This window comes from Rhizophagus irregularis, chromosome 13 (assembly GCF_026210795.1).
Source record: "Rhizophagus irregularis chromosome 13, complete sequence".
NCBI lineage: Eukaryota > Fungi > Glomeromycota > Glomeromycetes > Glomerales > Glomeraceae > Rhizophagus > Rhizophagus irregularis.
In genome coordinates, this window is record NC_089441.1 from 4,214,681 (window position 1) to 4,278,771 (window position 64,091).

The window sequence follows — 64,091 nt, forward strand, 5'->3', positions numbered from 1 at the left end:
TGACTTCATTTTTCCAATTTTGGTTAGAATTCGTTACCTGTATTCTTTAAATTTTCTTAACGTATTTGAAAATTTTTCATGAGCTACTCCCCAATATATGCTTAAGTACCTACCACCAACTCATCGGTTGGCTGAAATTCTTGAGTCACGCTTTCTGATATATTGCCTGCAATTTGTTTGGAAGTCACTATTTTAAAAAATTGATCACATATAAATTGTTAGTATCATCATATAATGTATGTGATAATATTATAAACATACCTTTTTTTTTATTTTTTATTCGAATCTTCTTGATAACCTGCTAGTTAACAATGTTGCATAAATTTGATAATTATCAAATTAGAAACAAATAATTTGATTACTACCTCTTTATTCGAATTAATACATTTTCTCTTTAAAGTAGAATCATCAGATTCATTAATATTTTTATAAAATTCTTTAAATAAGTCGAAATTCCTATAATTGATATTTTTCAAACTATCATTAATTGATTCATGCATTTTATTTGTGCATAACCTTTGAACTCTGGGATTTAAATAAAATCGTTTTTGTTGTTGATCTTTTATTTGATCAATTTCCATTAACATGGTATCCTTCATCTTTTCTGCAAATTCTTTAGCAGCTCTCTCCTTTTCAGCTTTTTCTTTGGCAGCTTTTTCTTTCATCTGTTTTCTAATTCTCATTAATGCTTTATGAGCTACTTGAAGTTTTGCCAATATTTTTATTGGCATCGCATCAGAAAACTCAATATTATCGTTAAATTCTAATGAGAAATAATATGAATTTTGAGTAGTATCAAAATAAACTCTATACTTAGGAGGTTTATAATCATTCTGATTCGCAATATAAAACTTTTGTAAATTAGTTATTGGTCCTGGACTTGTCATCAAATGTCTATAGGGACTTGTCGATGAAGGAAAAGCCACATCGATAAAATCTTTAAGATTTTTCTTTAAATCTTCCCTTTTATTACGTAAGATTTCATCAGCAGAAAATTTATTTATAGATGATTCAGAAAATTTTTGGCGTTCAATAATTTCCACAGGTAAACGAACTTTTTCAGGAGCACCAAGAGATTTGAGAGTAAAAAAACGGTCTTCATCCTAAAAAATAATAATAAGATATATTGAAAATAATTTATTTTTCCCCTGTAGGATTTACTTACAATTTCCCTTCCTCCTAAACTCACACGTGGACGCCTTAAACTTTTGCAAGACTTGGAACTAACAGTCGTACGTTTAACGATTCTCATGTTATATATATATTATTAAGTGCGTAAAAAAAATTCAAGTATATATAAGCAATTATATTATTTGAAGGGATATTTTCTTTTCTAAAGAATAATACGGATATTTAAACGACTTTTCAATAATTGTAATAATTGTTAATACGAGAACAAAATACAGAATTTATTTAAGGGGACTTCACATCAACATATATGGTGAACGAACATCCCTGAGATTAGTCACGTGGTTTAAATTAACCAATAAGAGCATAAAACACGCCAAAAATCATAAGGTATATCATACAGTATTATTATATAATACGCGTCAGTACAACATTAACCGCAGCAGAGACATCTAGTTATTAAGTTAATCAGCCCAACAATGACATTATTTATTGAATAATTACAAAAAACTTAAAAAACTTTTAGTAATAAACTTTTATTTAATTGGATCATCTCTTGTTCCGATATAGAATGAGAAATTACTTAAACTTCTTACTGATATCAAATGTTGATTTAACTGTGATTTTTAATATAGGTACTTATATATTTAATACAATTTTAAAAGCCTAAAGCAATCATTATATTGGAATCGAATTTATTTAATTTATTTAATTTATTTAGACATATTGTACAGTATTGTTTAACATGGACAAATAACGTAATGATTTTGTAAAATTGACAAAAATGATTTTTTTTTGTCAGAATGATGGTTTTTACGGTACATTATTTGAAATTAACTTATAATTTGCTAGTCATAATGACTTAAGAAAATACTAAGATGGCTAATCAGCTATTTTCTATTTTTTTTTTTTTATACTGCATATTTTTATCATAGAATCTCTGAATTATAGAATTATTATTATGATTCAAGGATTATAAATAAATATATATATATATATACAGTATAGATATGTACTGTATGTATATACTGTATATATATAGGCAAATTATTATTAAATATCTATTAAAAAAAAAAAAGTTTTTTATATTTTACTTTTTAAATCTTGTAATAATATCATTTCATGTCCATATTGATCCACGAATAGGACTTTAGGAATTCTTATGAAAAGAAAAACGAGAAAAATTAATATTAATATAAATATAAATATATTTATTTAACAAGTAAATGATTATATATACCTGGACACAATAGGTTTAACTGTTTCTTCGTTGGTAACAACATCTTTCGCATGTTGTTCTTGTCCTGATTCATCAGAATATTTTCTAGAATTTGATTTAATATCTTTTAATTCTATTACTTCCTATTTAATCGAATAATAGGGGAATCGAATAATATTAAATCAGTAAATTTAAGAAATTTTTATTTGTATTACATAAAAAAAAAAAAATACTAACATATAAATATCGATTTGTAAACATTTTTTATGATTTTCGTAAGATTTTCGTAAGATCTTTGTTTGGGCGTAAAAAATTTATTATTAAATTTTTTATTTTTTTTTCTTAAAAAAAAAACCGGTTTTTTCTTTTAATATTTTTCGGTGATGAGAAAATTATTGTTTTATTATATCGAAAGACTGTTGAAAAGATGTTGAAGAGATGGTTGTTGTATTTATAATATTTTCGTATAAACAATGATGCAAGTATTACCAATATGCAGTATCATTCAAAATTTGGTATTTATGATGAAACAATGCGTTCTGCATAATATGATGTAATCATTTGAAATTTCTATATTTCTTTATAGAATATTTAGAATATTTAGAATATTTCGAATATATCACTAGAAAGGTGAGTTACTATAAAGAACTTTATTGTTTTATTTAACTACATTCAAATGTTGACATATTTAGTATTATTTACAGCAAAATTTTAATAAAAATTCACATAATACATATTTCTTTTTTCTTATTCGAAATAGAAATAGAATACATTTGCATATTTGTACATATAATAAATTTTTCTAGGCTACTGCTCTATGCTCATGATGTACGTTTTTATTTAGAAAGGATTTTTCCCCCCAATAAAGTAAAGAATCATAAACAAAACCAGCAACTAATCCACCAACGATAGGAGCAACTAAAGGAACCCAAAAATAGAACTTATAAGCAGTAAAAACTTCTACACCATAACCAATAAAGAAAGTGAATAATCTAGGTCCAAAATCACGAGCTCCATTTAAACTAAATCCGGTTTCAAATCCAAGTGAAATAGCAATGGCCGTTAAAGTTAGACCAATGGTTATAGGAGCAACTATCCTAGTAGTAGGAACATTCCGTTCATCAGTCACAGCAAGGATAACGAGTAATAAAAAGAAAGTTCCAAGAGCTTCGGAAAAGAATGCTCCACCAATTGACATGAATGGTTGTGGATAGGTAGCAAAAATACCGGCCGTTGCATTGGCTCCTATAACATCTCTTTTGTCCCCAGCAAAATTATAAATAGCAGGTACGTAATTAAGGTAAATAACTGCTGCTGCAACAAAAGCTCCAAGCACTTGAGCCGTGATATAAATAGGAACTTTAACCCAAGGAAATTTACGATAAATAGCCAAGGTGATGGTAACGGCAGGATTTAAATGTCCACCAGAATAATGTCCACTAACTGCAATACCCAAAGTGAGACCTAAACCAAAACCTAAAGCTATAGTGATCCAATTTCCAGTTGCTCCTTTGCTAAGTACGGTTTGAGCGATAGCTCCTACACCGAATGCAACCAAGATGAAGGTTCCCAAAAATTCTGCAAAAGGTTCCTTGAATCTAAATTTAATAAAATACCATCCTGAGTCTTGAATAACGATTACATCTTCAGTGGCTGGTGCTCCTCTTGTTCCTCCTGACTCTCCATTATTTTCGGTAGCTCCATAAGTTGATGATGGTCCGCTTTTATTAATCGCTCCACGTTCATCCGCCATCGTTTTTTATTAAAAAAAAAAATTATAGAAAAAAAAATCTCGGATGGGTTATTAAAAGCTAAATTTATATCAAAGGAAAAAAAAAACATAAAATATTCCCATCTGTGTAATGTACTTAAAATTGTTAGTTTAACCTTATCAAAAAGAAACCATGATACTTACAACTATTTTTGTTTGTCGTGCAGGGCGTAAAAATTTCTTTATTCAATAGAAATCTTTAAAAGGTGTTATTATAATTAATAAATCATGTGGTATGTGTCATATAAAGATCAGCGACATATATACGATCAGCGAAATTTCTTACAAATTCCGCGGATTAGCTCATCTAATAAAAAAAGCATTATTACATCATCATCCAATTAATTACTTCCTTATCAGGAGTTTTTAGATTATCTTTAATTTTAAATTATTGTTCGCTCCGCTATGATATGATATATCTTTGCAGGTGTTACTATTTGGAATTTCCTTTTTTCCTTTTATGAATATTTTATAAATAGTCAATTCCGTATACAAATTCTCCTATCCGTGACTCCTCGTGGAATGTACAAAATGTATTACAACTTTAATATTATGCTTGATTTAACGAATCTTTTTTTTTTTTGCATACATCAAACTCTTTCACGCGAGGAAAATCATTACATATTAAACGATATCTAATATATAAATTTATAAATTTGGAATCATTAAGATAAATATATATATATGTATATATACATATATATATATATATATATCACAAGCTAGTGATCAGGTAATAAATATTAATACAAGTTAAAAAAGAAGTTGATAGAAAATAAAAATAAAAATGAGGCTAAGTTAAAAACATGAAAAGTTGCTCCATTAACGAAACTTTTTTGAAAGTGATCATGGCGCAGCAAGTACACGTGATATTAATACATGCATGATCTATTGTTTATCAATTATCATACTTTTATCATACTTTACGATTTTTTATTTTTTTATTTTTATTTTTTGGTTTTAAACTTATAAAACTTATATACGTTCTTACGCGTAAATAAATCAGTTTTTTCAGAAGAAAAAAAGATCAATATGTTCAGCGACGCGACTTTATTATACCCCTCAGCTTCCTGTACCGCATCCGCAATTCCGCATCCAACTCTATGCTTTAATACATATAGAACTGCAATTCTTTCAAAGCATCACATCAGCTGTGATAAAAAAATCAATTCCAGTCATTCATCGTTTGATTCATCAACAAGTTCCAAGAACATCAAATAATTCAATTACGAAAATTTCAATATTCTCAACAAAAGAATTTTATCAGTCGAATCAGCTTCAATTATACGAATCAGTTTCAATAGAAAATGTCTAGAATAAAATCAATTTTGAACAATGCAATTTGAATACAGAGGGACTCAAATTTTCTTAGTTAATTGAATATGCGTGCTTCATCAACATTTAAGAACAATAATTCGTTAGTGCAAATGATAATGATGATGGTGTTCGAAATACAAAATTCCTCGATTATCGTGTCCTATTAAATCGTATCTAACTGTTCGTTATAAAAAATTATATAAATCTCCTCCATGATCACAATTCAAAACACAACGTGTTTCGATTTGGGTATCTCATGTGATCCATAATGATAAAATTTAAACAATTTTATGGGATAATTAATTTACCCTAGTACAATTACTTTACAAAAAAATAGCCTTGAAAGCTGCATTATTGATAGTAAGGACAGATCCCAAAGATGGAAGAGAAGGTGGCGACAGTAGTACAAAAAACGTAATTATTGTGGATAAGGTTTGATGTAGGAAAAAAAAATAGACTAAATGGTGATAGAAGAAAAAATTTAACCATTATAATGGATGATGACCTTATTATTAAAGTATGTTAAACATCAAGATCAAACGGAACAATATATCCTTCAGCTGATTTGCTCTTTGAAGAATTATCAAAATATTTGAAAAGTGAATATGACGCGTTGAAGAATGAAAAATGGATGGATATTGGCTACTTGCTTATGTGATGAACATCTAGGATAAGTTTCAAGTTGTTACTCCAAGTTTCACATAATTTTAAATCGCAGTGTAACTGGGCGGAGCAATTAGTATTTCTCTTTTGTAACTTGACTAGAATTACGCAAAGTTAGCCAACATTGCAATGATCGTACACTCTGTCAGGTCAAAATTTTGAGCGAAGCCCAGTTCCACTGAAATTTATGCGAAATTCTGGGACACAAAGAATCATCATTCAACTTGCGTTACGAATTTTTTCAGTTTCTACGCAGCAATTACTGGAAGTTGGTGGAGATTAAGGAGAACAATACACCATCTAATTGAGTATTTACGTAAGGAATACGGCTACATTTCTGTGGGATTTCAAGATGGCTTTTGAGAAGATCCGAGGAGCTTCGGTAATCAAAAGAGCAACTGTGTCCCAAAGGGTCTATTTTCTTAATACTTTGTTACATTACTTTGAGAAAATTAGTAATCGCATCCTTTTTCTTGTGAACGGTCCGTTCAACACATGTCAGACATGTCTAGCAATGACATGACAATTTATTGAAATAAAACAGCTAGTAGAAGAGTATTAATGTATTATACAATTACATTTTTTGTGAAATGAAATACTACGAAAGAAAATATACCAAATTTAAACACGATTCACGTTATCATAATACTATCAAAGACAAGAATCGTGTCTCTCACAGTAATTTTTCGGTTTTGAGAAAACCAATTAAAAATATGTATCCATGTAATACACATATTTTCGACTAATTAGAGAAATGTTACAGCTTGCATAGTTGATAGTAATGTTGCTCTTACATTTATTCCTGTACAGATGTTAACAGATCGCTCAAAGATGGACATTAGTATCCTTACTAGTGTACAACGGACTTTTTTAAAGAATAGGCAGTGTCAATGGGGGAAGACACTGTAAGGATCGGTTAAATTCTGCACATGTTATAGTAAGAATAGGTATTATATGTCAACTTATAAAATGGGGGTTCATTCGAAAATGAAGTAACGTACATTACCATTCGATAGTGAATTGTCATTTGTCAATCAGACCGAAAAACATATCCCCCCTCCCCCCCTCTTTCATTGTAACAATAGATAGTCATTCACTAAAGGGAATTTGATCGTTAAAAAAATCGCGGATTTTTGTGCCATATACAAAATAGTAGTTTTATTTTTTTTACACCCATTGTTACGCCCATTAGTTAGCTCATTTAGAAAAAGAGAGAGATAGAAATCAATAGGTTAGGAACTGATGAAAAAATAAATATGAGACCAAATAATATATTACATGTGATGCCAATGTTGCCAGTTTCATTGAACTATATAAAGCTACTATTTTGTGTTACTTCGTCAATGACGTGTAGAAAAATGGAATGTTGCTCACAATAATAATAAAATAATATACACTTTTCACCTATTTTATGGTGTCTTTAGCTATTATTAAAAAAAAAAATGAATCAAACTCTATTAAGTCCATCTCGTTTAAATGTTCATATAATTATTAATTTTAAGGTTTAATTAAAAAAAATTAAAAATTACGATTTTCTAACCTAATACACGATTTAATTCTTCTACAGGAGTATTAAGTATAGAAGGAGTTACTTCAGGAAAAAATTCATTATCATCATGTAATGAATTCTTTTCTGATAAAAATGAATCCCGACTATGAGATGATGTACTTTTAGTACTTTTAGTTGAAGAGGGGGGAGAATGAGGTGAATTACTATGTACATTTAAAGGTTCTTTAGGTGATTTTGGAGGTGAAGGAGGAGGAGTTGGCGTTGTTGTTTTTGGTATGTCATTTTGAATAGTTGAATGTAACAATGATGATGATGACGATGATGATGATGATGATTTATATGTAGGAAGGGTTAAATATTCCGTATTTGTACTTTTAGTTGATGTTGTGGTTATTGTAGGTGATACAATACTTGCTGGTGAGATACTGAGTGGAGAAATGTTTTGTGGAGAAGAATTTAATGGAGCAAAATTTTCTATTAACATACTAGGAATTCGATTATCTACAGAATCTGCCGGATCTACTGAAACTGCAGAAACTGCAGTTGATAATGTAATTGGAATAGAATCCATGGAACTATCCTGTGATTTTTGTGCATCATTTTCAGTATTATTCGATGTACTATCAGAGGTATTTGGGATGGGTTTATTATTAGTTTTATTACTGGTTATATTAGTATTTTTATTATTGTTGTCATTATTATTGTCGTTATTGTTATCATTACTATTATCGTTACTGTTGCTATTGTTGTTAGAAGTGATACTAGCGTGATTTAAAATACCAGCAATACCCGCTCTACGACGAATATTAACAGATTGAGACCATCTCCGCAAAGCCGACGTGGAAGAAGTAGTAGTTTGAACTGAACTACTTGAAGAATTACTCGAATTAGAAGAAGGTAAATTATTCTCTACGTCTGATTCCTTAATATGCTCTTTCACAGGTTCCTTTAAGGTCTCCTTTACGACAGCGGAAGAAGAATCATCAGTACGTTGTTTCATAAATTGTTTTGATATAGAGCGAAATCTAGAAGTATTTGTTTTTAATAAATTTGGTTCAGAGAAAGCAGATTTTAACTTTGTTGTTGCCGTTGATGACCAGCTCCTGTTATTCTCCGTGGTATTAGAAGTGATTGCTGTAGGAATTGTAGGAATAGTAACTTCTACTTTAGCATCTGACTTAGTTGATTCTAATCTTGCAGGAGAAGAGATAATCGCTTTAAGAACTTCTTCATCTGTTGTTAAAGTTGTTTGAATATCTGCTACAACACTCTCTACTTCCTCAGTTGATTTGAGAATTTCCTTTTCGGAATCAGTTGGCAATAGAGCTGTCGGTGGCGTCGGTGGCGTCGATGGCGGTGTTACCGCTAGTGTATCCGTTTGTTGTTTCGGCTGTTCGACTTCGCCTTCGTAGATTCCGCCCATACCAAAGCTATTGAAGAAAGAGGTATCATCCATATTAGGTAATACTAAAGAATCCATAATCATTTCATGAATTTTTGATTCGATAGCTTTAATAACAGGGGCAAATTTTAATTGAGTTTCAGATACGACAGGTTCAATTAAAAGATCCAATTTTGGCATTTCATAAAATCCCATCCAAAGTCTATTTGTAGGAGGAGATTTTATACGTAATAACATTTTTCCTTGTAATCCCCTTAATACAACAGCTAACACTAAAGGTACTTTGATAGTCTTCAATCCTGTAACGGAAATGATCGCTTCAGTTTCAATTTCTACACGAAAACCTCCAGTATAATTTAAATTTATATCCACGTCTAAATCGCCGTCTGGTAATAATTTCACCAATTCTGGATTTGTTATATAAGGTATACCATCGCCTACGTCCACAGATTTTATTTGTATATCAGATAAAAATCCAGGTTTTTTCACTTTTTTTATTTTTCTTACTAATTTACGAATAAAATAATTTTTAACTGCTTGTGTTTTATATACCGATAAAAATATTCTACCTAGTATCGCGTTTAACCACTGAGTTTGTATATGATCATCGTTTGAATAAAGAGTCTTCAATAAATGATTCATAGCGAATGAATCAAATAGGGATTTATCCTTATTAATTTGTTTATCAGTAGAATTATCATTTGATTCTAGCTTGGAAGATCTCTGTAATGCAAAAAACCAATCTTCCTTTTCCACTCCGGTATCACAAAACAAGTAATAATTATTATTACTACAGTTATTGTTTTCTAAATTCACAGCCATTTCCGCACAAATTGATGGTTTTTTAGTTAACCTTATTGAACTAACTTTAGTAAATATTTCATTATCAGGCAATTGTTCAGGAAATATTGTTACGTCGTGATTTGATACTATTATGATACCTTTACAATCTAATTGTCTTTCGCTTTCATACATAAATAATGTATTATATTTCAATACCGCAAAAAATGAATCTTTCGTTCGTTTGTGGTTTTTATTATTATTGCTTGATCCTTCCATAAATGATGTTATCCCTTGTTTCATCATACCGAATGTACTTCTGTTTGATGCTCCGTTATTAGGTAGATCGAATTCTCTTGTTACTCTCAACCATCCGAATTTATGATATGACGAATCATCTCGGCTAGTAGAATTAAAGTTAAGAAGATCTTTCGGCGATACATCATCAAACTTCATTGTTGCATTCTTTTTTATTTTCCATGTCCATGGTGGAAATATAATTATCATTACTATTCCTCCTAACAATGGAAGGAAAGTAAGGCCACCAAATATGTATATTAATAAAAAACTCGCTAGTGTCATGTCTTCTTAACTAGGGGAAGCGATTAATAAAACAAAATTTAACGTGGGAAAATAACGAAATCGGTATTGAAATAACTAACTGCAATTTATGATGCAGTTAGTATAAGGTCAAGAAATAATAATCTTTTTTTTTTTGGGCTTATGTCACTTAGTCGTTTGTATGTATATATAGCAAGAGATTATCAAAAAAAAAACCCCCCAACTAAACTTTTACAAAAATTGGATCAATCATTTATGTGAAAAACGTAAATTTTGTTTATCCCTTATGAATGTTATGAATGACAATTGTTGATACTTCACTTGTTGATCAATTATTATTTTTTTTTTAGCATGTGATATCTATGGTTAAAAGTGATTCAGAAATTGCGGGCGTTACCTATAGCGGGAATCAATTAAATTTTCCGATTCAATAAGGTTTCATTGTTTCATTTTAGTTTTTTTTTAGTTTAACCCTTTTTTTTTGTTTGAGGAACCTTATTTTTCTTTGTAAAACTTTTTAGCATCAAAAGGAATTTGAAAATGCACTCTTTTATACGTTCTTCGTTTTCATGTCTAGTGTTAATCCTTCTAAGGTATTTACCTTTTTTATCTTTCAGGTCGTTTAATTAAAGCTATAATGTTTTTTGTTTATAATCAAAATTATTAGTTTATTTGCTATACCGTCATTCTGTGTAGAAACATACAAGATCGAAGGAAAACTAGTTCCTAGCTCGACATTAAAAGGTAAACCATCACATCGAAAATAATTTATTCAAGTAATTTAAAACTTTTTTTTTGACCTAAAAAATTAACCATGAATTTTTTCGAAAAATAGATTTATCACAACTTGAACCAACAACGAAGATTATATTGGATGGAGGAAAATACTCTGCATTAATTCGTAAGAATGGAAAATTCGTAATGTACCTAATTTAATGGTTTATTATGTTAAAATCTTGAAAGAATGATGAATTTTAGTGATAACTTGATTATATTTCCAGAGATGATGTACCACAAGGATCTTACTTGTTGGAAATTTCTTCAAAAAAATTTATATATCCCAAGGTAATTTTTTCTAGATATTTTAAGGTCGAATATTATCTGTCATAGATCAACCAGTTGAAAAGAAATTTTTTAAACCGTGTTAGATAAGGGTTGATGTTGACTCAGAAGGAGTTAAACCTTTTGTAACAATAATAGGTAGTGAATGGAGTAATACTGGACCTTCTTTACAATATCCATTAGAATTATCTGCTAGATCTACGTCAGAATATTTTATGGTAAATATCTATTAGATAGTTTCAGTCTTTTTTATTTTTTTTATTTGTATATTTTATATCATTCTTTATTTATAGGTTAGAGATGGATTTAGTATTGCGAGTTTATTTGCAAATCCGTATATAATTATGATGGGTTTCAGTGTATTATTATTATTTATTATGCCAAAAATGATGGCTAATATGGGTGAGCCATTTATGAGGTTAAACTCTGGTTCCGTAAAAAAAAAAAAGAATTAATGCTTATACTTCTCTTTTGTTAAACTGACAGATCCAGATGCCTTAAGAGAACTTCAAGAAAATCAAACGCAAAATCCATTAGCCGAAATGCCTGATCTTTCTTCCACTATAGCAAATTTCATGTCAGGTGGTAATAATAATAATGCTAATGCCGAAAGGAGAAGAAACTAAATTTTTAAAAGGTTGAATGTTTATGTTCTTATTTTAATGATTCACAAAATGGTAAATGAAAGTCTACAGCCAAGTTTGAGAATATGTTAGGGTCAGGATGGTATAGTTATCATAATGTGTCATGGCCTTTGTTTTATTTTTGGTTCTTATAAATTTTTTTTGTAAAAAATTTTATTTGTCACTACACCCTGTATTTAATGTAAGTGTATAAAATAAAACGCATATTACTCATGTTTTTAAATAATAGAAGGATCATATATAAAAGTCAATCTTCAAAGTTATTGAATAGATTTTTTTATACAATTGAAAGACATGATATTGGACCATTATGTATTAATGCAAGATGTAATTTTATTGTAAAATAATATTAATTTAATTAAAATAAATGATTTATATAAAATTATTTTAAGTTATTTTAACATTTTACTTATACTAAAATAGTACATTTTAATAAATTTCATCTTAGATTATTTTGGCTTAAATCATAGCTAAAATTTATTCTGTAAATTTATTTTTATATATTGCAATTCACATCCCCCCAGTTTTAGAGAATATTACTTCTCCCTTAAATGAGCATTCCATAGAAACCTACTACATTACAAAAAAAAAGAAATAAAAAAGAAAAAAAATGTAAAAAAAAGGAGTTAATACATAAGTGCTAACTGCAAAGTCACCCATTTTATTTTAGCAAATCTAAGCACTAAAATCTAAGCAGTCCTTCCATCAGAATTCTAGTTTTCTTAGCATTAATCAAATTTAAAGTTACTTGTCAAAATTAATGAATTTTATCATATTGAAATTGTCAAATTAATTTTTTTACATTTAGTAATAATAGAATAATTTTGTTATTTCATCATGTTAAAATATTAAAATTATTTTTACCATTTTGGTAATGGTCTTTTTATTTTTGGCAAGTAATTTCAACTAAAACTTAAATTAGTTTGTCAATACTGTTAAAGTTTTTTTTATTTTTTTAAAAAATTTTCTTGTTAATTAATGACATCTTTTGCAAAACATCAAGATTATTATCTTAATTCTTATTCTATTAATGTTTTCTTTTTAATAACTAATTTCTGGCTTTATTTAAATAGGAAACTAGGAACCGGAAATATATATATAGGGGTCAGGTGGCGAAAAATTTTTTTATTATAAGCTGCTATACGCAGAGACTTTTTATATAAGTAATATATATAATTAATACCTAATATTGAAAATCCTGCAAAAATATGCAAATAAAATTTCAGACATTAAGTTATTAATTATTTTATCATAGCTTCTATATTATTTATAAAACCAAATACTAATGTGAAAAAATAGAATTTACCATTTTTTTAATAATATTTTTCTAAAATTTCACTTTTTAACCCTTAGAAATTTCTTACAATTTAGTTAATTAAATAAGTATATACAGTAAATATATTATATATATAAGATTAGCCAAATTTAAGTCAAAAATATGCAAACTAATTTTTTACATATAAAAATTTTAATAAAAAATACACAATCTTGATAACCTAACTATAGATGAAAAATTCTAAAATTGTACGCAAATCAAAACTTTACTCTGTCTAATTTCACTATGATAGCGATGCATTTGTATACCTACCCCTGTCCCCTGTATATATATTTCTGAGTCCTAAAAAACCAAATGTCATTTCCAAACACCAGTATATTTGTATAAAGAGAATTTTGTATATTTGTTAATTTACAATTTGTAATATATTATTAATTTACATCTATTCCTAGTATCTTGAATAATTTTAAATACTTTGCAACCAATATTGTAAAAGTTAAGTAAGCAGAATTGGTAATAAAGTTAAAAATATCTATTATCACAGCCTAAAAATCTTTTGCATTTTTTACATTATTTTAAATTCTAATTTACCAGAAATTATTATATAAGGATTCTTTTTAAAGAAGCTGTTCAGACTCCTTTATTTAATAGTCCTATAATTATCTCATTGAGGTCTATTAAAATAGTAACTATATCATATTTCTTTTGTATTTTAATTTTTATTGCAATTATATGACTCCAGTTTTTCAAGTGATTAAAAATTTTAAGTTAAAACTAGGTGAAGTTTAAAAGAAATATTATATATTATTAACTTATAAACTTGATCTTTAATTGTTAAATCATATTTAGTTATAATAGTTAAAATTTTTTTTCAAATATATACATAACCTTCTTGTTTACTTTAATTTTACATTTTAGTAAATATACTACACTTTTGTACATTCTATTTAATTTCACTATTAGAAGAAATAATAAACTAAATCTACTAGGACTTGAAGATTACTAAAATAACTTAGATTTTATATAATCAAAATTTTAAAATGTGATATTTCAGTAAATATTACATTTAAAAAAATAAATTATATATCAAATATTCATTTTGTTGAAATAAATTTAACAAACTAAAAACCATTAAAATCTAATTATTGGAATTTGAATTCTAAAATAGCAAATTTGAAACTAAAATCTACATTTAATTTTATATATTTAAAACAAAAATTAATTATAAAGTTTATACAAATTTAGATCTAAGTTTTTTTAGTAATTTTTGGAGTCCTAGTTTACTGCAGTTACTATCTATATCCTATTTAATAATTTTGGTATAACTAATTTGTTTATTCTTTTCTTTTGGAGTAAAAAGTGTAGCTTTTATATCTAATTTTTTTGTTATTATTAATTGTAACATGATCATTGATTAGTATTTGAATTCATCTGAGATTTTCATTTTCATTAATATAACTTTGGCATAATGATATTATTGGTTTATTATAATGACATCATTTTAATAACTAATTGCTTTAATATTTTTATATTTTTTTTAGTCCAAATTTTAAATAGGCTTTATACAAATTAGCAAAAACAAAGAATACTACAAAAATACATAAAACTGGAATTATATTGATACTAAATTATTTAAGCTTTTTATTAAAAGACTTTTGAATACTAAGAAGATCATTATTATATTCTTTTTTAGTAAATAATTGCTGTAATATTGTGAAATACCAGTTTTACTGATATTTCTATAATTTAGCAGTATTTTTTTTGTAAATTTGAAAAATATTATTTTTGATAAAAATATGATAGTAAACTTTTAAACTTCTAAGAGGTTTACAATAGAATCTTTAGTTAGCAAATTAGCTATATTTTCATATATTTTTTAAAAAAAAAACTGAAAATATTTTGGAAAGAAATAAATAATATAATTATTAAAGAAGGTTCATTTATTTTCTGTAATTAATATTTGATTATTTTAATATTTTGATATATTTATACTTAGAAAATTTCTAAGTTTACATGGAGTGTTTGTACACGGGTCATATAAATATAATTTTTAATAGACTAATTTTTTGTTTTTTAATTTGAAATTGAATGCTACCAACATTATACTCTTTGACTTTTTATTTTTATTATATTACAGATAAATATATGTATTTTCACCTGCTCTACAAGTTTACTTAAGGCATTAAAGAAGGTTTTGAATGCCGTTTTCAATCTACTAATATGACCCGTGTTTAAACACCCTGTGTACAAATAGAAATTGCCTTATACTTAATAATTTTAGTATAATTATATTACTTTTTATTCTTTTAATATTTTTGCAATTATTTTAGAATTTAATAATTAGATTTAAATAAACTTTTTTTGTTTTATAAAGTTTATTAATAAAAAAAAAGATTGGCTAAATTAAATTATTAAATAATAAAATAATTGCAAAAAACTAATTTTTTAATTTTTAAATTTAATTAAATTTATTTTTTTTTATTAATAAAATCAAACTATAAATTGTTTTATTAAAGTTTTATTATATATATTTTTTTTTTAAAAAAAAAACAATATTGGTTTTTATATTCAAATATATATAATATTATTTATTTATTAATAAAATTTTAATTATCATAATTTTTAATTTTTTTCTTTAATAAGTAATATAAAAATTAAACTATTATTTATTTATTAAAATAAGCATATACTTTTATTTAACATAATTTTAATAAAATAAATTTATAAGTTATTTTATATTTTAGGATTTAAATTTTAAATTTTATATAAAAGTTAAAAAAAACTATTTTAATTCATACTTTAGTTTTTAAGTAAAGTTATAAAACAAGCAAAAATATATATAATATATATTTTTTAAAAGCTCTATAATGTGTATATAAAGTTTATGCAATATTTATTTAAAAATCAGAAAATTTTAATGATATCATATAATAAAAATCAATCAACATATTTACTATAAAAAAATTACTAAAAAGAGGGATATATTACTATATACCTATTTATATATTTAATATTTTATTATTAAATAAGGATAAATTTAATTGTAACAGCCTGTTACGCGTCTTATTTGTAACAACTCCCAATTTTATCCAATTAAAATTTAAGATCAGGCGTAATGTAAACAAAAACAAAAGATCAGTCGTGTAACCAAGACAAAAGAATTTTTTAAAAAATTTCAAGAAACTGCTTATAACTTAAAATTTTGTCTATGAAACTGTCTTAAAAAAGTTTTCCAAATTAAATTTTGCATATAAAAATTTTATTTGTGAAACACATATTAAAAAAAGGATGTTACAAATAAGATATGTAACAGGCTGTTACAAATACATTTTTTCATTAAATAATATATATTTAATAGAGTTTTACTAACTTATCCTTTAAGTAGAATTCTGCCTATTATTAAAATAAGTCACTTTAGCTATAGTCTAATCATCTAAGATAAGGTTTATATATAAAACTCTTTAAAAATCCTACTATAAAAGAAAATTTTATATTACATTAATATGATTTTTTTTCTTTTTAGTTAATTAGTAATTAATAGAATTTAAGCAAATTCTAAAATAAAATTTTATATGAAAACAAAATTTCTATTGGTGAATATCTTAATAGTAGGTGAGATTTTTACTAAATTAAATAACCTAAATTAAATTCTCTTTTTAAAATTTATATTATTTTTTTTTTAAAAAAAAAAATTGTTTGTATTATTATTTATTTTGCTTTATATAGATTTCATTTATTTGAATATTATAAAGTATAATAATCAAATTTTCTTACATTTTTGATAATGTTTTTTTATTTTTAATTGTAACCATAATATACATTTTTTTTTAATTATATAAAATTTACTAATAGATTAAATTATTTAGATAATTAGATTAAATTACCTTAAATTAAAATTAGTTTATATTTTTTAATATTATTTATTTAAATATAAAATTTTTACTTCAAATCACTAGAGGTGATCATCACTGTTGGCCAGAATTATCAATTTTTACTGGTACTATATATTTTTAATGCTGATCAATTAGTAATTATCACTCTAGTAATAGTTAGAAAAATTTTAGATATAAATTAAGGAGTTTACAGATATTACATAATTATTAAAGAAAGGAAATCAGAAGGAAGTAATCAGAATTTTACATTATACTTAATAAAATTATATTGATTTATAAATATTATATTTATATAAAATAATAATTATAAATTAATCATTAATTTTATAATCATCTAGATGACAGGTTGATTTTTTTTTGGAGAAGTAGTCTTTTTTATAATACTTAATTCTTATATATACTATATTTTTCTTATTTTTATAAGTTTAGTATATGTAAGTAAGCGTAGTTATATTAAGACAAAATCGCATCTATATAAATTAATAAAAAAAAAAAAAAAATTAATTAATCTATTGTATATATATAATTTGTTATATATAAAAAAAAGTATGATCTATGATGTAACTAAACTACATTATATAACAGATAACATAGGTAATATAATATAAAATATTATATAAATTAATTTAAATATAGTTATACACAAAAACAATTATTATATAGAAGATTTATAATTATTTTCTATAATGTATAAGTTTTATATTATCCTTAAAAATTTAAATATTAAATTAAACTATATATATAATAGTAAATTGAACTGTATTCTAATTAATTTATTATTAATTTTTTTTTGTATTTCAAGTATATCAAATATAGCTGATCAAAACTTTTATTAAATTTATATAAAATCATATTTAACTACAAAATTTAAAAGACTTTTTACTCTTTTTGTATAATAAAAATGTTTTGGCATATTGGTATCAAATAACACCATTTAAACTAAAAAAAATAAAACAAAAATAAAAAAAAATAAATAAGAAATAAAAGAAAATAATCAGTAATGAAACCATTTAACTATAACTACATTTCTGAAACTAAAACAATTCAAATATTTTTTTGAACTTAATTAAAATACTTCTAATTATTTTCTTAGCATTAATTAAATATTAGCTAAAACCACATCACTATTTTTATTTTTGTAAATTATTTATATTGATTAATTTGTTTATATATTACTTTCTTAAAATAGCAATAATAAACATAAAAGTTTATATTTCTAATGTGATAATAAATTATTTCTTTTTTAAATAAATATAAAAATTATTATATTTGCATTTATAAATCATATAAAATAAATTTTTATTTAATAGTAAAATTTAACTTTTTAACTAAAGCAGTTACAGTAAAATAAATATAAAATTTTAATAGTTTAATTAACAATAACTAAAAATTATATTTCAAACTTTATAAAAATTTTTTTTTTTTTATTTATAGTATATCTGGTTGAAACTTTATGTTAACATCGTAACAGTACAAGATACAAATAAGGAAAGTCCTCCACTCCCGCTGTGCAATGAGAATGTTCAGGCACACTTGAAAAACTTCATAAAAATTGAATTAGTAGTTAACTAGTTATTAAGAAATTAAATTAATAATTTATTGTTAATTTTTAATTATTAATTTTTCAATAATTACTAATTTGATTTTTATGAAATTTGAAATATAATCTTTAAAGTTGCAGGCTAAACTGGTTTTTGAATTTAGCAAAACGTCTAAACCTCAGTTTCGTCAATTTTTTTATAAGAGTTTATTATAGTTTTGTCATTTCATATAATTTTTATAGTCAAGTTTCCCCAAATTTTTATTAATATTTTAATATAGTTTTGTCAAGTTTCACATTTACTATAAGGTTTCGCCTGCAACCTTAATAATCTTATTTTTACCTAATTATTTAATTTTATATTTATTTTTATTATAATCACTCTAGTTGAAAAGTTAAAAATTTATCATTAAGAAAAAAATCTTGTATTATATAATTTGTAAATATCAAACATCAATAAAATAATTTTTTATATTTATTTAAGAAATTATAATGTAAAGAATTTTTTTTAAAAAAAAAACTTAAATAAATTTTTATTTAATATAATTAAAAATAAAGTAATCCTAAACTTTTTATGTAAAAGTATATAATTTACTATAATCTACTGAAATTCTATATTAAACTACACAGTTTATCTTCACTATAATAAATCCTATGGGCTGGAGATTAAAATTTATTATAATGAGAAATTCACTATACTGAAGATCATTTTATTATATATAAAAAATCTGTATTTAAATTTTTCTTTATTATAGCAAATTATTCATTATATAAAAATTTGCTATAAGGAGGGTAAACTGTATTTATTTAATTCTATTAATTATAATTACTTTTAATTAGCAAATTTAAATATTTAATTATTAAACTTTAGATAAAAATTAAATATTTGAAGTTAAATATATATGGTTATTTAAATTTTTTAGTAATTTATTTTTTAATTATTTAGATTAAAAATATTACAATATTTTATATTATTATAATAATTTATAAAATAAATTAGCATTTATTATATATTTTATTAGGAAACTTATATATTTACATTTTATTTTTATTTTTGGAATAATTATGCTAGATTATATCTTTGTAAGCTATTTTGTTTAACAAAAACTAAAAAGTAAAATTATATTTAAAGATCAAAATAAGCAATACTGGTAATGCTAGTAAAGACTAATAATTCCAATATGTCTGAACTGGGGTTTGCACAAATATTTATATAAAATTTTCCTTTTATAGATAATGTAAGATACAAACTGGCATTATTGTAATTCCGGCTCTGAAAAAATACGTACAACTAATAGTTGGCTGCATCGTCTTTATAATTTATATACAGTACATAACTTTTGGGTCCAAGCCAAAGCCCGGCCTAGATCATATAATCCCAAATATCATTAAAAAAAAACTTTGTTTTTAACAATCTTTCTATTTAAAAAGAATATTGTTTAAACAGTGATGACTTATCAAAGAAGCGCAAGATATTATAGGTCTAATCATATTATGATTTGTTTGTTGCAAAACTGACAATAGAATTTTCTTGTTTACATAATTATCACACATACACTGCATGGATACTGTGTAATAGATCACAAAATGCAAATGTATTGTTTAAAACTGCAAAACATGAATACAGACGTTCTGGTGCATGTGTATTTGTTTGTAATTATTCAATTGAAAAAAAAAAATGAATTTTTAATCGTTTTTATGGATTATCTTCATTCATCAAAAATGAAAAAATCATTATACTTGACTCTAATTTTCGTATTATACATTTCATGTTCGAGTGTCTTCTCTTATGAAATAATTAAAACATCCAAGGATGTAACAAATATGGAACTAATATTAGATGTTAGGACATATGATGACGGAACTTATATGCTTTACGGATGGGACAAAATATTATTTGTTTTTCCAAATGATTCATCTGCTGAGATTGATCGTGAAAAATATCTCCGAAACGGGTACAACAATATTAGAACATACCCATTAACAAAAAACTATTTTCTTTATTTGTATGGGAAAGATTTCGATCAATATGGAGATATTATAGATTGGAATGGTAATATTATTTTAAAGTAAGAACAATTTTCTTTTTTGAATAATGAATGCTTAAAAAGAATAAACTTAAATTTTACGTTATATACATGTTAGTAATATATTTTTTGGACCTACAAATCGGGATGATAATAATGATATTGATATCAAAGGAATTGAAATAGAAAAGCCAAGTTTTTTAATTGCACTGGGCGTTCCCGAAGGTGATTATTTTTATTGGAAAAGATTTGAATTCAAAAATGACATCACCAGTTTCTTAGAGGTGGTGAACAGTTCCATCATAATAGATAAAGACTACATGATAAGTCAAGTTAAAATTTTTAATACTATTGACGGACGCCAAGCTATTGTATATTCAACCACTTTAAGAAATGGTAGTACTAGCTATTCTGATGCACCAGTTTTTTACGAAAAAGCCACTGCGCAGATTTCCATATTAACATTTAAGGAAGATTTGATACAAACTTTTGAACCAGTAATTTTGTTCGAAATCAATACTATGCTCGGCGTTATTTTAAAAGTAGATGAATGTCAAGCCAGTTTTAATGCTCAAAATAATGTTTGTTTTATTAGAATTTTGCATGCAAATGGGACTTTATATAAATCGATACTTTTTTCAACTGCTGGTTCAGTAATTAAAATCGAAAACTTGAAAAATTTTGGCAGTGAAAATTCAAATATAATAGTTAGTGATGAGAGCACATTGATACCTTTTTTATATGGAGGATACATTCTAGTTAATAGTATAAATAACATCAATGTTGGCTATATTTATGATGAGAATGGGAATAATATTAGGGAATTGGATATACCTGAAATTTATAAAAATTCGGGTAATATATATAGAAGTGGTGTACTTTCAATTAATAATACGGCTTGGATGTTGCTTGATAATAGTAGTATTGGTTGGTCACTTGCAACATTTGAGACGCCTCAAGAACTTAACAAAGGTAAGTCATTTCGATTTTGTAATTTGTTATAGCAAACACTATATTTACTCACGCTTAATTTAATAATGATGTACCTTTTTTCTAAAGCCCAATTTCAAAACCCGTTAATCACATCACTTATACCATCGTTGAATCAACAAATTAATAAAAATGAAATATTGAATGTAAAAATAACATTTTCCATTAAAGTAATAAAATCAACTGGAAAAATCACGATTTATGAGTTAAAAAATGATAACCAACCCATATTTAATATTAGACAAACTTATCCAGTGATGTCGGATCTTTGCGAACTACAAGACGGTGGTAATGCTTTATCTTGTCAAATCCTACAAAGTACATTCAATAGACCAAATAGTAATTATATGATTGTTGTTGATAATGGATTTGTTAGATCTTTCTCTATTGAAGAACCATTATCCGGAATTAATAAAGGATTTTGGAAGGTGACTACTAACCAATGTAAGAAAAATTTTATTTGCTGGCATTATCTTTATAAGAAGCAGGATTTTTTATTAACACATTTTGATTCAGTAACCGAACCAAATAAAATAGCAGGTAAATAACATGCGTAAGTTTATTACGTATGTACTGTACTTATAACGAACACATTAAAATAATATAATTATGCATTTTTCACTAACTAGAGTCTACAACGGGAACATTACAACTTACAACATTTGGAACAAGTTATTATAACAATTTTTCTTCATCAGCCGAAAAAGACGATTTTAAGAACGCATTACAAAATCAGCTATGTGATAGCATTCCAATCAACCAATCAAGATTTCGAATGTCGGGAAAATTGCTACCTGATACGCGAAAAAAGGACCAACTTTTGATTGAATTTAAAATTTTATCAACTCAAGATAAATATGAACCAAATGTTGAGAGTATCATAAATGATTTAAATACAATTATAAAAAATAAAGAAATCGTATTGCCTTTAAATCTTTCTAATCTTATTGATCAAGAATATGGGTTTGTTCAAGCATGTAAGTTTTAAAATGAGAATATTTTCATCTAATAGTTAACTATCAGCATTCAACTAACAAAAAGTATGCATTATTATTATTAGCAAATATATGGGAAGAAAATAAATTTATATTATTGGGTTTAGGCATAGCACTGCTTATTTTTTGTTTGATTTATTTATGGGCTAGAAGAAGAAATTCGGAGGTAGACAAAATTTATGAAAAATTCAATCTAAGAGAAACTCAGTCGTAATTATTATACTAATTAATTAATATATCAAATCCATTTATTTGTAGGGTAACAATTTTGCATTAATTCAGGCTGTAATGATTTGGTTTGATTTAACGATGGATATTCTATTTATTGTCAAGAATGGTCATGATGTAGAAAAATTATACATCCCAAGGTAAGGATTTTATCTTTAAGTCGGATATATTAAATTCATTAATATCTAACATGTACATGTATTATCTTTCTCATTTAGTGTAATTGTTTTAGCAGTATCAATCATTTTCAACGTAATTTCAGCATTTAAATTATTTACATACGAATTAAAAAACAATGAGAAATTTTTAGAATGGTTTATAGGGAACGCTAAATTAGCATCAATTTTCACAATTTTATCATCTGCCGATGTAGGTGCCTTGAGTATATTGAACTCAAGGTTCGGTGGATTCGAATTATTTAATTCATCATTATCATTAAAAACTCAAAAAAAGATATTTTACGGTACGACTGCTAATTTATTTATTGAGGACATACCACAGTTAACAATTCAGGTAATATATATGCATATATTTAAATACGCAAATTTGTCTAAACTGAGGTATCGATGATGTTTAACAGAATCATTTATTATATAGATTCTATACAGAATGAACGTAATTACCTATAGTACAATTCCGCTTTTAAGCTTAATTACAAGCTCTATATTGGTTGCAAGTGACGTATTATCAAGAACTTACAATCTCATTTCTGGGTTATATTTTATACATAAAAAGAAGGAACCAAAAGATAGCAATGAATCTGATTTACCTGAGGTGTTAATCGATTAATTTCACTATCGATAATCGAATTAGATTATTATTATTAAAAATAACTTTTGCTGCGGAGTTAATTTATGGTTACTCATAGGATGAGTATATCTGATATGATAAATTTTATCTATAATGACAGTTGAATTTTGATATATAATTATATCTTTGTTGTACAATTAATTTTCTTCTTCTAAGCAGTAAAGTGAAATATGAATATTGATAATATATCCAATGTTGAAGATTTTCAGGTTAAACTAGTACGATGTAAAATTATCAGTACTTTTTTTTACTATTGGTCAACTGTACGACCAGTAATTCACTTTTTTTAATCTTTTTTTAATAAATGCTCGTGATGAGAATTTTCACGCACATAAATTTTTTTACTGATAAATTAATTTTTTTCGAAGTACGGTACATAATAAGCCACTGGTCAAGAGTCTATTTTATTATTAGTCTCGATTTTTTACAAATATATATTTCCTCAAACTTTCTCTCAAACTTCTTTCTTTAAAAATAACTTTACAGAATTATATTTATAGCATAATGTTATTTTGTTATTATTGTAAGTACAAATATTGAGAACTGAACTCTCTCTTGAAAAAATATATATATATATGGATAATCTTTAGAAAAACATAATGGATAGCTAATAAAAAGGAAGTAACCAATATATCAGTTATCAAACCAAAGTAATAGGAGGGTTTGCATCTTAAAGATTCGAAAAATTACAATAATATTAAGTTCATTAAAAAAAAATAATTAAAACATTAAATAATAAAACCTAAAGATATTAAAACAACATACAAACCATTCTTTGCAGGATCTACAAATCAAAAGTAAATCGGTCTCGTCAGGTCCTTAGCCGGTTTGGAATTTTTGGAAAAGTAGCAACAACTGTGCCTTAAAATTTTGAGGCACAGTAGGTTAGTCTAAGGGAAAAAAACTTTTTTTGCCCAGCTTTTTGGCATTTATCCTACAACAGAAGGTCCTTACCAGGGGCTTAATGAACTCGTAGTTAAATAGCAGATTTTATCGACCATTTCAGGTTTTACATTATTTCGTTGTTTTTTGCATAGAAATTAAGTTTTTTAAATGCTGTTCGGATATTTTCTTTTAATAATGCAAAAATTGAGTTTTAAATAGGCAGGGATTATGGTGACACCGTTTTCTTTGAGATGAACATCTACCAAAAAATAGCCATTGATTTGGTCGTATTCACAATCTCAGTGAATTATATTTTCTGCATATAAGTGCATTTGTAATCTATCTAAAAAACAATGATGTCTTTTCTGTATATCGTATCGTATAATAAAGCTTTACCCATATGACCATATTGGTTAATAATAATAGCATGATGTGAAACTGAAAATAAAACGATTAGCCGAAAGCATTTAATTGGTAATCTTTTCCATTTTACACAGTTGCTATACGCACTCCTGTGACTTTGACTTAAAAACATCAAAGGTTTTGTTGATGTGAATTTGGATTTGTATTGGAAACGGCCACAAATGCGTTTATATCACTTTATACGTGATAATATGTGATATCTAAGAGATAATATATAGTATATTTATATCATTTATTAATCGGACGATTGATAAAAAAGTAATTTGTTGCGAAGAAAAAAAAGCAAAGATAATTTATTATTTGTTAAAATAAATACTACCATTCTATTAATTAGGAATAAAAATTTGTACCCATTATTAAAATTAAATTACTATTCTAAATAAATTACAAACTAATAACTCCTCTTTAAAAATTAAAATATTTTTTATATCTATTATTTTATTCTCTGCTTATTCAATAAAACCCAAAAATTAATAGTAAATACTTGGTGCAGTACAAAGACAGAGGCCGTGACCTCGAGGTCATGCACTACCAAAACGGGATCACGTGATATATCAAGCTAACGAAGCTAACGGCTAATTTCTCTTACCACATAATCGATTTTATCCCAACCTAATTTAACAATAGTCAAAGCCGAGAATGATCTTATTCGTTGTATCTTATAATATCCGATGCGACGGAAAAGATCATAAATTTTTCGAGCTCTTTCTGTTTCTTACGAAACGTAGGTTTAGTTACCTCCTTTGGAAGCTCTTTCCTGATTTCATCATTGACTAGTCTCTGGGCCTCGTACTCCCCTTTAGTTTTTTTATGAAAGTCAAGACGCCACGATCTGAATTTAAAAAGTAGATACAATGATAAATAACAGTTATCATAATGGAAGTTTGGTTACCAGTAGTGACTGCCCCAGACTTTCTAGTGTCTAATCTTGGACGTATCAAAAACAAACGAAATCCCTGTAAAAGAAAAGGTTATATTAGTTATATACGAATAGGGTTAAAAATTAACAATGTTTATAAGAGTTTGCAGTTAGTTGCGTGAGCATTCCAGAAAATAAGCCTCATGTTAATAATGGCATTAAACATGACTGATAATTGGGAATGAGGTACTCCACTGGTAAAGACTACCCATATTTAAGTTACACAAAAAGTCATATATAATCAGTTATATCATTATATTTTGTGACTCATTTAACTTTTTTAAACTTTAATATTTTTAACGCGAAAAACTATCAATATGTCAGATATGTCAGATGAACTGTTGTCTTTACGACACGAAAGAGCTTTGGAATTATTACAAAAGCCAGAAATTAAGGAGTTTTTTGAGGACAGAAATAAAAGATTTATTAATATAACCGCATTGAAAGAGTGGGAAGAAGCGGGAGAACCGTTTGAAATATTAGGTATTTATAATCATCATAGAACATTTCAAAATCTCAATAAATTGAAACCTATCTGTTAAATTTTTAGCATCTTTAGAATATATGAAAAGAGAAGCTCATAAAATTGGCGTTAGCTCCGGATCGTTTAGTAATGTTACTGGTAAGTCTATTAATGTTCTACTTGATTAGTTAAAATAAAGTCACATAACTTTTTAACATTTTAAAGGAACCGGCGGATGTAACTCTGCCAATGGAAGATTGGAAGTATGTCTAAGATTTATCCCAACAATCACCAGAAGACCGGGAAGGTGCGCTCGTCTCATACTCCCGCCAGTGACCGACCTACCATATACAAGAACAATAAATATCGTAATAAAAATTCTAAACTAACCCATCTCTGACATATTACCTAAGCAAAATGCTCAACAGTCTGAATGACCTAAACCTTTTAAGGTATATTGAAAGAAATGTATACGAGAATATAGAGAAAATGAATTGCGATTAAGTCCTCCTACTCAAATTGGGATTTAATCCATAAATTTGCTTTTTTGTATGTACTAATTTTACCAAGATTTGATCGTTTGATATTATTACATCGTTTAGAGCAATTGCCTTCTTTAAAATTGAAGATCACGCATTATATGTAAGTTTTCTAAATAATTTTTACAGCAACTATCTCTAGTAATAGTATAAAATAATGTAAATCTATAGATCTAGCATTAGTATAGAATAATGTAGAGACGTTGTCATTGCTTGTATGAATAAAATATAGTAACAAAATGCAAATTTTTTCGCATTGTGCAAACATGATTGCTGACAATTTGGTAACTTTGCTAAAAGAATAAACGAAGATATTCTTAAAATTATATACATAGATTCTTTATTATTACAAAAAATTTTTTTCCCTAGAATTGTGAGTCTAGATTTTGGATCAAAATTCAGAAGGTTGTGAATTGTGGCAGTATTGTGGCACCATACAAAATTTAAATACAGATCAAAAAAAGGTTCGGGTTGCTTCGACTTCTAGCGCAGATTCTCTATGAAGGCCTTTCCTTTCCTTAATTTCAGAAATTCGAGTGGTATCAGAAGACAATTCCCGTATAAGTAAAACGGTAGAGTCCTTCTCTTGAACAGATTTCCAAGATTTTTTCACTGGTCGGAGTGAAATGATCTGCACGGAGTTTATACTATAGAAATTACCCACACTTATCATTTTAATGAAACCTTTATTAAATTTTATCGATTGAAATCATCAGGAAATTTTTTATGTGCAAATTATACATAAAAAAATTGTGAAAATGCGCAAGATTTTATTTTTTATGTTAATCGATTTAAGTACCCTCAAAAAGAGCATTGATTGAATAATAAATTGCAAGTTTTTATTTATACATTTTTAAGTATAATATTGTACATTTTTTTTATCATGTTGTATATTTTTAAGTATTTATATTGCACAATTTTAAATTTTCATGTTTGTCTTCGGGTTGGTGATTTTGCAATACAAAGATAAAAAAAAATGCGGGTGTCAACACACCCTTCCTGCTGTGTTAGCTTAAAGAGGCTTTCCTTTTCTCTAACTTCCGAAATCTTAGGTGTGCCGATGCTGACTATTACGGAAGCGGAGGATTAGGCTGATAATATCGTTATTGTCATTTTCAGTGGTTGACATCTTGCTTTCCTAAATACAAGGCCCATAGTGAGAAAATTTCGCTCTCATGCAAGCATAACTTCAGGCATTAATTTTTGCGGAGGTTTTTGCGGAAAAGTTGACTGAACTTCCACTAGTTTCAACATGCTTATATCTTGCTGAAAAAGGAGGAAAGGAGATAAGGAGCGTGATTAATATTATCGTATGATGCCAAGAAAACTATGAAGGCACATGTATGTGAAATCATCATAATTTTTTCATGGAGATCTACTGGAAAGACTCAAAGTTAGACTAACGCCTAGCGATCTTGGAATTGCGAAGTTCTCAGTCTTTCATAACATATGGTTTTGTCGTCACTATTAACTTATAGGGTAGGTCCTGTGTTGCATGTAGACCTCCTATCACATTTTTTTCACATTTGTTTATGTTTTCTTTCGAATATATATATGCAAAAATTAACAATTTGTGACTCAGCAAAAAAATCTTCCGAGCTGAAGATCACTGCTCCGGATTCGGGTTAGTTGTCCTCTCGATAAGTATTGCATTCAGATTATTAGCAATGCTGGACTGACTGATATAATTTTTAATCCCAGTTATACTATCAGTCACTGATTCTTTTTCCGCCTGAATAAGCACTTCTACCAATTCATGATAATAATCATTTTTTGCAATACATCTTCCTTTGGTGTTAATCCACTATAAAATTCACTTCTAAAATGATCTTTGCAGAGTTTGACAATATCATTACATTTCTTCGCCTTTAATCAGTAATCCACTATTGATTCTTCACCTTGAATAAACAATCTACATCAGAACTTCTCAATACCATCCGGCCATATTCCCTTCGAAGTTCATGCAGACAATATGGCAATTTTATCAGACTCAATATCACTTTTTTCTCTAAATATTTGAAAAAAGACTTCAGGGATATATTTTTCAAAAAATTATTTTACTGTCCTATCCTGAAGATCTCTGATCAAAAAATAATTGCTTAAGCGCTTTCTCTCTTCAACACCTCTAACTGCCTTGTCTCCCAATAGGTTTTTATTGTGCAAAAAAGATTGTCCCAGTATCTTTACTCATCGGGATTCCTTTCATTACCCCATTTATATTTCAATCCATATTCTTTGATAAATTCATCATAGCCTCCATCTGGCATTTTACCAATAGATCATTTATATTTTTATAAAAAATTATGTGACATATCCGCAAAAAAATAACTTATGTATGATCGATCACATTGCTGAAGATCACTGATCTGGCTCGTTATTCTGTGTAGGTTCATATTTTACTCCTTTGAATGGAATCGCAAAGTTATCATCTATAGTAAGTAATAAATTACACGTATCAATAGTTGCATTATTTTTTTGCGACCATGACATTCCCAAAATTAAATCAGGGTAATGATCAGGCCAATCTGACCCAAGAATCATGAATTCAGTGTGTTCAGACGTTCAGTACTTTTATGTTTCTCGTCAACATTAAAGCTAGACGAAATTTAAACTTTCCTAATATAGAATAGGACGCAAGTGGAGTTTGTAATTCAGCACTATTACTTTCATTGTGGTATGTAAGATCCAGCTCATTAATAATTTTTTGGCTAATACCATTTATATTGCCACCAAAGTCAATTGATGCTTTAATGGAAAATTTTTCTTCAATTATGCACTTCATTTTATTATGGCATATAATATTCAAACATAAAAAATAAACTATATTCACTGCTTCAGACTATTTGTCTGCTCCTTCTAAGATTCATCATCTTATTACCGAGATAATTTTCCTCATACACCTTACTTTATTTACTATAATGCTAGTTTTCTTTTTTAATGGCATATAATTAGAATCATTTGATACCATTTCTTCAAAATCCTCAGATTTCTCAGTTGAACTATTTATGGAATCTTTGTCACAATTACAATGCTCCATAGCAAATAGTTTAAGCCAGGAATGATAATCTTCCAATTTTTTTTTCTAGTGCTCTAATTTCTCCAGAAAGTGCACTATATACTTCTACATTTTACTTGTTTAATTCAAATAATATCTGGATTAATTTCTTCATATATCTAATAACTTTCTGCTCACCAGATATACTATCAGATGAATACTTTTAATCAGTTACCATTTTAGAGTTGTATTTATATATTATATCTCTAAACAAAAAAAATAATAAAATTTGCACAGCACTTTAATGATTAATAAATGATATCTAATCAGATCAGTCCTAGAAGGACCATCTATCTATATAATTAGTTTTCATTGAAAATGTAGAATAGTCTTACTTAATTATAAGGTTGCCTTTTTTTTATATATTGATTATAGTATATCTTTTAGATGGTTGTTAGAATTGTATCTTAATGTTTCATTGGAAAAGTATTAGCCTTTTGATAAATTCTTTATACTATGCATTATACCAGCAAATACTAATCCTAAATTGCATAAATAGCTAAAAAGAAATGGCTTACTACTTTTGGAAAGAAATTCAGCTTTTTTTAGAATATACTTAAGTATATAGATCTAGGTTTAGATATATACAAATTTAATTTTAGTAGGATGGGTGTAAAATATAATCATTACATTAGTTAAGATCTGTTTATTAGATGTATTAATTACATTATACAAATCCAATCTTTCCTTAATTTATTCTAATGATAAGTAGTCTGAAAAATTACTCACTTTCTATTCAAGTTAATTACTATGCTTTTTTTGGATTTTATTAAATAAATTGCATCACAATAGGACCTCACTTCTAAGATAAATTATCCAGTAAGATTTATATATAAATTTGTTAAAAATTCTTTTTAACTAATTAACCAATAGAATTTAAGCAAATTTTAAAGTAAGGTTTCATATAAAAGTTAAAATTTTTTACAGTACATCTATTAATAGTAGGCAGGGTTCTATTATAATATTTACTAAAATATTTATTAATAGTACTTATTGAATATAAGATATATTGAAAAAGTATTTACAAATATTAATTTAAAATATTAAAAAAATATTTAATTTTTTAAATACTTAATATTATTAACTATTAAGTATTTATTTTTTTATTATTTAATAAATATAAAATTTTAATATTATTAAATATTATTACTTGGTAGTGTTCTGCATGAATCGATTCATAACATGGTATGATCCTGATTATTTTTGAATAATAAAAACGTATTTTGCAAATATCTTTTGATTTAGCGGTCTGATTTTAATGATCTTTTTTTTTATTTTGATCAGGGCAATTAGACTTATCGATTAAAAAAAAATCATCGAAATTGGATCACTAGATTCTGAGATAATAATTTTTGAAGGTTGAATTGAGTCTGAATTAAATTCAAACCAAATTGAATTTCAGAGGAGAAATTTGATTTATACAAAACACTACTATTTGGTAAACATAAGGTTTTATTTGGTTTAATTTTGTAATATGATTATCTCTCAATTCAACATAGTAGAAATTATTATCTCTAAGGCTTTAAGTTTTTACAATTTTTTCAAAGTCTAGAAAAATAGAATGAAGTAATAATAACATTAGTAGTAATTTTAATTAAGGTTTCTGAAAAACTAAAGGGTTTTTGCAAGTTAATGAAATGCTAAAATAGTAAAACTTTACCAAAGCTATATAAAAGTTTTATTAAAAAAGTTAGCAAAATTCTAGAGAAAATAAAGTAAAATCTGATAAAACTTATTATAAATGTTAAAACTGCTAAAATCTTACTAAAATTATAATAAAATTATAATAAAATCTTGAAGAAACTAATTGTAGAATTTTAGAAAAGTTTAATAAATAAAGTAAATAAAGTGAAAAAAGAGTTAGACATTTCTTCTTTTTTTAATTTAATATCATACTTTTCCAATGAATTTTTAACTTAAAAGTAAAGATTTTTCATATATTTCTTATTTTTCTTGAACTGAAAATTCTTTTTTATCAGTTTATTATTTATATTTTGTTGCATATATGTTTAATTCCAGCCAGCCAATAAAAAAAGTATATTTTTTAAACAAAAAAATGGCCAATAAGAGAAAAACAAAAAAAAAAATTTTTTTTAAACAAAAAGAATGGATAATAAGGGAAAAAATAAAAAAAATGTTTTTTTTTAAATAAAAGGAATGGCTAATAAAAGAAAAAAACAAAATAATTAGTTTTTTTTAAACAAAAGAAATAGTTGATAAGAAAAAAAAAAAGTAAATTAAAATAAAAAAAATTTTAAATGAAAAAAATTCTTTGTTCTTTAATTTCATTCTAATTTCATTTCATCTTAGGTTTTAAGTTTTAACTCTTTTGCAATTTTAGTATTTTAGAATTTCAGGTGGATTTTTATTTTTTGTTTTCTTTTTTTATTTTTATTTTATTTTATTTTATTTTTTTTTAGATTTTAGTTTTTTAACATTTCAGCTCTTTAGTTTAAAAGAATGTCTTTTTTTTTATTTTTTTGTTTTGTTTCTTTGTTCTTTTTATTCTTTTTGTTTTAATTAATTTTTTTTTGTTTTTAGATTCTAACTTAAATTTCAATTTTTTAGCATTTCAGTTTTCAGTTCAAAAGTACATCTTTTTTCATTTTTTTATTTCATTTTTTTGTTCTTTTTATTTTTTTTATTTTAACTAATTTTTCTCTATTCTTAATAAATCCTGATTCTTTAACATTTCAGCTTTCAGTTTAATTTTTTTTTTTTTTTCTGCAGCACATTCAGTAGTTTATTAAAAAAGTAAATTCAGTATGAAACTGCTTTTTCTTAAAGAGGAACCTCTCCTCTTAATCTATGTCCTAGAAAAATTTAATGATTTATTGTCTTCTGTATGTATAGAAGAAAAATCTTTATTCTTTAATCATTTATATTATGAGTCTTTTGCTATTTTGCTAAAAATGATTTTTTTTTGAGATATGTTTAATATATCAAAATACTTTTATTATACTTTTGTTATTATATTATTTTGTAATTATACTGTATCTAATTCTATAAAAATAATTCAAAATAATATCACAATGATTTTTTAATATTTTTATTATTGTAATGTAATATTATTTTAATATATTAATTTCAAAAATATTTCATATATATTTTGATATATTTTAAAAATTTTATAAAATAATTGCATAATTATTTTAAAAGCCACTGTATTTAGATTTGTAATAATATTTCAAAAAATTGATTTTTTGTAAAGCATTGTTGCTGGTTGTAATTAGACAGTAAATCTCTATCAGATAATATCCTCATATTGTTATCTAAGTGCATGTGGTGTATTATGGCAAAAATACTTGCCTGAGGAATTTGAGAGATTATTTAATGGTGAGAATGGTATAAGTAATATACTAATGTTTGCCAATACTTCTAAGAATGGAGATTGCCTTCCTCCTGTAAAGGATCACTGAAGATTGTTCAAATCCTTCAGCATTGCACCACAAGTGGCAACAACCCCGAATTACACATTGGATAAATTCTTCAATGAATCATACCAACGATCACTGTGGTCCCAACATCATTTTTTTTGTTAAATTTGAAAAAGTCACAGTTCCCGTTTTTGTACAGATTAAGTTATGCTATTCCCTTCACACAATTGCAGGGGCCCTTAGTACAATTCATCCAGAAATGTTTTATCAGGACAAGAATGGAGTAATTCTTGATGAGAAATCAAATAAACCTATCATTAATAAGATAAAACAAAGATGTGAGAAATGTGATGGTTCAATTGGCTTATTAATTGCTTACCCAGCTGATTTCTGTCAGGGATCATTTGTTACAAACAATCATTCGTATGATCTAAGAAACCGCTCAAAACAGAAACAATTAATCGGAATTATTAATTACAAGGATGCATCAAAAATTTTTCAAGGGGATCATCTAAAATTTTTAGATGCGCTTAAAGACATCATGAAGAAAGAGTAGTATAAGAGGTGGGAAAAGGTAGTAAAAAACGCAAGAATTAATTATTGCCGGAAGATTATATAGCTTGATGTCTTTAATCACGTTGTTATAAATATAAAATATGCAATTATTTGTTCCCGTGATACATGATATATAACCGTTACTGCGCATTTACTTATCGAGTTCAATGGGTACCAAGACCATTGAGATAACCCAAAAACAGCGAGATATACCGCTTAAGGTCATCATCCAAGTCAAATGTAGGTAGTCCTACTGCAACAGTAGCCATGTCGTCTCTGGTGGATTGTTGTTAGGAGGAGGAGGAGTCAGATTTCATATTCGATCACAACTTTCATATAGGATGCGATTTATTTTATCTAAGTGGGGTTTTAGGTCTCACTTTTTTTATTATTCCACGAAAAAATCACATTATTAAATAAAAACCTTATTAATAAAATGAGTATAGATTGGCAACTATATGATACCGTATAATGCGGGCCAGGGTATCTTGCAAATTTTAGGTGGTCAGTTGACGCTGTACCCGGAGGTGGACGAAATTTTTTATTATAAATGAACTGTTTTGAAAACTTGTAGTATATTCAGTATATTCAAAAAATTATTTACATGTGTCGCCTAAAATTAGAATGTTTAAATGATTTTTTTCAGAAAAAAGAGGGGGATACTATACATAAGGCAAACAGGTATTAATTGCCATATCATCTATTAATAATATATTTACATTTAATCAATACAAAAAAAAAAATATTTTTTTGACCAAGTAGCTTTTAATTTACAAACTAAATATCTTGAAGAATTGATCGAACGTGTCTTGCGAGGCAAGATGCGAGCACGCGTTATATGATATGTTTTATGATATATTAAAATCTATTCTATAAAGTACAGTTATGCAAACTAATAAGAATATAAAAATGAGTGCTATTATAATTATTTCCTTTGGTTTAAATTCCCGGTACTATAGATAGTTACACGCGTTCAGGCTTGGTTGTAACACACTTCAATATGAAATAAGTTGTGAGAGTATAATCAGACGATTATTGTTACCATGGGCAGGAGATACCTTTCCAAATGGTATCCTTATATAAGGAGCGTTATAATTTCAATTCAGGCTATGCCATACATGGATTTGACGAACTACCTTTTATTCCAAACTGTTGATTTGGCCATGATAAAAGGAAATTAAACAAAAAAAATATTATACTTCCTAGTTAATATTTAGAGTAAATGATTGTAAATCTGCATTAATAGCATTAAAATATACACTTCATTATTAATAAAGCCAAGAAATGATTAAGATGGTCCTTCCCAGAAGATAGAATCTGATAATAGATGAGAAAATAAAATACAACATTTATTAAAAGTTTAGAAGTGATATTATTTATACAAATAAACAAATAAAATATTAATATACAATATTTTTTCTAAAATTAATCAAAAACATCTAAAGTTTCTCTTCCTTTATAATCTAAGTGTTCCTGATTTACATAATATAATAAATAAGCAGCAAAAGCCGATAGAATAAATCCGATAAGGAAAATCACTATATCATTATTGTCTTGCTGAGATGATGAATATGAATCTATATCTGGTAAGTTTGTTTGACACCACTGTTCGATCTTTAATATATAAAAAGGAAAGAATTAGAAATTTTCATAATAAAAGAAATTTAAATAATGTGAAGTAAATTTACCTTTCCACATGCTACACTAATTTTCATAAAATTTGGATCTTTACTATCATTCTTTTGAATAATGACTTTTGAATAATAGCGAAAGATATTTGCGACTTCATAAATATTCGTACATTTTAGAATCAACTAAATAAAATTTTAAAATAAGTGTAAATTTCAAAACAAAATCTTCTGATTTAATATAGGTATATCTCTCACCTTAACAGTTTCACCTTTACGAATTTTAACGACTGAATGATAAACGTTATAATTTTTAAATAATAAAGCTAAAGTAGCAATAGCCATTACCTGAGGTATAGCACAAAAACTAAATATACTTTTATTCTGTATTTTATTCATATAAGTTAAACATTCAGGAGCATGTTGTAAAGCATTTAATATCATTGTTGATAAACAATCAACTGCTTTCTTTTCATATCCTGGTTTTCTAAAATCCGCTAAATCGTCAACATATTTTGTCCAAATTTCTTTTGGCCAAAATCTACGATTTACTAATAGATCTTCCAAGTAATCTCTTATAATATTCGTTTTTTGTAAAAACAATCCCATCAAATTCGAGCTGAAATTGCAAAAAGAGGGTGGAACTTAGAAGTTAAATTACAGTTAGAAAGAAGAAAAATGAAAAAGAAGAGAGAAGACCCACAGTTCGGTTTCTTTAGCTAACTCCGGTTTTTCCAATCCACTTGTACTAAATAAACTACTTAAACCGATTCCAACCAATCCAGCAACATAATGACAATATAAATCAAAATCTTTATTTGTCATAACTCCATATTTATTATATGCTGCATCCTTTGCATAATCAGCCATACCATTTCCCATCTTATCAGCAATATCTGCAATAACATTCTGAAACTTTTTTCTCAAACCTAAAAATTCTTCAATTACGACATCAAATTCCACAAGTAATTGCCGATCTTTTTCATCCGGACCGTCTATACAAATTAAAATTATTCATTGAGAATTTGTTTAAAAGCTTAAGAAAATAATAATTATTAAATATTCTTACTTTCGTCAAAAGTCCATCCTTTCTTATAAATTGTTTTATGAAAATCTCTCAATAAAGGTTCTTTCTTTTCAATAGGAATCGACATATCATCTTCAATGGTATCAAGCCCACGTAACACTAGATAAAATATACAAACCTAAAATTTTTCGAGATTATTTAAAAAAGGCATTCGTTAACTTTTATCAATGGCGAATAAGGCAGGATTGTTGATTACAAATAAGTTATTCTCAAAAAAATTTTTAGTAACTTATCAGGAACTACGTAATTCGGGAACCAATAAATTAACTTACGGCGTCTCTAATTTCATCGTCCAATTCTTGAATAACAGCAGCAAATGACCTAGAAGTTTTGTTTAAAAATTCATAACAGCGAATTTTTGCTTTTTGTTCAGGAGGAATTACATGAATAGGTGAAGACTTAAGAAACTTATATTGAATTAAAGCTACAATTTCACTTGGATGAAATATCGATTGAAAAAGAGATGTTGCCATTTCTTAAACTTAAATTTTAAAAACGTTTATGAAAAACAAGAGTAAAAATGAATGACTCTTTATTTCTTTCTTTTTCACATTACTAATGGGATTTTATACCGCATGATGGTGTAACATTAAAATTTTTCGCGTTTAGTTTCACGAAAATATGCAAACATGTGTCAATGTAAAGGTTTCGGTAATTAAATCACGTTATCACATTTCTTGTAAAACTGTTTATCCGTTTGCTATCAGTCTGATTGATTAAAACCGTTCATTGGTTGTTTTGCTAAGGAAATCTTTTTTTGTTAAGACATTAATTTAATTAATTTAACGGATTATCCGGATTATATCCATCATTCCAGCTTAGGAATTCGTTTTTTAACAATCCTGATTTTAGCAATTTTTTTCAAAAGCTTAATAAAAAGCTTTTGTTTATAGTTGCTGGCCTGCATTATAAGAACAACTGATACAGATTTTTTTTATCAATGTAAACATTACACAAGTTTATCATGTGATATTAGTTCAATACTCACTTAACATCTAGTACAACTAAAAGGATGAAAAGTCAGTCTCGAAAATTTTCTTCTTAAATAAATATGGCGTCAATACAATCATCTTCACAGGCTGTAAATGAAGAAAATGGACAATCTATTGAAGATGATAATAATTTTGTTCCTGTTCGTAAAACGTATAATACTTTAGGTCTAAGCATATTATGTATTGGTATCGCATCGTTTGTTATACAAACGGTAATAAAAGATATTATATTTTTAATCTTGAAATCTTGTTAATTAAAATTTTTTAACAGATTACCTTCCTTTTTCAAATAGGAACTAGCACAATTTGTACAAACAGGAATTAAATTTCATAAACCATATTTCATTCTGTAAGTTATAGTAATAATTTTATTATATTGTCTTTTTTTATTAAAAAATTTAATTAAAAGAAATTCATTAAATAGATGGGTAGCACATAGTTGTTATATGATAATATTACCGCTTCAATTTATGTTTAGACTGAATCCACTTCAATATTTAGTAGAATTTCTTGATGTTGGAGTTGAACTATTTGGTACAATTAAACCAACGTATTATTCAGTTTTAACAAGAAATCAAGCAGTGGAAGAAGTTGATCATAATAATTATTCGATTGACGATACATCTATAACTCAAATTTTAACATCCAGGTATTATAGATCAGTAATAATTTATATTCTAAAGATATCATTACTATTCGCTTGTGGTATATGTATATCAGGATATATTTGGTATATTGCCGTAAACTTAACCACAATGGCTAAATTAACGGCAATATATAACACGAGTTGTTTTTGGGCTTATGTATTTTCAATAATTTTATTAAGTGAGTCAATCAAAGTAGAAAAAATTATAGCGACATTTTTAAGTATTACAGGAGTAGTAATTATGACATTTTTTGGTAAAGAAAACAATGATAATGGACATTTTAATAATAATACTATTGTTATAGTGATGGGAGATTTATTAGCATGTTTTGGTGCTCTCATGTATGGATTATATCAAGTGCTTTATAAGAAATTAGGTAGTCCTCCAACACCGTCTTTTTTATTTGCAAATACAATAACAGGATTAATAGGAGTGCATACTTTTCTTTTTCTTTGGATACCGATACCATTATTACATTTTACTGGTATTGAATTATTTGAATTACCTGATTCAGGAACATTCGGCTTTATACTATTAATTGCAATAGCAGGAGTATTTTTTAATGCAAGTTTTATGTTAGTGATAGCATTAACTTCCCCTTTATTTGCTGCTATTGGTATTATGTTAACTATTCCAATTGTTGCTTGGGCTGATTTAATTGTTATTAATACACCGATAACTGTAAGTACTGTGGTCGGTAGTTTTTGTATATTATTAGCTTTTGTATTATTAAGTTGGGCAAGTATTAGGGATGAAATTAGAAAACTTTATTTTAGTTAGAGATAGATAATAGAGTAATTACTAGAATATTATCTAATGTAATTTTTGTAATATCTTTATTTTACTTAACTTTTTTTTAAAAAAAAAAAGTAAGAGATTTTTATTTCTCTTCAGTCCTTTTTATTTCATCATCTTGAAATCCTAAATTTTTCATTTCTTCAGGTGTCATTAGTCCTCTAATAATTAACATTAAATTTTTTTAAAAAAAAGTCATTAAAAGAAAGCTTTAAATTGGTCACATTTTAAATGAAAGGTTTTTTTTTTAAAAAAAAAGTATAAATTAAATAATTTCTTACTTATCCATTCTACATTTTAAATAGGTTTTTGATAGATGTCTACAATTTCCATTATTTCCTTGATTTTTTTTCAAACATTCAAGATATTCTTTAACAAATTGTTTGCATTCACCTTTTTATTTAAACCATATTTATTTACTAAATAATATATATATTTTCATAATAATAAATAAAATACCTTCATGATCTAAAGGAAAACTTCCCTTTTCTGGTGGTGTTGGTTTGAATGTAGAAATATTTGGTGGTCTACCAAATGACATTTTTTTATCCTTTAATAAAGAAAATAAGTTTGAAAGAAAAATTGTTAGAGTCAGATATCAGGTCGTCAATTGTGTTCACGTCTGATAGCAATCGCGTCGCGTCAAAAATTCGATAATGTCAATTTAAAATGACGGACATACTTAGTCAGAGAAGTACAATTGTTTGCCTATATCACGCGCATTATTTTTATTTACAAATTTTTACAATTAAATTATAAAACTAAAATATATATTTAAAACTTGAAGGAAATATTCCCAACAGTGGTTAGAAACTTAGAAATGTTCCGAGGGTCGCGTATTAGTACATTTAATTGCTAATTATTCTATCCTATGCTAATGCTTACATCAATACACTTCTGATAACCCTTTCAAATAAACCTTTATTCCTATATTTTCATCATTCAAATTCTCAGCTTCTAATAGAATGTATTCATGTTGTTTAACAACTAAAAAGAAATATATGTCTTATTAATATGATCAAATAAGAATTCAAAAAGATAAATAACTTACAGCATGATACGTTCCCTAGATTCGCAAGTTTAAAGAACGTAGCAAACAGTCGTGATTTGACTGCTGTAACATCCGATGATCGTACGTCGTCTTTATGAAATAAAAGAGTTTGAATAATATCTCTCAATAATTAATTCGTATAACAATAGATTCTTACTTTGATCTTTCCTTCTGTATTTAACTTGATGGCACATTTTACTTCCTGTATCAAGAGAATATTTGATTTTGAAAATATGGTGATTTGTATTATGTTGAACTGATACAAGCAGGTTATCTTTGATTTTTGAAAATAATCTAGCCATTTTTAGAAGTTTGTATAAATCACTATCATTAAATTTTATCGCTCTCCGCTAAATTTTAAAGAAGAAACATTTTATAAATACAACGGATAAATAAATTAAAAATAAAATTTAAATTTGTATATTACACTGATTGGTGGAGGATTTTGTCTATAACGATTATCGCCCACAATCTCTACTTTAAATTTTGACGCCGATTTTTCATCACAATTCGTCTAAGATTATTTTAATATAATCAATATATAATATTTTAGTTAGATCAAAATTAAACAAAAAAAAAGTAAATTACCTCGAATAAAAGGATTGTAGTTTCCCCTATTATTTTAAGTTCCATTTTAACATTGGATTTATTGTCCATAGCTTCTAACGCTTGTAATAAACGAAGGATTTGAAATTTTAATATAAAATGATTTCTATCGTTGATTATGTTTATAGAACTAATCTCTTTAATATCTTTCAATGTTCTATTTGAATAAATTTATAAGAGGCATTATATATATTATATTACGTGTTTTATTAAAAACTTTCATTGAAAATTAGATAAAAAAATAATTTTTTGAATAAATTACCCAAAGACTTTCCCTTTGTTTGCTTCTTCATAAAGCAACTTAATTTCTCTTTCGTTGATAACCATAATCACGTTTTCTTTCGTGAAATCGCTCATATATAGCACTAACACTAAAAAGTCTTTCAGATAAAAATTTAAACGCGTTTTTTTGCTTAACAAAGGTACCTACCCCTAAAAGCGTCAACCTTTTCTTTATCAAGAAGGATCTTTAAACTAGAGGTCATACTTTCGCAAATTTGATTTCTCAGTTCATTATGTTCATAGATTCATATAAAATTCGATCTTTCATGTGATCGCAGAACAATCTGTGTAACAATAAATTTGTCCGTAAAATTTCGTTTTTTTTTACATTCCTCAATTTCTCCCTCATTATCAATGCTCATCTTTGATTTCTTTGAGGCATGTTGCATTCCTTTAGTTTTGCTTATTTTATTATGCCCAGATGCCAGACATTATTTCATTCCTTTACATGTTTGATACCCATTCATCCCGGCTAGCCTCTTCTTTCATATATAATAATAAAGAACATTCGATGATTCTAATTTTGTCATGTTTTTTACATTTTATCCAATATTACAAATTATATATTAACATGGAGTAGATTTTTTAAGTAGTACATTTTTTTCGAAAATATGTAGAAGTTAATAAAGATTCGCTCATATTTTTTAACTTAGCGTAATAAATATGCATCAAAAAAAAACAAAATTGTATTGATGTTAAATTACAATCACGCGATATCATCTTTATTAACGCAAAAGAAAATTTTTATACATAAAAAGTAGGATATTATTAAATATTTTACATGAAAGTTAATATCATCTTTTCCTTTCTACTTCCGATAAAATCAATGCAATAAATAAACAAAATTCCTCTTCATAGTTCCTGTATAGGTCCAGTTTATGAACAAGACAAAAATTAAATTATAATCAACTTAGTAATTTTTTTACTAGTGCCTTGTTCGTTTATATAATTGTGGTCTTAAAAGTTTAGTTGTTGCATCACGTTCTGAATACTTATTTTCTAAAATCACCAATTTCTTTCCATTGTCAGCAGAATCAAGACTCCAGCGGTGATTAATATTAGTGCATTCTCTGTAACAGTGGAAAACGCCTTCGTTGGGTGGGTCATAACATGACATAAACTCAGCAATGTCGTTTATCTTCTCAAGAAATTTCTTCTCAGTAAAGACTTTGAGTTTTTGAAATCATACTTTAACGTTGAAGATAATATATTACAACTCACTGGTAGCAATAATTATTTATGATATATAATTGCGTTCTTTGGGTGGTGTTTATATAAAATGCAAATCTATGTTGACATTTTGAAATTGAATTTTAGAATTTTCCACACCTGGCCATCGGTCAATATATCGCCGAATTGTTAAATTGTTAACAATTCAACCAATGGTGTAAAGTAATGAATCACCATTAAATTAATTATATTTGATGAGAAATATAAATTGATAACTATAATTAGTATTATAAGATTTAAGTAAGTATTTGTGTATTATACAGAAAAAGTTCGAGCCACATTTATCCTTGTACATACCTTGATAGAATTTCCGTGTAAGAACATATCAGGTTTCAAGAAAGCCTTAGGATAAGCTTTATTCATATCAAATGATCATCTAGATACTTGTTGATCTTAAGTAGAAAAGTAATAGTCTCGACATCCTGTTCCTTAGTTGGCTTTGTCATGTTGACACATCCATGACTAGACTGGAGAATGGTTTTACTTGTGATGGAGAGGATATTTTTCAGACAAACAATTTCTGATTTAACGTTTACTGGTACTCGTCAGTTTTGGAATAACGATAATATAACCCAACTTCTATGCTGTGAGATAAACGCTCTTTAAAAATTGATTGTCGCACAGATTGGTAGTTATAATTCGATCATGTGATATTAGTGATAATGAGATACGCGTCGTTTTTTTAAATCTGTCGTTCAAATAAATTACAATTCCAACTAGAACATGCCCCTTCACTCCTTCATTCGCAACGATACAACTATTATTGCGCCAAATGCCTCTCTTCGTCGTGTTATAAACCGTCATACAAAAGACTCTTTACTCGATATTATACGGAAATGGCTGCAAGACCCAATGGCGCGCCCAAAAATTGAAGATACTTCTGAAGACGAAGAAAACTATGATAATACCAATGGACAACAAGTAAAGCGACTCTTACATAATTATGAAATAATTTCTAGTAAAAAGAATATGGTTGATAAAATATTTCTTGAGGATTGGGTGTGTACCTTATAAATAGATATTTATATTTACTTGTAGTATTAAGCTTTTTTATACGGATATTTGTAGAAAAACGGATTGAATTATAAACAAATTGCTCAGCTTGACATGAAATGTACGTGTGTTTGTAAATTGCCCAAAAATTCTTTAATTTATTAACATTTCAACAGATTATCATGATCATTCTAGTCTCAAACATTGGAAAGCATTGAAACTATGTTGGGAAAATGGTATATAAAGTTTATTTTCTCTCGTTGATCGTAATAAATAATTTTGATATATAAATAATCATTAGGGTTAAATTTTAGGATTGAGGAAAAAAGAATATCGGAAGACTTCAGAGCTTAATTCGTCACTTTTGACACAACTTTCGCCATTCTTCAAAACTGTAAGATATTTGAAATGACGCACTTTTTTATGAATAATAACTGTTTTTCTTTTTAAAAAAGTTTATAAATGTTTTTTAGCATTTATACATCGAAGAATTTGAAAAAAATTGGTGGATACGGATTAGCATTCACGATGGAGTTCCTCCGAATACCCTTCCTGTTAGTTCTAACATCATTTACGTGATTTATTTTACCAATTCTGAACATTTATTATGTAGCAATATTAAACGTGAACACAAGGAATTTATAATGCAGGTATGCGACTCTGTAATTTTTAAATTCTTTATTATCAAAAATGATATTAAAAAACATGTTGCATTTTAGGGACTTTTAAAAACCTTTGTATGTAATGAAATTGAGGAGTGTGATTTGAAAGGTAAATATGCGGATTCTCTTGAAAAATTATTATTACATCGACAATCCCAAGGCACGTACAGCCGCTACCGGTTAAATCAAGTTGATGATAATCCACTATTATTTCCATCCAAAAAACCAAAGAAAGATGGTAACCTTTTTATTTAATTTATTGAACTGTTCAAGCTGGATTTCTCCTAAAATTAATCAGAAATTATAAATATTTCAGATATACCTGAAAATATCGACCAATTTGAAGATATGATGGATGAAGATAACATTTTACTTTTGAAGCAAAGAGACACTGCGGCAAATGATAATTTCGGTCCAAATGAACAGCCATCACTTGACATGGTTGAAATCAAGGTGAAAAATTAATTACGTATATTTTACTTTTTTATATAAATTTAAATTCATAACTTTGTCTTTTTTTAGTTATCAACTCCTTTACATACGTCCAATAATGATGATCAATCGACACCGTTATCTATGACAGTTCTCTTTGAAGGAACAAATGTGATTGAGGGAATAAAGAAAATGATTATGGCAGGAATTGCCGAACCTCCATTACCAGCTTATTTAGCTGATATACATAGTAACGGAAGGAATTACATAGAAGTTGATGAAAATAATGTTGTAATAAAAAAAGGGCACTAGAACATTTAGAATAACAAAATAAATAGGTAAATTATGAAATTCAATTCTAGCTTATATTTCTACTAATTATGAAATGAAACAATAATAATAAATAATGTGTCAAGTTTAATTAAAATTTTTTTTTTTTGTTTTTAAAACATTATTTTTATACACTCTTATTAACTAGTTTTTCTAATTCAGATTCTACATCTTTAGCAGGCAAATTATTTAATACGACCTTTTCTTCTTTACCAAAATCTAACATAATAGTAATTAATAATAACAAAGGAATTAATAAAATTATTAAGTAAAATAAGTAAAATACTAATAAAACTTTATTGTTCATACCATAACGAGCAAAAAATCTTGCTTCTACACCACTCGCTTCACGGATAAGAATTGGAAAATTTGGATTAGCTTCTTTTAATGAAACATAATTTTTGGAGATAAATTCTCTGTTAAAAAAGAGAATCAATTATCAATTATATCAATTTAATAAGAATTGTATTCGATTAAAAATTATCGATCAAAATAATAAAATTTTTATAAATTTTAATATCTTAACCTAACACCACTGCTGGCAGGACTAGTCTGACAATAATGAACACGAAGTTCTTTAAGATTTTTTGATAATAAATTTCTCCAAGACATTTTTTTTTTTTGACAAAAAAATCGGGGAAAGGGTTAATTATGATATTACATAAGCAAGATTATCAATGAATATTTTTTATCAAGATGGTTGTGTAACCTCCTTGACGTTATTATTAAGTTTATTAGTGTCCTTATTTATAAAATAAACAAACTTTTTTTTATTATTATAAAAAAAATTAAAATGACTTCAAAAAAGAATAAAATGGAAATAGATCAAGAAGAAACGGAACTTGAAGTAGTATTACCAGGAGATCCTATAAATATTACAAGAAAAGATTTAAAATTGGGACCAGGTTTAACATTAACTCAAGATTCTGTAATTTGTATTAAAGCCGGAATATTAAAACATTTTAGTAAGAAAAATATATGGTATGTTGAAAATAATCAAAGAAGGGTAAATAAACGTTCACATAATTTTTTTTATCTTATTTTATTTATTTTTATTTCGATCGGACCAATATAAATAAATAAATATGTATGTATATATACGTTAATTGATATAGTATATACCAGCAGAGAGAGATCCGGTTATTGGAATTGTAACTTATAAAGGAGGAGAATATTATCGACTAGACATTGGTAGTGCTCATCAAGCTATATTACCAATATTAGCTTTTGAGAATGTTAGCAAAAAGAGTCGACCCAATTTAAATGTAAGTTGAAAGAAAAAAAAAATTGATTCTTTAATCTAATTTAATAATTCCTATTTATTAATATACATATAGATTGGTAGTTTAATTTATGCAAAAGTAGTTTTGGCAAATAAAGATATGGAGCCAGAAGTTTGGTGTTATAATCCAGATACGAATAAGGCTGAAGGATTTGGAGAGTTAAAAAATGGATATGTAATTAAATGTTCTCTAAGATATTGTAGGAGGTAAACGTCTTTATACTTTTTTTTTTAAAAAAAAGGTATTTTTAATAAAAATTTAAACTAAAAAAAAATTTGTTATTAAATCTGTTAAATTATAGGATAATTTCACAAGAAACTGGAATCAGATCATTATTGAAAAAATTAGGAGAAAAATTTGAATTTGAAATAGCAGCCGGAATGAATGGTAGAATTTGGATTTGTCTAAAATCGAAAGATATTAAAAATACTATTTATTGTTGTAATGTTATTAAAAGAGGTGAAAACTTGAATGGTGATGATATCTATGAATTAATTGATAGTTTAGATGAGGAATAATTTTAGTAAGGAATAATTTAAAATATTTAATAAAACGAAGTGTATTATTTTATAATTATGAAAAAGAGTTTTAAATTGATAATGAGAACATTTCATCATTATTCTAGAGAAGAAAAATCATTTTAAATTGGGAAGACCATTTTCAAATTATAAAAATATATAAAATCAAATTTATACAGAGTTATATTAAAATTAAATATTTTTTACGTACAAAGGCAAAAAAAAAAATAGATTTTTTTTGGGAAATAATTCAATCCGCAATTCAAATAAACAATGACAAATTCTTAGTACTCTAATTTACATAATAATAATCCTTAATACAACTAGATTGTTCCTAAAATAACTTAATTAATCACATATTTAGTTATATAGAAAGGGGTAATGTAAATTTATTGAATTTTTTTTGATTTTTTCTTTCCCAATACTAATTAAAGTAAAAGGAAATAAGGGTGTAAAAAGGAAAAAATAGATGTGTAAAAGCATGAAAAAAAAAATGTTATTCTATACAAATTTTACAAAGCCATTTTTCCTTTTACTTGGAAAAATAATTTTTAACTAAACATAATAAACCTAATAAAAATTCAAAATCCCAATAACAAAAAAACTATCATAATCACTTCCAAAAATAATATTAAATTAAAGAGAAATAATGCTCTAAAAGACAGTCATTGTTTCTCTAATGTCTTAATTTTCTATTATACTACGCCGACAAATTGGACATTTGTCAGAATTTTTAAACCACGTATCAATACAGTCTTGATGAAAATCATGCGAACAAGGCAAATCTCTAAGCCTTTCATTGGTTTCATAATTTGTCAAACATATTGTACACCTATTTAAATAATATCAATTATGTTAATACAACATAATTTAAGAATTTAAACTTTCTGACCGCTATTTATACCTTTCTTCAACAGTCCTGCTCTTTCCCGGTATATACGTTTGCGTCGGTAGGGTTTTTATGACATCTTCTGGAACACCTTTAGGCTTTGCATCTCCTATACGTTCACATAATCGAAGCAAACCTTCGTAGCTTGAGTCAAATTCATCTTCATCCTATAAATTGAGAAGCAAAATTAATATTATAAAATTAAATTAGTGTTCAACTTGATAAATTTAAATGAATTAATTACCAAATAATTATCTGGATTGGCTGCGATGCCATTACTATAAGTAAATATGGATTGAGAGTTAATGTAAATATAGTTAACAAATAATTATATTGTTCATTTCAAGTTTAAAATCAAACTCGTACCCCCAGGGAATTAATTCCAAAATTTCATCAAACTCTATCTCGCCCGAGTCAATAAGATTCCCCCATAAAGGATGTGGAATAAAATGATGTAAATAACTACTACTCGATCTTCCACCATTTCTAGATTGACCGCCACGTGAACCATGTCCACGGTTTCGAGGTTCATTGCTGCGTTCCTCATGATGATGACGCTCATGAGATAGGATTTCTGGCAATCTAACTGGTCCACGCGCTGATATACTCCTCCTGGAAGAATCACTTCGTGATGATGATGACGGACCCGAAGTTGCATCTCGACGATTTGTAGTAGTACGAGCTAAATAAGATAAGATACGTCAAGACTTTCTTTTTTTTGCTATTATACTTCCAGAATCCTTATCATACCTCGACCGGCACCAGCAAGAAGTCTGGCTAAAACAGTTTGATGTTCATCGATCTAAAAATCAAATAATCAAAATTGTAAGCAATTATACTCAATATTTAATTAACTTTTAAGATAAAACGTACAGTGCTGTACTCATATGCTTGCATTCTTCTTGCCATCTGCTCATCGGTTAATGGACTATCATTTGAAGCACTACTTCTTGCTGCTATTGCTGCTAGCGCTGCTCGAGAATTAAAAGAACGATGAGAATCGCGCGTATTATTATTATCTTGTCGTGATTCATGACGTCTAGTAGGTCTCCAAGGGATACGAGCTGCGGGAATAGACGTTGTTACATTTACTTCGCTATCTGAACTTTCTGGTACCTCAATTGTAGCGTCAGGTTCCTCATCACTTGCAAAAACTCTAACAGTTTCTTGCATAGAACCGCTAAAATTTGGATTATTACTATTGTTATTGCTATTTCTTTGATGGACCATACGACGCTGGAAAGTTGGATTTGGCATTATAGGTCTTGATAGTGTTTCTGCACGTCCTCTTGGATCTCGAGACCATCTAGAAGTAATTGTAGTAGTAGTAGTAGTAGTCGTCGACGATGTTGTTGATGATGATGATGATCTATGATTCTGTGATAGACCTGAAATATGACTATTATTGTGTGAATTGTGTGAATTGTGTGAATTGTGCGAATTGTGCGAATTGTGCGAATTGTGCGAATTGTGCGAATTGTGCGAATTGTGCGAATTGTGTGAATTGTGTGAATTATTATGATGTCTTCTCTCTGGTGGTGGTATTATTTCAGGATACATAACCAGTGGCACATCTGAAACAGATGTGAAATTCGAATTATATTCTTGTGGATCGGTACTATTGTGATTAGATGTAGATGTTGGTCTTCTCATTTCATGGTGTTGAGGAATTGCATGGCTATAATTTCCTCTTGGAAGATTATTACTAAACGTTGATCGAGTATAGAAGAAAGGAGTTTGTGATTGAGATTGCGAACGAAATGGACTATGATTGTTCGAAGAGTTCGCAGTTGAAGATGATGATGTTTGTAAATTTGTAGGGAAACTTCTTGATGAATAATGTGATATTGGATTCGCGGGTGAAGATAGAGGTGCGGAATGATTATCTTCGTTATTCGATGAAAAATTAAGAAACGAAATTCTACTTCCAGTTGATCTAGTAGATGATGGTGGAGATGTAGACAATTGTGTTGATCTAATATTTTGATTTACAGGAGTTCTACTTGGTATATCACTATTAATAGGCTCCAAAGATCCAAATTGTATAGGTTGAGGAACTTGTGAAACATTAGACCACTCATTAGAGATTGATCTCGCCCTTTTTCTTGAGGAAGCAGTATCATATGAAGCAGTTGAAGAAGTTCCATCCTCATCTTCTTCCTCTTCATTATCTGGGAAACCAAATCTTAAAGGACTTTGTTTTCGTTGATTTGATGTGGAAGATGATAATGATGAAGTAGATGACATTGAAGAAGCCATAGTAGCATCTGTACTATTAGGATAACTTGGAGAACTAACGTTTGGAAATCTAAAAGGTGGTGGAGGAGGTGAAAAATTATCAGAAAATGGAGGTATGTTAAAACCACCACCATTAACACGATGATCTCTTGTTGAAGAAGAACCATTCCTTGGTGGATGTATTGGTAATAATCTTTCCATAAATGGTGAATGATCAAGTCTATTATTATTTATATTAGAAGTAGGTAACGATGTAGTTGACATTGAAGTATTTCTAGGAGTCAATTGTATGGGAGGCAAAATATTATTATTATTATTGTTGTTGTTATTATTATTATTATTGCCATTAGATGATCCATTATTATTTCGAACCAAATTAAAACTATTTCCATTATCAAATACTTGACTTTGTATATTTGGATTATTATTAATTCTTTCATCTTCTTCAGTATCTTCTGATTCAGTTTCTGAACTACATACTTCCATTTCATCATCATCGTCCTCGTCTTCAGTTGTCGTAATTGAAGTACCATTATTGGTATAATTATATTCTCTTTCTTCAATTTCCTCTTCACTATCCTCCATTTCTTCACTGATGTCGTCTTCAAGGTTAGAATCCTCGTTAGAATAAGAAGCTGTACCAGTAAATTCTTCTTGTTCGTTGTCAGAATCTACAGTAGAATTACTACTATAAAAAGGAAAATTCCTTTGGGCTACATTGGGATATGTACTAAATGTGTCGCTGACTTCAGAAAACGACATTTTGTTTAGTAAAAAAGAAATAAGGTTTATTCAGAATCAACCAAAAAGAAAAAAAATAAAATAAAATAAAATAAAAATAAAATAAAAAGAATTTAACAAATTGTAAGGGAAAAGGGTTCGATTAGTTTATGAGAACTTTTGCGTTTGGTGTATTTATAACACAGTCCCACTCTTTTTTCTTGTAAATACGAAATAATTTTTAAGTTAAACGATTACAAAACCGGAAAAATGTAGAAAAAAAAGGCTTAAGGCTGAAGGCAAATATTCTAACGGGGGAAAAATTTTTTTTCTGTCTATTTATTAAGGGGGGACAAGTTGAGATAACTTCTTTTTATATACTTTGAAATACAACTACGTAATCTTTTTATTGTTTTAAGGGTTTTTGTCTGGTCAAAGCTTTTATTTCCTTGGGCCCGGAGTTATTATGAATAAGTAATATTAGTAATATATTTATAGTCACAGGCTGTCTATCGTATTCGATTTATTTTAGAATTTTTTTTTTTTATAATATTGTACTCTGTGTTCTGAAAGTTTGTGAAAAAAGAAAAGTATGGAAGAATAATTTAAAAAACACGCAAAAGACAAAAAAAAAAAAAAAGAGTACGTACACGTACACACGCAAATAGATAAATAAGAAAGAAGTTAAAAAGTTATCGAAAGTGAATATTAAAAATACAAGAATTCCATATAAATTTAGGTAAAAAGCCGCAAGGGTGTATGAATGGGAGAAACCGTAAAAGAAAATTGTTGAACATTATATATAATTGATAAAAAATGAGCGAAATAAAAAATCTCGATGACAAATTACTATACTTTATTTACTTGATCTGATATGACTAGATATGGATGATAGTTAAGGCCGGTATTATTATAGTGTAATGTATGTGTATATATATATATATATACCATGATTTTCATTCTAAAAAAAAAATTTTAAAAAAAAAATACAGGAAAGAAAATGACATACAAATTAAACACTCACGCAAACAACTTTTAACGTAGTACTACCGAACAAGAGCCAAATATCAGCAACTTGGCTATCAAAGAATTCTTTTAGCTTAAGAAAGTTCTTTTATATATATATAATAATGACACTTCTTTTTAAAAATATTAGTTTTCAAGCAATAGGCATGATTTAGTTATTTTAAAGAGGCATTAAAACACGAATCAAAAATTGTGTTTATGCGAAAAACCCGAGATCACATGATTGAATGAATGTGATTATGAAGATTGCGGAAAAGAAAATTATGGCAACACTAAAAAACTCTGAAGGTCAATTTTTTTTTATAAAGCCAAAAAAAAAAAAAAAAAATTAAAATAAAATAAAATAAAAAATTAAAATTTTAAATAGGCATGTGAAATACATGAATTAATGCTTTCATGCTAAACTTTCTCATATTCTATAGAGATAATTTCTTCCTTTGTCTCTTTTGAAGGAAAGGGGAACGCAGCAGGGTCAGTTGATTGAACCACAACATAACCGTCAAGGTACGATACATGTATTATATTTATATATACCATATGTAATCCCAGTCATTATCCAATTATTTCGGGCTTTGCTCGAAGCTGAGTTTGTTTATTCTATAAAATCTTAATAAGAGTATTTAATAATATATTTTATGTGTATGCTCCACAATCTTTTTAATTATTATTAAATTAGTAAACCTTTTCAATTTCCCCTAACTAAAACTTTCGGAATCAACGTTTGGTGATTGATCAACCCAATCTCGGATGAAACAACAATAACAATACCATAATAATATAAAAAAAACCACATTTCTAAAATACCTGTATAAATTATAGTAATCTATTTTTAATGATATCAATTTTATCTCATCTTTTGTTTTCAATTTGTCAACGATGTGATTTTCTTTTATAAGCAATTCTTTTTCGGACCTCTTTTTCAAAACGGTACAAGATGAATTATTTAAAAAAAAAAAGAGAGTTTCAAAGCCTCATTATTATATAAGTTTATTCCCATATTAAGTTCCGCAGCAAAGGTCAGCCGCGAAAAGACTCAGCCGAAAATTAAATCAAGTTATTTTATTCCAAAAAGGTTACACATTATTTTTTAGTCTTGTGTTTCAATCTTCGCCCCAAAAGTTTCCAACAGGGGCGAAATTCCTGTTCTCAAAGGTTGATTTACATTTATTCTTTAATTTACTGGTCTGTTATACATTAATTACTCTTATTTTAATTCCGTCGTTGTAATTCTTGCTGTAAACGGGAATTATAATACGGATATAACAAATTAAATAAATAAATATATATATATAACACTTGCAGAATTGTCATTTGATCTTTTATTGGGCGTCATAATAATAAATATCATCTTTTTGGTTCCTTTTATTCCTTCATCGCGCAACTTATTAATTTCAAATGTTAATGTCAAAAATTCCTCGTTTGGTAAGTAGGTAAATCTCTTGCGGTCACAGATATAAGCCACCAACCATTTTAAAGTAGACAAAAACTGAAGAAACATACTTTAAAGAAAATAGAACACATTTTGTCGTATGATAATATTTGGCCGAGATTATCTCATTTATGATCAGAATTAAAATTTAAACTTACAGCGTTGCAAAAAATAATCATATTTTCTTATCCATATTTTATCTATTTTGTTTATTTAAAAAATGACCATTAACTTATCTTTTCTGTCAAATTTTTCTCCCATTCGTTTCATTTTTAAATTTTCTTTTGTTTCATATTCTTGAAATTATTCTGTACATTCTTATATACATATTTGTACATACAGTTTTTAACTTATTAACGAATATGGAAATGAATATCAATTATGTTGTGTTCTTTTTATATAAATATGTAAGTTTCATATAACGAAGGATTTGGGAATTAAAAAAAAAAAAAGGTCCATTAAATATTTTTTATTGTTTATGAAAATGAACTTTTAATTAGCTAGAAGATCATCGTCATATTAAATTGGAGCACGTGAAAGAATTCAATCGGCAATTCCGATTTAGCACAAAAAAGAATTCTCTTATTACTACGTAGTTTATTCGTTTCACGTGAAACCATTTTCCTTATAGTGATATGCAGTTTATTCAACCAATAATTGTCGTCTCCTTAAACATCCAATTATAGTATAATAAATTTTATCAGCAATGTCGCATCTAAAATCACCTGATCAAAAATACTGTAAATTTTCTTGGTAACGATCCATGGTTAATAATTTTCTTGGTCATGTCTGAACATCAACAATCTCTTACAACTCTTATAAAACGTTTAGAAGCTGCCACTTCTCGTCTTGAAGATTTGGCTTCTTCAAGTGCTTCCTCTGCTGCTGTTTCTAACAACTTGAGTCGTAACTCGGTTGGGGGTCAACCTGCTGCTGTTTCTTCACAAAACAATGACGCGATTGTAAGTGGTGAAGTTCCTCCTGCTCTTGCTGCTTACGATGAACTTATTGAAGGTCCTTTAAAAAACTTTCTTGAACTTTCAAAAGCTGTTGGTGGTCTTGTTGAAGATCAGGTAAATTTTTTGCTGCTTGTTCTATATTACATTATTTCTTTCATGTATACAGTGAAATTCGATATACCGGACCTTTCGTTCCGATAGAAAATTTTTCAAAAATCGAGTATATCAAGAACAAAATTTAATAATCCAGACTTTAGCTCTGTTAAGATTTTATTTAATGATCCGGTTTATTGAGGATCTGGTTTATCGAATTTCACTGTGTTTCTAATTTCTTATATTTGTACTTTCTTATATTTGTTTATTAATTCTTTAATTTATTAGAGTCATGTAGTTGAAGATAGTTTTATTGCACAGCGAGACTTTATTTATATAACCACACAAAGTTCAAAACCAAATATTGAAACAATTATGGAATTACTTAAACCTACTCAGCAAGCTATTGAAAAGGTTTGTGAATATAGAGAGAACAATCGACCTTCTCCTTTACTTGATCACTTATCCACTGTCAGTGAAGGTATTTGCGCGTTAGGATGGATTACCATAGAACAAAAACCTGCACCATTTGTCGAGGATCTCAGAGATAGTTCTCGTTTCTTTGCAAATCGTGTAATCACAAATTATAAAAACACGTAATATTTTTTTATATGATTGATATACACATGCATGTGTAATATTCATTTTTTTTGCAGTTCAATTTAATTTTTATTCATTTTTATAGGGATAAGTCTCATGTTGATTGGGCGAATAGTTTTGTTTTCCTATTAACGGAACTTCAGAATTATGTTAAAAAATGTCATACGACTGGTCTCGTCTGGAATCCAAAGGTTAGTATATTTCTCATATATTAGACTTTATTTATTAAATTTTTTTTTTTTAAAAAAAAAAATAATGTGGTTATTATTATTTAGGGTACGAATCCAAAGAATTTTGTTGGAAGAAAACCCTCAACTTCTTCTTCCTCATTTAAGATGTCCGCGCCATCTGCTCCTCCAAGTGGACCACCACCACCACCACCACCACCACCGCCTCCGCCGCCTACAGACTTTGATGCTCCTTCTTCATCAGGAGATAGAGCTGACATGAGTTCTGTATTTGCAGAACTTAATAAAGGAGAAGCGATCACTTCTGGCTTAAAAAAAGTAGATAAAAGTCAAATGACACACAAAAACCCTAATTTAAGAACTAGTGCCGTGGTTTCTGATGTTGGAGGTATGAATACAAGTTTTATTAGTATTTTTTTCGAAATAATTAATTAATAAAATCATTTCTCTCTCTATAAAAAAAAAATATATAAGTTAAAAAGAAACCACCTAAAGGACCTACTGCTCCACCGAAACCAGCTTCATTGTCTCTTAAAAAACAACCAAAAAAGGATTTGAATGGAAACAAATGGAGTATAGTAAGTATAACAATAAATAATTTCTTTTTCGGTTATCTTATAATTTTCCTTTATTTCTTTAGGAAAATTATGAAAACGATACGAATATTATTGTTGAAGATACTCTTATTAGCCAAACAGTATATATTTTTGGATGTAAAAATTCTACAATACAGATCAAGGGAAAAATTAATGCAGTAGTTATTGGCAAGTACATAATACTATAATTCTTTGTTATTTGATAGTATATTTGATTAATTAAATTTTTTTTTTCTTTTTAGACACGTGTACAAAAATTGGAGTTTTAGTAGATTCAGTAGTGTCAGCAATTGATGTGGTGAACAATAAATCATTTCAACTTCAAATTCAGGGCAAGACACCAACAATAGTAATCGATAAAACTGATAGTGGGCAAATATTTTTATCAGAAGAATGTTTTGACGTTGAAATTTTAACCGCAAAAAGTTCATCTATTAATGTTAATTTACCTGGACTTGGTGAAAACGGTGATTATGCTGAAAGACCTGTACCTGAACAATTAAAAACTACTATTGTTAATGGTAAACTTGTTTCTGTTCCTGTTGAACATGCTGGATAAAAGTAATTATCATAATGTATATTAAAACAATTATTTAATAAGAAACAGAAATTCATGAAATTTTAATAGGAAATTGCATTAATTGTATTTAATTTATTAATAAATTTATGTTTTGACAAACCACAATAATAGAATAATTGATAAATTTTATTTATATATCTTTCTTAATGCCGTTAATGCTGGCCAGAATTAAGTATTGTGTAAATAGGATTATTAAAACACGATTTATTTGGAATTCATTTCTGACAAGACTTAAAGGTTCGCTTTGAAAATCACGCTCAGAAAATCATTATAGTTCTCCAAATCAAATAAATTAATACTTGCTGTGAAACTCTACTTAACTTTATTACTCTTTACTTAACGTTATTATGACGACAAATCAAAAAACTCTATTAGATAACAGTGGTAGATCTAATATAGATGGAGATTCCAAGGTACGTGCTTCCTTAATGTATTTGGAATGTTTTGGAAGATAATTCTCGTATGATAATAAAACTTTCAGAGTTACTATTTAAGGAAGATAAAATAAAATTTCAATTATTATTTAAGAATGACAAAAAATAAAAATTTTGGTTATTTGTTTAAGGGTAATAAAAAGAAAATATTAGATCCTCCTACTATTGAGTCTGTTGCCCAACTTATCAAAACTGGAAAAGGTATTTGTTCATTTCATTTTTTTTTTTTAATAAGCCGAATATTGAAAAATGATTCTATTTTTATATATTTGTAGCGAAACGAATTATTGTAATGGCTGGTGCCGGTATTTCTACAGCCGCCGGTATACCAGATTTTCGTACACCTGGTACTGGTCTTTATGACAATCTTCAAAAATATAATTTACCATATCCGGAGGCAATCTTTGATATGACTTATTTCAAAGTATGTATTTAATTTTTCTTTGATTTTGGTATATGGTTTGAAAATATAGTGTATTGATTATATAATTATTATATTATTAGGAAAACCCGGAACCTTTTTTTTCATTGGCAAAAGAATTGTTTCCTGGCAATTTCATGGTACTTACTAATAATTAAATTCTCATCAAAATTAAAATAATTTGACTAATAAAAATTTTTTTTTTTTTCCTTTAGCCTACTTTGACACATTATTTTTTAACACTTTTATACCGTAAAAACATTTTATTACGTTGTTTTACACAAAACATTGATACATTAGAAAGACTTGCAGGGTTACCAGATGAGATGATTGTAGAAGCTCATGGATCCTTTGCTAAGTCAAAATGTTTAAAATGTAAAAAATTTGCCGATGCTGCATGGATGAAGGAGGTGGTTAATAAGGGTGAAGTACCTATTTGCACTTCATGCAGAGTTGGTATTGTTAAGCCTTGTATCACTTTTTTTGGTGAAGCAATGCCTAGTAAGTTTTTCCTAAGACTTGGCGTAAGTATACATTTAGCCAGAAGAGATGATTTTGAGTGAGAAAAAATGAAAAAAAAAAAATAATCCAGAATTTTTGTAAAAAGAATATGTTTATAGCATTTTGAAATTACTTGGTTAAGTTTAAAAGTTTACGTTTATGGCTAACATTTTATTTAAATTTTTTTTTTCTATTATTATTTGTAAAATAGGATTTCCAAGTTTGTGATCTGCTTATTGTTATTGGAACTTCTTTACAAGTTCAACCTTTCGCTAGTTTAGTTGATTCTGTCGGAGAAAAAGTTCCACGTTTATTAATTAATCTTGAGAAAGTCGGAGATGTAGGTTAAGATTCTTTTCAAAAAAAAGAAAGAAAAATTGATTTAAAAAATTATATAAATTTTGTTTTTAACTTGTTTACTGTTTCTTAGATTGAATTATCAGATATGGGATTTGATTTTGAAGGTAGACATCAAAATTATATGAGAGATGCTTTTTATAAAGGAACTTGTGATGAAGGAGTAAGAAAATTAGCAGAATTATGTGGATTTAAGGTAATAATAAATATAATAATTATACTTTAAAATTAATTTTGTTATAAAAATAATTACTAATTTTTAATTTGCATCTTTTGTAGGATGAATTGCTAAAAGTTTACGAGGAAGGACAAGAATCACTTATAAAAGAGTTTGGTAAAATTCCTACTTCAGTCGAAATTGCCACCAAAGTTGAAAAGAAAATTAAAGCTGAGCTAGAACTGACCGTAGATGAAATCGATCAGTTAGCTAAAATATTTGAAGAAAAAATTAAAATTAAATCTGAAATTTCTGAAGAAGTTGATCAAATGTTAAAAGAATTTGACGAGTTAAAAGAAAAAAAGTCTAAGGATAAAGAATTATTAAAGGAAAAAGGAAATGAAAACAAGTCTAATGATAAAGATGATAAAGATGATAAAGAATTATTAAATGTAAAAGAAGATATTACCAAATCGGATAAGAAGGAAGAGGAGAAGGGGGAGAAGGAAGAGCTAAAGGACACAAACTTCGTTATGATTTGAAAATAACGTTATAATTCATTATCGGTATATCGAATATTGGTATATCTAATATTGTATATCGATATTAGTATATCGAGGTCAGAGTGTATATGTCATCAGTAAATACTTAATATTTTATTATTTGGCAATTTCTTTTTTTTAGAATTTTTTCATCATTTTAAATTTTACAATCTTTTCATTATTTTCATATTTTTTTTCAACTTGCCATCTTTAATTTATTTTAATTCAATTGTAATTAAGACCAATGACTTATCATTTGAATTCTTTGTCATTTCATCATTTGGCTAAACACTGATTTATATATATATGCAATAAATAAAAATCCGCGCATCTATTTTGTTCGATACCAAAATTAATGTTACAAGTCTAGTACGACTTTTATGCAATGCACATAAAACATTTTATTATGTTTATTTCTTTGCTTAATACATTGGGCATTTAGCTGTTGTTCACTCAGATTTTTTCTTGCATAGTAGTTATGATGTTTTTTGTTGAATTGCTATATTCATTATCATCTAATAGTCTAAATTCTATTACAGTTTCTAATATTGCATCGATAGAAATAACAACTAAGTATCTTCCACTTTCTGAAGCAAGTTTCACAAAATGCCTTCCTTAACCTAGACTGGAGAACCTAAATCTCTATAATCATCTATTACATAAAAAAAAAAAATTATTAGGTTAGGTTAACCGAAAAAGGAATTTAATAAATAATGACCAATTTTAACCCCAGTAAATAACATTAGTTACTATTCCATCGAAACAATGAATTATGGTTACAGATTGCAAATAAGCTGGATTGTAATAAAGTTCTGGATTGGCGAAGGCATCTTAAATGATGAAAAGTCCAAAATAATGCAAGAACGAGCTGGCATGATAAAGTTTCGGTCACATAGCTACTGGTGTCATTCTTCCTATAGCATGCCCGGTTGTCCTACCAACTTTATGGACATGTACTATATTTCCAGAAAGTACTTCGGACATAATAGTGAGATGGTTGGTTAGAATACAATAATCTTAAACTTTACAAAAAGAGTAATCTATAAGACGTCCAAATTCATTAATATTTAAATCCTCATACTCAGCACGAGCGCAACAATTCCCCCTAATTCCTAAGATGACGGTATAATAGCTCCGTAATAAGTCAACAGAGAGAAAAAATTCAGATGCCATGTTACAAATTAGTGTCTCTTTTGGCTGTAACGATCATGTACACTTTTCCATCGACTGTTTCAAGGTAATAAGGACCTTTTTTCAAATTCTTTCACGAGATCTAGTAATTGTGCTTATTATATGTCTATTCTAGTTTAATAATTGTATATTGTCAATGCCGTTTTTAATATAAAAAACTTGATATTATGGTCAATTATTGCAATGCTGAAGTAACCATAACGTACCAGCAGACTTGAATACAAATTTAATCGTTTATGTAAAAGTACATATTTTATTCAATTGATAACGATTTCATCGAGATTTGTAGATATACATTGCCCGTCAGTCCTACCAAAAAAATAAATTATTACTAATACAAACATACATCTTTTCGGCTTCATCCGTCTGATCTACTGATTTCATCTCTTGGAAATATCGATATAAATACTTTGCACACTTTTCTTCAGAAGAAAGTTCTTTATCGTGTGAGTCTTTTTTAATAGCATTATTCTGGTAAACAAGTGGTAAACACCATAATGAAAAGAATTAGCTGCATGTCAATACTATTCATCATTTTTATTACTCACGTACATATAACTGGTTTTTTTCTTGACATGATATATTGGGTAAAACAAACTGGAATATAAAGTTATTGAATACGTATAGACTTATATTGTATATAAATAAAAATTCATTAAACACGAGAAATAAAACAAATATTGGTTTAAGTAATATTATATTCATTTTTCGCATAAATTGTTTACTGACCATTTATCAAAAAACTATCTCTTTACTACTAACTAGTCTTTACTTACAAATTTTATGAGATTGTTATATTGACAATTTAATTACTCGGTTCAGTTAATCCCTATATTGTTGCACTGTTTTAATAATTTCCTTCAAACTGCAGCATGTAAAATTTTCTCTTTACATTCTAGCGAGCTTTGCGAATTGCGAGTCTTTTTTACCGATCCGCCTACCTTTTAAGCTCTTCGTCGTAACTAATGATTTTCTTATCTATCAAAATCACCCTAAGAAGAGTTGTTTACCAATGAAGATTACATTAATCAAAGAATTTTTTTGAATTTCGATGTGTTCAACCCTTTTATCATTTTTCTTTTCAAATGTTTATTATATTACTTTCTCATCCAAGTATAGATATGTTAATAAATGTTCTACTTGTTTTACTCTTTTATTAACGTTTGTAGGAATATTTTGGTCAATTTTATTTTTTTTTACAATTCTGTTTTGTAATCTTACGCTCAGGACTTTTATCTCATAAGTAAAACATAGTAACGTAATAATTTTAAAAGTTTAAATCCATAATTTGGTTTGTTCCAACAATCATTACATATTTGAAAACACGATGCATTTACGCTCTTAAAGTATGCGAAAGCGATTTTTAATTTAACTTTGTAGATTCGAGAGATAATTGCAAGGCATACCCGTAATTTGTTCTTTATATTTCCATTCATAAATTCGGTTTAAAAATTACTACATATCTATGCGCTAAAAAAAGTGTTCTTTATTTTTCTCGGGACTTGAATTTACTGCGCCAAGTAAGTTGAGAGTGATATACTGTGTGATAATAGAAAGATTAATTTTCCCGTTTCCTTTTTTTTCACTAAATAATGCACGAGGAAATTAGTGGCATTGCATTGTGGTCCAAACTTTGATTAGATTATTATTTATAAGATAAGATTAGATTTATTTAAAATGGGGTAAAGCAACAAAAAAAACAATTGCTTTTTTGACCAATACGACAAATGCAAAATAAACGTGTTGTTTTAGAAGATTTTTTTGACCAATAAGATAAATATTTGAATAAACGTGTTGTCTATGAAATGGCATCAAATGAGATTTTCTTCAACAAAGAAAATTTGTGTGGGAAATAAACTTTTTTATTATCTAAAATCTATTAATAATCTGTCGATTGTTTCAAAATACTAATTATAATCTAAATTTCAAGGTACCATTAAAAAATAAGTAATAATAAATTATTATTATCAAAATAAATTAATTATAATCAATCTATAACATCTGAATTTTATATCAAACTATTCCTGTCCGATGCGCCATTACAACCAAAACGATTGCAAATATAATTAAAGATGCTAATATAGAAAAAAACCACGTTAACCCTTCTGATTCTTGACCCGGGACAGGAACGTTCATACCCCATAAACCTAAAAATATACAAATTAACTCAATAAGGCATTTAAGCGGTATATAAAGTAGAAAATTGTTTTACCTGTTACAAGATTCATGGGTATGAGAATTGTTCCTAGCGCAGTAAGACGAGACAATACATCATTAATTTGATTGTTTGCTTGCGTCATTTCAATAGATATTTGTGCCAAATAATTTGAATGTGACCTAGATAATATTTTTTCATAATGATTTAAATTTTGAACCATTGTAATTATGTGATCTAAAATAAAATAAAGTTATAATTTAGCATAACACAAAAATAAAATTATCAGTCACGTAACTCAAAATACCTTGAATGTCTCCTAGGTATAATACAATTTCGCTGCTAACTACAACATCCCATCTTAGTTCATTACATCTCTTAATTAAACCTTTCATAACATCAGCTTTGTTTCCTAATAATCTTAATAATCCCAAGACCTTTTTACGACAATGGCCAATCCGGCGTAACATATCACTCTGTTCTGATTCTTTTAGAATCAAAACCAATTCATCAATTGAATCAACTTCAAATTCGATCGTTCGTATTAATGGCGCAAACGAATCAGTGATATCGTCAATAATTGCGTAATTAATCCAATCTGAATAAATTAACAATCCTATTAGTTTAAGACCTAGAACTAGTTATTATGTGAATTGTAAACTAAAATTTAACCTGGTGTCACATTTATATAATCTTTTAATTGTCGTATACGTCGTCTCACATTTGATGGGTGTAATGATGGGCGAAAATGAAACTTTTTCAATATAAGCGAGAAGAAATTAATATTTGAATCAAAGGATATTTTAGGGAAGAAAATGATTTTCTTTATTATACATACCGATAAAATTCCCTCTTTCATAACTATCATGTAAATACTTACAGGTTGTAGATATGTAGGGGAATAATGATCTTGATCAAAAGTCCGGAAACATATAAAATAGTACTCCTTGAATAATTCACATTTCTCCCGGGTATCCTCCGTTTGAATATCTTCAATAGTAAGAGGATGAATTCCAAAGATCTAGTCATAAACTAAAACCATTAGAATTAATTGCAAAAAAAAAAAAAAAAAAAAATAGTTCCAAAATGCGATACATACCCTACCCAAATCTTGCACTTCTGAATCAGTCGGTGCTAAAATATCGATCCACCAACATCCAGCCTTCAACATTTCTGAGAGTGAAGTTCCTGCGGATGGGATTTCGGCTAATGATCGAGCATGTATTGTACTATATGCTGTTGAATAAAAAGTGAACCTTTCTGATGGATGCTAATGTATTACATTAAAAAGAGTTACTAAATTAAACACGAATAAAAGTTATCATAAAAATTTGTGCAAGTTAATAATACCTTATTTTCTAAACTATTGTAAATATAATTCAAGTCTTTTTTAACGAAAACAGAAGCTGATTCACTTAATCTTCTTTGTCGTCGCCTTTGCTCCTTCCTTCTCTTTTCATTCTCGTTCTTTATATAATCCTCAAGAGAATCATAATCCACTCCTTTCTTGGAAGCAGTTTCCAACATGGGAAAACATACGTCTGTCTGTATTTTAGAAGGACGACGAGATGAAATCAAAGTATTTGAACCACCATCTGAATCAGACTCATCGTATGAATTATTTGAGATTGAATTCGTCTCAAAAACAGAATCGGAGTTGTTATTATTAGGCAAATTCCCCATATACTCTTGACGAAGATTAGTTTGTGAATAAGGTGACAATGGAGATTGAGGACTGTGGTTTTGTCTTGAACGGTGTACTCTAGAAGGAGAGGCAGACTTTTGCCTCCGAGAAAGATCAATTGGTGATGTTGGCCTATAGATAGGTGAACTATGTCTATTTTTTAATAAAGGTGTTTCTTCACCTAATTCTTGTCGTTCACCTCCGAAGTCAATGCGTGAACTTCTTATATTAGCCTGATCAGTTTGTTGTGAAGCTGGATCATAATCTAATAGAGTAGGTGTTGTAAACGTTGGAGGTGTCGAATTTAGAATATCCGTTGATTGAACAAGGGGTGGAGAATCATAAAGCCTTGGTGAATTATTTTTCACCGGAGAAGTCATTTCCGTTGAGAAAAAATTCTCAGAAAAGATTATTTAAAACTTAATTTTATTTTGCAGTTTTAACTCAAATAACTAACTATCAGAAGTTAAAATTACAAAAGAAGTTCGTTCTAAAAGAAAGTGAATTTCGAAATACTCGAAACTTTTGGTTGTGTATTTATAACAACCGCCGATGAAAGTGATAAAATGCAAAATGTGATATTTAGATATGCATTATTGAGTTTATAATAATCACTATAAAAATAATAAATTGTACAACCAAATTAGACAATCCTTACATCCAAATACCAAGTGTCGTGTTTTGGTAAATGTTTCCCATGAACACAATGTTTTCTATGGGAAAAAGCGATAATTTTTGAACAACGGCACCTGATGGCATCTGA

General features: G+C 27.2%; 19 protein-coding genes across 20 annotated transcripts in view; 9 read left to right on the forward strand and 10 right to left on the reverse strand.

Moving 5' to 3' along the window:
• OCT59_005532 (uncharacterized protein) overlaps positions 1-1,404 on the reverse strand; it is a gene marked incomplete at its 5' end in the record, with an annotated part of 1,724 nt that extends 320 nt beyond the window's left edge. The window contains 5 exons of one of the 2 annotated variants that reach the window (XM_066138423.1): positions 1-37; positions 114-187; positions 262-298; positions 366-1,103; positions 1,166-1,252. The exon at positions 1-37 is cut by the window's left edge and continues 320 nt beyond it. In XM_066138423.1, coding sequence (XP_065997557.1) covers positions 1-37; positions 114-187; positions 262-298; positions 366-1,103; positions 1,166-1,252 — 973 coding nt within the window. Of the gene's footprint in view, positions 38-113; positions 188-261; positions 1,104-1,165 lie in introns of both variants that reach the window. The other variant, XM_066138422.1, reaches the window with a different exon arrangement.
• Positions 1,405-2,211: 807 nt separating this feature from the next.
• On the reverse strand, positions 2,212-2,608 carry OCT59_005533 (uncharacterized protein; the record flags this gene model as incomplete). Its single annotated transcript, XM_066138424.1, has 3 exons — positions 2,212-2,287; positions 2,369-2,490; positions 2,585-2,608. 3 exons carry the CDS (start codon positions 2,606-2,608, stop codon positions 2,212-2,214), a joined length of 222 nt encoding a protein of 73 aa, XP_065997558.1.
• Positions 2,609-2,940: 332 nt separating this feature from the next.
• OCT59_005534 (uncharacterized protein) lies at positions 2,941-4,179 on the reverse strand. Its single transcript, XM_025323320.2, has one exon. The coding sequence runs from the start codon at positions 4,098-4,100 to the stop codon at positions 3,150-3,152; it is 951 nt and encodes a 316-aa protein (XP_025170192.1). The 5' UTR covers positions 4,101-4,179; the 3' UTR covers positions 2,941-3,149.
• Positions 4,180-7,207: 3,028 nt separating this feature from the next.
• Positions 7,208-10,607, reverse strand: OCT59_005535 (uncharacterized protein). The gene has a single exon (XM_025327650.2). The coding sequence runs from the start codon at positions 10,370-10,372 to the stop codon at positions 7,634-7,636; it is 2,739 nt and encodes a 912-aa protein (XP_025170193.1). The 5' UTR covers positions 10,373-10,607; the 3' UTR covers positions 7,208-7,633.
• A 231-nt stretch (positions 10,608-10,838) lies between these two features.
• Positions 10,839-12,340, forward strand: OCT59_005536 (uncharacterized protein). The gene is made up of 7 exons (XM_025320924.2): positions 10,839-10,944; positions 11,019-11,095; positions 11,187-11,274; positions 11,353-11,416; positions 11,500-11,631; positions 11,707-11,815; positions 11,900-12,340. Exons 1-7 carry the CDS (start codon positions 10,892-10,894, stop codon positions 12,037-12,039), a joined length of 663 nt encoding a protein of 220 aa, XP_025170194.1. The 5' UTR covers positions 10,839-10,891; the 3' UTR covers positions 12,040-12,340.
• An 8,148-nt stretch (positions 12,341-20,488) lies between these two features.
• OCT59_005537 (uncharacterized protein) lies at positions 20,489-23,795 on the forward strand (the record flags this gene model as incomplete). Its single annotated transcript, XM_025320925.2, has 9 exons — positions 20,489-20,835; positions 20,912-21,765; positions 21,853-22,227; positions 22,300-22,323; positions 22,413-22,760; positions 22,844-22,944; positions 23,037-23,146; positions 23,225-23,519; positions 23,604-23,795. The coding sequence occupies 9 exons, from the start codon at positions 20,489-20,491 to the stop codon at positions 23,793-23,795; spliced, it is 2,646 nt and encodes an 881-aa protein (XP_025170195.2).
• A 2,565-nt stretch (positions 23,796-26,360) lies between these two features.
• Positions 26,361-26,895, forward strand: OCT59_005538 (uncharacterized protein; the record flags this gene model as incomplete). The annotated part of the gene is made up of 3 exons (XM_066138426.1): positions 26,361-26,526; positions 26,594-26,665; positions 26,732-26,895. The coding sequence occupies 3 exons, from the start codon at positions 26,361-26,363 to the stop codon at positions 26,893-26,895; spliced, it is 402 nt and encodes a 133-aa protein (XP_065997559.1).
• A 2,704-nt stretch (positions 26,896-29,599) lies between these two features.
• OCT59_005539 (uncharacterized protein) lies at positions 29,600-30,082 on the reverse strand (the record flags this gene model as incomplete). The annotated part of the gene is made up of 2 exons (XM_025327651.2): positions 29,600-29,821; positions 29,951-30,082. 2 exons carry the CDS (start codon positions 30,080-30,082, stop codon positions 29,600-29,602), a joined length of 354 nt encoding a protein of 117 aa, XP_025170196.2.
• Positions 30,083-33,117: 3,035 nt separating this feature from the next.
• OCT59_005540 (uncharacterized protein) lies at positions 33,118-34,767 on the forward strand. The gene has a single exon (XM_066138427.1). It carries the CDS (start codon positions 33,593-33,595, stop codon positions 34,031-34,033), a length of 441 nt encoding a protein of 146 aa, XP_065997560.1. The 5' UTR covers positions 33,118-33,592; the 3' UTR covers positions 34,034-34,767.
• A 584-nt stretch (positions 34,768-35,351) lies between these two features.
• Positions 35,352-37,220, reverse strand: OCT59_005541 (uncharacterized protein; the record flags this gene model as incomplete). The annotated part of the gene is made up of 6 exons (XM_025327652.2): positions 35,352-35,646; positions 35,721-35,846; positions 35,919-36,279; positions 36,364-36,655; positions 36,730-36,865; positions 37,020-37,220. The coding sequence occupies 6 exons, from the start codon at positions 37,218-37,220 to the stop codon at positions 35,458-35,460; spliced, it is 1,305 nt and encodes a 434-aa protein (XP_025170198.1). The 3' UTR covers positions 35,352-35,457.
• Positions 37,221-37,749: 529 nt separating this feature from the next.
• OCT59_005542 (uncharacterized protein) lies at positions 37,750-39,409 on the forward strand. The gene is made up of 3 exons (XM_025320926.2): positions 37,750-37,951; positions 38,033-38,088; positions 38,164-39,409. The coding sequence occupies exons 1-3, from the start codon at positions 37,799-37,801 to the stop codon at positions 39,164-39,166; spliced, it is 1,212 nt and encodes a 403-aa protein (XP_025170199.1). The 5' UTR covers positions 37,750-37,798; the 3' UTR covers positions 39,167-39,409.
• Positions 39,410-39,877: 468 nt separating this feature from the next.
• OCT59_005543 (uncharacterized protein) lies at positions 39,878-41,332 on the reverse strand. The gene is made up of 7 exons (XM_025320928.2): positions 41,269-41,332; positions 41,101-41,209; positions 40,821-40,995; positions 40,660-40,746; positions 40,390-40,582; positions 40,233-40,322; positions 39,878-40,168 (listed from the first exon to the last, which is right to left on the reverse strand). Exons 1-7 carry the CDS (start codon positions 41,321-41,323, stop codon positions 40,068-40,070), a joined length of 810 nt encoding a protein of 269 aa, XP_025170201.1. The 5' UTR covers positions 41,324-41,332; the 3' UTR covers positions 39,878-40,067.
• A 1,741-nt stretch (positions 41,333-43,073) lies between these two features.
• Positions 43,074-44,840, forward strand: OCT59_005544 (uncharacterized protein; the record flags this gene model as incomplete). Its single annotated transcript, XM_025320929.2, has 8 exons — positions 43,074-43,349; positions 43,419-43,464; positions 43,520-43,579; positions 43,658-43,737; positions 43,817-43,993; positions 44,063-44,243; positions 44,322-44,458; positions 44,528-44,840. The coding sequence occupies 8 exons, from the start codon at positions 43,074-43,076 to the stop codon at positions 44,747-44,749; spliced, it is 1,179 nt and encodes a 392-aa protein (XP_025170202.1). The 3' UTR covers positions 44,750-44,840.
• OCT59_005545 (uncharacterized protein) lies at positions 44,769-45,426 on the reverse strand. The gene is made up of 3 exons (XM_025320930.2): positions 45,294-45,426; positions 45,077-45,183; positions 44,769-44,986 (listed from the first exon to the last, which is right to left on the reverse strand). The coding sequence occupies exons 1-3, from the start codon at positions 45,377-45,379 to the stop codon at positions 44,895-44,897; spliced, it is 285 nt and encodes a 94-aa protein (XP_025170203.1). The 5' UTR covers positions 45,380-45,426; the 3' UTR covers positions 44,769-44,894.
• Positions 45,427-45,518: 92 nt separating this feature from the next.
• Positions 45,519-46,676, forward strand: OCT59_005546 (uncharacterized protein). Its single transcript, XM_025320931.2, has 4 exons — positions 45,519-45,773; positions 45,883-46,032; positions 46,105-46,256; positions 46,352-46,676. The coding sequence occupies exons 1-4, from the start codon at positions 45,561-45,563 to the stop codon at positions 46,566-46,568; spliced, it is 732 nt and encodes a 243-aa protein (XP_025170204.1). The 5' UTR covers positions 45,519-45,560; the 3' UTR covers positions 46,569-46,676.
• Positions 46,677-46,932: 256 nt separating this feature from the next.
• On the reverse strand, positions 46,933-50,457 carry OCT59_005547 (uncharacterized protein; the record flags this gene model as incomplete). Its single annotated transcript, XM_025320932.2, has 6 exons — positions 46,933-47,400; positions 47,473-47,624; positions 47,702-47,735; positions 47,824-48,139; positions 48,208-48,259; positions 48,331-50,457. 6 exons carry the CDS (start codon positions 50,455-50,457, stop codon positions 47,253-47,255), a joined length of 2,829 nt encoding a protein of 942 aa, XP_025170205.2. The 3' UTR covers positions 46,933-47,252.
• Positions 50,458-53,597: 3,140 nt separating this feature from the next.
• OCT59_005548 (uncharacterized protein) lies at positions 53,598-55,997 on the forward strand. Its single transcript, XM_066138429.1, has 7 exons — positions 53,598-53,943; positions 54,211-54,518; positions 54,608-54,713; positions 54,798-55,098; positions 55,185-55,288; positions 55,351-55,474; positions 55,549-55,997. Exons 1-7 carry the CDS (start codon positions 53,656-53,658, stop codon positions 55,863-55,865), a joined length of 1,548 nt encoding a protein of 515 aa, XP_065997561.1. The 5' UTR covers positions 53,598-53,655; the 3' UTR covers positions 55,866-55,997.
• A 112-nt stretch (positions 55,998-56,109) lies between these two features.
• OCT59_005549 (uncharacterized protein) lies at positions 56,110-58,645 on the forward strand. Its single transcript, XM_025320935.2, has 8 exons — positions 56,110-56,299; positions 56,452-56,521; positions 56,596-56,744; positions 56,825-56,881; positions 56,957-57,265; positions 57,454-57,582; positions 57,673-57,795; positions 57,879-58,645. The coding sequence occupies exons 1-8, from the start codon at positions 56,234-56,236 to the stop codon at positions 58,296-58,298; spliced, it is 1,323 nt and encodes a 440-aa protein (XP_025170208.1). The 5' UTR covers positions 56,110-56,233; the 3' UTR covers positions 58,299-58,645.
• A 2,672-nt stretch (positions 58,646-61,317) lies between these two features.
• On the reverse strand, positions 61,318-63,708 carry OCT59_005550 (uncharacterized protein; the record flags this gene model as incomplete). The annotated part of the gene is made up of 7 exons (XM_025323623.2): positions 61,318-61,636; positions 61,702-61,881; positions 61,952-62,242; positions 62,317-62,398; positions 62,483-62,665; positions 62,744-62,914; positions 62,995-63,708. The coding sequence occupies 7 exons, from the start codon at positions 63,706-63,708 to the stop codon at positions 61,503-61,505; spliced, it is 1,755 nt and encodes a 584-aa protein (XP_025170209.1). The 3' UTR covers positions 61,318-61,502.
• Between the last annotated feature and the right edge of the window lie 383 nt (positions 63,709-64,091).

What these genes read in the sequence shown, in the direction of transcription:
- OCT59_005548 (XM_066138429.1), top strand. Translation starts at nt 53,656, where the DNA reads ATGTCTGAACATCAACAATCTCTTACAACTCTTATAAAACGTTTAGAA. An exon ending in ATCACAAATTATAAAAACAC is followed by an intron (nt 54,519 to 54,607) that starts GTAATATTTTTT and finishes TCATTTTTATAG; the next exon opens with GGATAAGTCTCATGTTGATT. An exon ending in ATGGAAACAAATGGAGTATA is followed by an intron (nt 55,289 to 55,350) that starts GTAAGTATAACA and finishes TTATTTCTTTAG; the next exon opens with GAAAATTATGAAAACGATAC.
- OCT59_005535 (XM_025327650.2), bottom strand. Translation starts at nt 10,372, where the DNA reads ATGACACTAGCGAGTTTTTTATTAATATACATATTTGGTGGCCTTACT.
- OCT59_005545 (XM_025320930.2), bottom strand. Translation starts at nt 45,379, where the DNA reads ATGTCTTGGAGAAATTTATTATCAAAAAATCTTAAAGAACTTCGTGTT. An exon ending in CCTGCCAGCAGTGGTGTTAG is followed by an intron (nt 45,184 to 45,293) that starts GTTAAGATATTA and finishes CTTTTTTAACAG; the next exon opens with AGAATTTATCTCCAAAAATT. An exon ending in AAGATTTTTTGCTCGTTATG is followed by an intron (nt 44,987 to 45,076) that starts GTATGAACAATA and finishes CTATTATGTTAG; the next exon opens with ATTTTGGTAAAGAAGAAAAG.
- OCT59_005549 (XM_025320935.2), top strand. Translation starts at nt 56,234, where the DNA reads ATGACGACAAATCAAAAAACTCTATTAGATAACAGTGGTAGATCTAAT. An exon ending in TGTTTCCTGGCAATTTCATG is followed by an intron (nt 56,882 to 56,956) that starts GTACTTACTAAT and finishes TTTTTCCTTTAG; the next exon opens with CCTACTTTGACACATTATTT. An exon ending in ATCTTGAGAAAGTCGGAGAT is followed by an intron (nt 57,583 to 57,672) that starts GTAGGTTAAGAT and finishes ACTGTTTCTTAG; the next exon opens with ATTGAATTATCAGATATGGG.
- OCT59_005542 (XM_025320926.2), top strand. Translation starts at nt 37,799, where the DNA reads ATGGCGTCAATACAATCATCTTCACAGGCTGTAAATGAAGAAAATGGA. An exon ending in CATCGTTTGTTATACAAACG is followed by an intron (nt 37,952 to 38,032) that starts GTAATAAAAGAT and finishes TTTTTCAAATAG; the next exon opens with GAACTAGCACAATTTGTACA. An exon ending in CATAAACCATATTTCATTCT is followed by an intron (nt 38,089 to 38,163) that starts GTAAGTTATAGT and finishes TTCATTAAATAG; the next exon opens with ATGGGTAGCACATAGTTGTT.
- OCT59_005540 (XM_066138427.1), top strand. Translation starts at nt 33,593, where the DNA reads ATGAATCATACCAACGATCACTGTGGTCCCAACATCATTTTTTTTGTT.
- OCT59_005546 (XM_025320931.2), top strand. Translation starts at nt 45,561, where the DNA reads ATGACTTCAAAAAAGAATAAAATGGAAATAGATCAAGAAGAAACGGAA. An exon ending in TTGAAAATAATCAAAGAAGG is followed by an intron (nt 45,774 to 45,882) that starts GTAAATAAACGT and finishes TAATTGATATAG; the next exon opens with TATATACCAGCAGAGAGAGA. An exon ending in AGAGTCGACCCAATTTAAAT is followed by an intron (nt 46,033 to 46,104) that starts GTAAGTTGAAAG and finishes ATATACATATAG; the next exon opens with ATTGGTAGTTTAATTTATGC.
- OCT59_005534 (XM_025323320.2), bottom strand. Translation starts at nt 4,100, where the DNA reads ATGGCGGATGAACGTGGAGCGATTAATAAAAGCGGACCATCATCAACT.
- OCT59_005543 (XM_025320928.2), bottom strand. Translation starts at nt 41,323, where the DNA reads ATGACCTCTAGTTTAAAGATCCTTCTTGATAAAGAAAAGGTTGACGCT. An exon ending in AAAATCCTCCACCAATCAGT is followed by an intron (nt 40,583 to 40,659) that starts GTAATATACAAA and finishes TTTAAAATTTAG; the next exon opens with CGGAGAGCGATAAAATTTAA. An exon ending in ATACAGAAGGAAAGATCAAA is followed by an intron (nt 40,323 to 40,389) that starts GTAAGAATCTAT and finishes TATTTCATAAAG; the next exon opens with ACGACGTACGATCATCGGAT.
- OCT59_005536 (XM_025320924.2), top strand. Translation starts at nt 10,892, where the DNA reads ATGCACTCTTTTATACGTTCTTCGTTTTCATGTCTAGTGTTAATCCTT. An exon ending in AAAAATTTATATATCCCAAG is followed by an intron (nt 11,417 to 11,499) that starts GTAATTTTTTCT and finishes AAACCGTGTTAG; the next exon opens with ATAAGGGTTGATGTTGACTC. An exon ending in CTACGTCAGAATATTTTATG is followed by an intron (nt 11,632 to 11,706) that starts GTAAATATCTAT and finishes CTTTATTTATAG; the next exon opens with GTTAGAGATGGATTTAGTAT.